This window comes from Gallinula chloropus, assembly GCF_964237585.1.
Source record: "Gallinula chloropus genome assembly, chromosome: 20".
NCBI lineage: Eukaryota > Metazoa > Chordata > Aves > Gruiformes > Rallidae > Gallinula > Gallinula chloropus.
In genome coordinates, this window is record NC_140105.1 from 4,688,215 (window position 1) to 4,756,007 (window position 67,793).

General features: G+C 53.6%; 2 protein-coding genes across 2 annotated transcripts; one reads left to right on the forward strand and one right to left on the reverse strand.

Annotated features, from left to right (window-relative positions):
* Positions 1 to 809: 809 nt before the first annotated feature.
* TMEM104 (transmembrane protein 104) lies at positions 810 to 41,075 on the forward strand (the record flags this gene model as incomplete). The annotated part of the gene is made up of 9 exons (XM_084273533.1): positions 810 to 891; positions 2,917 to 3,038; positions 4,799 to 4,880; positions 5,818 to 5,917; positions 6,303 to 6,383; positions 10,951 to 11,050; positions 11,894 to 12,002; positions 28,166 to 28,259; positions 40,315 to 41,075. The coding sequence occupies exons 1-9, from the start codon at positions 847 to 849 to the stop codon at positions 41,073 to 41,075; spliced, it is 1,494 nt and encodes a 497-aa protein (XP_084129659.1). The 5' UTR covers positions 810 to 846.
* A 6,453-nt stretch (positions 41,076 to 47,528) lies between these two features.
* On the reverse strand, positions 47,529 to 57,936 carry GRIN2C (glutamate ionotropic receptor NMDA type subunit 2C; the record flags this gene model as incomplete). The annotated part of the gene is made up of 12 exons (XM_084273456.1): positions 47,529 to 48,941; positions 49,342 to 49,574; positions 50,068 to 50,255; positions 50,815 to 50,975; positions 51,196 to 51,425; positions 51,512 to 51,637; positions 53,118 to 53,271; positions 53,626 to 53,794; positions 53,917 to 54,128; positions 54,701 to 54,815; positions 55,332 to 55,927; positions 57,484 to 57,936. 12 exons carry the CDS (start codon positions 57,934 to 57,936, stop codon positions 47,529 to 47,531), a joined length of 4,050 nt encoding a protein of 1,349 aa, XP_084129582.1.
* Positions 57,937 to 67,793: the final 9,857 nt, after the last annotated feature.

Here is a 67,793-nt window from a genome sequence, read left to right on the forward strand (position 1 = left end):
TGAGCGCCGGCCTGGTGACAGCCGTGCCGAGCCGAGCCGTGCTGCCCCGGCTCTGCCGCCTCCCGCGGGGCTTAGGGGCTGTTTGGGGGTTTTTAGCGGCTCTCTGAGCTTGGGAAGTTGCTGCTGATGGCTTGTCCCGGTCGGCGTGGCTCGGAGGGAGGGTACGTAGGAGTACGAGGAGTTTGATAAAGCTCTGAAACAATTCAGCTGTGCAGCTCGCTCCCTGAAGCCCTCCAGAAGGGCTCGGGTGCTCCCTCTCCCCCGTAGTTGTAACACAGTCTGAGCTTCTGCAAATAATTCCGCTTTGGAAGCCTCAGGACACGTGAGAAAACCTTTTGTGGTTTCATTTCTCTGTTTATTTCTTCACTTCAGATCTCTGAGGAGAGGCTGGAGGCTGTTTCTTTACTGCCTGGGTTTGCAGGAGGCACGTGCTGTCTCACAGTAGTAGCTGTGTGAGATGATCCCCAAGGCAGGCATTCTTCCTCTTGAGGTTTTAGTGTTGAAACAGCCCCTCTGGCTGCTTGGGGAAGGTGAAGTTTGGTCATCCTGTGCTGTTAAAGGGCAGAGCCTTTTGGTTACTCTTAAACTAGTTTAACGGGTACAAGAACGTTCTGTAGAGGGAACCAAGTGTTGTGAGTGAGTTCAGTGTGTCTGTCCCAAGTGCAGGGTCCTGCTGAAATCCTCTCTTGTTCAAACACCAGAAGACGGTTGTTAAAAGCTGACTCAAGAGTTCTTCCCCTTTCTGACAAAGGCTAACACGACTGTGTGATGTTTCCCTAGGTTCAAGGCAGCAGAAGTTGAAAACACCCTCCTCGCTTGGCTCTGAGCCTCCCCACCATCTTCAACATGGCCGGTGGCATAACGGACACAGGAGAGCTTTACTCTCCCTATGTAAGTGCTGCTGTTTGTGGGCTTGCTCAGGAGGCTTTCCAAAATCCTCCTCTTGGAATGCTGTGTTTTCATTTCCTATTTCCCTGTGGACATGATGTTGGTGCTTCAAGAGATGATGGGGGCTAAAGGGTACTTAAAAATGCTCAGTGCTTGTAGTCCTTGGGGGGCTTTTTGTGTCACAAATCACTTCATATGAGGTAAAGAGATGATGTCTGCTTAAGGCGCAGTTCTAAAGGTGTTAAGAAGAGCTTCATGCCCCATACCATGCTTCCATCCTTCTGCTCACTTTCCTTACATCTCAGTAATGTTTTCATCAAGCTCCATTGTCACCCGAAGGCAGCATAAACAGAGGAATTCATGACATGGAAACTATCCCTCTTCACTTCTCTGTTTTAGTGGTTTTTTTGATTGTTTGGTTTTTTGGGGTTTTTTACATTATGTAACACTTCCCTCTGAATTTCTTCACATGCACTTTGTAGCTGTTGTAGTAATTTGTTCTAAACCACTTCAAGTTGGTAATCATGATGTTTATTCTCTGTAATGTGGTGTCCTGTGAAACTGCAGAGCCAACTGCTGCTTTCACATGTTACTGGAAATACTGGTTTTCGTAGCTACAGGTGTTCATAAAGTGTCAGCTCTTAAAAACAGCCCTCTGCAGGCTTTTTTTTTTTCCCTGTTAAATATAGAACCAGTCCTGAGATCTGCATGTGTTGGCTTTCAAATGCTTGAAAACTTTAATCCCTGTGTTAGCGATTGAATCTAGAAGAACTGGATATTAGGCTGCAGAAATAGGTCACAACTGAGAAAATGGAGAGTGAGGCTGTAAGTGGGACATCTGGACCCTAAAGGATCAGTGTCACCTGCTCTTATATGTTGTGCTACTGCTGCATGAATTTCCCAGAGCCAAACCACAAAGGCTCCAGCTCTGATCTTTCCCTGAAGAGATCTAGCTGGACTGAATTCACAGGCACCATTCCCATTTCTGTCTGCTTGACCAAAGCCAAGGAAAATCACCTGAAGTGGTTTTTTTTTCCCCCAAGAGTCCCTCACTGAAGAGTAAATCATGGCCCTGAGCACTTGTATTGTACTTCAGAATGACACCTCTGCCAGCTGAATGAAAAGAACTTCCCTGCAAGCTGCAGTGGTGCCATGGCTGATGGGGTGGGGTTTTGTTTTGTGGTGGTTGTTCTGGGAGACTCATCAGAAGCTGAATTTGCTGTGCTTATATCAGGGAATGCTTGCAGGGTCTGTGGGGAATAGTTCTCCAGATGTTAATTGCTCCACACACACCCAGAAAAGTGTAGTCAGACAGTTTTTCACTGGCTGTCCTCTGGAGACACTCTGACCTATATGAAAAAAAAAGAAAACACCAACTTTGAGGCAATTTTTGATCTTGAGTTCAGCTAAATCTGTAGTCTTGGGGTCCTGTCTAGGTGCACAGTTATCTTCTTGCCCCAGGCAGAAAAAAATCTCATTGCCAGAGAGGATAACATCTCTTCCTGAAGTAAAATCTCTTCTTCAGAGCATGCTCAGCTGCTTGGTGGTTAAATGGCAAGCAGACTTTGAAGTAGAGTTTGGTTTGGATGTTTCCTGCTTGGGTAGAGAATACAGAGCGATGAGAGATTCTGAAAGGTGATTTGTGTATGTGGTCATAACTGCTTAGGCTCAGGTTGGGAAACAAGGAGACACCCAAACCCACAGTGTCCACCCTTTCTGGTAGAAAGCAGTGGATTTGAAGACAAACAATCAGAAAGCCTGTGTGCTTGCTAACTTTAAAAGTTAGAAAGGGGAAAAAAATAATTAAAACAATTAGAAAAATGGAGAGGAATATCAGTTTCTCCCAGGAATGTGCTGGCACTCACTTTGTTCTCTGGCTGTCAGTCCCCTCTGTTTCCAGTGTGGGCCTGCTCCCACCCTGCTTGCTCAAGGGTTGTGATCTCTGTTTAAATCAGTAGCTATGCCAGGCCTCTTGGATGATCTCTGGCACAACTGCACTCTCATGTTGGACTCTGTGGATGGTTGCAGGTTGGTCTGGTGTATATGTTCAACCTCATTGTGGGAACAGGAGCCCTAACCATGCCGAAGGCCTTTGCGACAGCAGGGTGGCTCGTCAGCCTCATTCTCCTCATGTTCCTGGGATTTATGAGGTAGGATGTGAGTGCTTTGTCTTTAGGGGACTGGGGACAGTTGGGTGGGATTGTAAGGACAGTGCTAAGACTTCTGCTGCTTCTCTGGATGATCCTGCCCCTCTGGTGCTTGACCATCAGTCTCTGAAGTTGTGTTGCCAGTAAATCTTACTCGGAAGGGCGTGTTTTCTGACTGCCTTCCATATGGGACTACATCCCATTTCCTGACAGATGGGAAAGACTTTTTCTCTAGTCCAGAGTCTTCTGGGACCTTTCTCCCAGCTTCTGTTCTTGGCACAGTCCTTGTGGATCCATCCCACCCCTCTCACAGATACACTGACCAGGTCACCGGTGATATGGAGTCGTTTCTCTGTGAGAGTGTCAGGCAAACAAATCACTGTAGAGCTGGGCCTGACTTATCCCACCCCTCTCCACCCCTTGGCTGCTCAAGACCTTGGAACTGGTCTCATGATTTCCCTGCTGGCTTGCCATGAGCTGCTGCCCAGATGTCTGCCTGCTGGAGCAGCAGGTGGAGCTGAAGGCTGTTGATACAGCACTGATGTCTAAGGAGTTATTAATAGAAATGCCCTCTTTTGTTGGGCTGTGAATCCTTGCTGGCTGCTTGCTTGATTTTAAAATAAAATAAAACCAAAATCCCTTCCTGCTGTCTGTAAGAGTGGAAATTAGAAGCCCCTTCCTTGTCAGAAACTGGCTCTGTCACCCTGAACGTGCCTTGGATTTGGAGGCAGAGCTTTGGGCTCTGTGAGGTGCTGTGTGGCCAGTACTGACTAGTAGTACTTGGAAGTTCCCCACCTCAAAGCTATATGCTGCAAAAGCTTAATGAAATACATACTGTGGGAGTGCTGTGACTGGGAGCTTTGGAAGCAATTCCCTTCAGGCACGTCAGTTTTAAACCGTAAATTCAGCGTATGAAGCTCAGCACCAGCAGACAGTCCTTCAAGGTCAGCAGAGGAGCACAGACCTCCAAAACTCCACTGGATTAAGCTGAGAAGACACAGTTCAAAGTAGTTTGCACCCTGGGAGCTGCGTTGCCCTGTTGCTTTTGTCTAGGTGGGAACTGCTACGTGGGCCTCAGGACAGGGCTGTTTTATTCTTCCAAAACTAATTCTCATTTGGGCTTGATAGTCATTCCAATTCCTGAAGCTGTGAGAAACCTCTTTAAAACCTGAAATAAGATTGATTTGAGGTTGGGTTTTTATTTTTGGCTTTTTTTTTTTTAATTATAGGGCTGTTCTAGCTGAGATAATGCTATTTTTTTCATCAGTGGCTCTTACTGTCTCCCTGGACAGCTTTTCCCTGGCCTCCAGCAAAGCATATTTGCATGCACGTGTGATCTGCTGCTTGGCCTTGTATGGCTGCTGTAAGGGACTGTAGTATCTTTGCTCCAGGCCCTAACAGATAAGCTTCAGAATAGTACTGACCCTAAAAAGGAGGAAACTTGCTTTCTAACAAAGGGGGAAGTCCTCTTGCGTTATTTAACCCACAGAAATACTAGGAAGGTGCCTTCCTGGTATCTGAAGTGTCATCTTAGATCTGAAGACGTGTTATATTTTACTCACTTGGTGGTCTGCTTGAACACCTTAATCTTGAGAACAGAAGGGATCAGCAGTGAGATGAAACAACTGTACCAAAACCTCAGTGCGTGTGTGTGAGGCTTGTTTTGGTTTGCTTGTTGGCTCCTAAACCCAGATGGTTTTGGTTCTCTATCTCACTTCAGTGACAGTTCTTGACTATGACTGATACCAATTGGGTTTCTCTAGCTATATGACTACGACCTTCGTGGTGGAAGCCATGGCTGCTGCCAACGCCCAGCTGCGCTGGAAGAGAATGGAGAAACACAAGGTTTGTGGGGGGTTTCACTTTCCATTGGCTGGTTTCTTTTACCCTGTAGGACTTGCCTAAGATTCTTCTGCATCTTTGCCTTGCCTCGTTAGTAACTCTAAAGGAAAACATTTCTCCTGTACTTAACTTTGCCATATAAAATACAACTGTTAGTTCCCTGTGGGGTTGCTCATTAAAGACAGGGTTTTCTGCTTCTGCTGTGAAAAATCTCTTGTGCTGTTCACATGTCTCAGTGCTTGTGCTCTCCTTGCCTGGAATCACTGCTCAGTGAACGTGGAGAGGTGGCAGCCAATACATTGGTGTCGTTTGGGGTGTGCTGAGGTCTATAAATCCTTGCTGATTTCAGGTCATTTAACTGGGACAGGCTGGAATGTCCTTGCTGTCATTCAGGCTGTCTCAGGGAGTGGACAGTCCTGAAGTATGTCCTTGCTGTAAAACTTACTTGTGGCTTTTTGAATTCTGGCTTTAGTGGCTTTTCTGGATCAGTGGGGGGCATAATTGCTTGTGCTGCTTTAGATCCCTGCCTGCATGATAGTGGGTTGGAGTTAGGAGCTGGACCTGTCTGCTCCCACTGGCTGAAACTATAGATATTTGGATTTTCTTCAGCAGTTCTGCAACCCTGCAGACCTGCCAGAAGTTTCTAACTTCCTTGTGTCACACATACCACTACATGAATTGGACACTATTGCTCTGTGCATGACCTGGGCTAGGACAGCAGAGCCTGTCATGCTCTTCAGCCTGCTCCACTAGTGCCCTCTTCTGTTCTCCACAGCACCCCAGGCCACGGGCTCCCTGGTATTGCCTTATTGCATGTCCTGCTCATCTAATTTTGGGAACTTCCTTTGAGTTTCTGGAAGTGAGACTATGACACTGATAGTGCCACCGCCTTTGCTGTGGGTAGCAGATGCCTCAGCAGTGGTCTGGTCTTTTGTTCCAGGAAGATGATGATGAAGATTCCTCCTCTGGAGTGTCTGACAGTGATGTTCTCCTCCAGGATGGCTACGAGCGAGCAGAGACACGACCTATCCTGTCAGTTCGTAAGTAGTTCATGCTTTCATGGGGCCTGAGACCTGTTGTCTGCAGACAGTGTCCCAGTGGGCTCCAGCAAGCAGAGCAGGACTCCTTCTGTCCCTTAATTCTATGTGCTCACATCCCAAAGCCCTTTTGCACTCACAAGATAAGACTCATTGAGAATTCAGTTCACCTTCTGCAGTCTGATAAGATCTTTTCCTTCTAGGTCACTAAGATGAGAACATCTTACTTTGAAAACCCTTTTAAACTAACTTCAGCAGAGTAATTGGACCAGTGACTCTGCAGCTGTAGAGTCATACATACTGCCCTTCAAATGGCTGCTAGCACATCCTGAGCCTCTCTTTTTGTTGGAGGAACTGGTTGAAATGCTTCTTGTTTTTTATCTTGCAGAGAGACGTGGCTCATCCAATATTTTTGAAATCACTGAGAGGGTGGAAATGGGCCAGATGGCTTCCATGTTCTTCAATAAAGGTAAACCAGTCACAGTTTCAAAAGTCCTCCTGTGTGGTGTTTGTACAGCTTTTCCTTAAGTTTTGTGGGCTGCTCAGTGGGTTTGCATCCTGAGTTTGTGAAGATTCCACCCAAAAGTGTTGGTCCTCTGTTCTGTGGAGTGTAGTCACTCTTGTGTAGTGATTCTACAAAGCATTTATGGGCTACGTGGGCAAGGACCAGCATGAAAGGCTGAGAGAGTTGTGGCTGTTCAGCCTGGAGAAGAGAAGACTCCAGGGAGATCCTATAGGGGCCTTCCAGTACCTGAAGGGCCTACAAGGAAGCTGGGGAGGGACTTTTTAGAAGGGCCTGGAGTGATGAGATGAAGGGGAATGGTTTTAAATTGGAAGGGGGTAGATTTAGATTGGATGTTAGGAAGAAATTCTTCACTACAAGGGTGGTGAGGCACTGGAACAGGTTTCCCAGGGAGGTGGTGGATGCCCCTTCCCTGGAGGTGTTCAAGGCCAGGGTGGATTGGACCTTGAGCAGCCTGGTGTAGTGAGAGGTGTCCCTGCTCATGGCAGGGGGTTGGAACTTGATGATCTTTAAGGTCCCCTCCAACCCAACCCATCCTGATTCTGCGAAGGGGAGGGTGGGGTGGAGGTAGCAGAACCAGGCAGAATACTGCAGGACATGGGCCTGGTTTCTTGAGTCAGGTAAGTATTGAGCATCCTTAACCAAACTCTGAACTGCATCCATCTGCAGTCTCTGCTGTCTCAGGCAGTAGAGCCCAGCTGCAGGGTTTGCTGGTTCCATCCTGGCTGTAGCATTGGAGAATAAGGTGTTTGGGCTTCCCTGAACCCTGTCAGTATCAGGCTGAAGGAGAGAGGCTTCTGGGGAGAGATCCTGAGAACTCCTTGCAGCTGGGGGGTCACCAAGAGAGCTGCTGGCTCCTGACCTGCTGCCAGGGTCCCTGGTGTGTGTATGATAGGCAGCTGTCTTTTTGCTTCTCAAAGTCTCTTGTGTGCCAGGGGCTGAACTTGTAACTGTGCTGCAGTGAAGCCATGTCCATTGCTTTGTGCAACAGAGCTGCAAACCACAATGTTGGGTGTTTAGAAACTTGTAGATCAGTACATTTGAAATGCTGTGCAGAGCCATGAAATCATCAGACACTGGGTTTGAGCCTGTCAGGCCTCATTTCTTGTGTAAAGGGACATTTTCTCTTGTTCACTGGCCACCTTACAAAGACGCAACGGGCTGGTTTTTTCCACTACATTACATCAGCTTTATGCCAGTGCAAGACTTGCTTCTGAAGGACAGCTGGGCTGAAGGAGTGAACATTTTGAGCTATATTATTGCAGATTTTAAAGTCCAATTGAAAATAAACCCCCTTTTTTATTTTCCTACATGCCTCTGTAGATTTAAATCCCTTAGGGCTAATGAAATAATCCACCTTGGATCAGACTGCTGCTTCTCTGGTTGGAGAAGGTGAGGGGTGACTTGTGTGTGGGTTGAAGACCCATAAACATCTTGTTCCTAGCCTTGCCTATAGAACTGGGTTGCTCTGACTTTAAGCAAGTTTTGCTTGCAGAGAAATGCTGTAAACACTTCCCTGTCCCTCGAGCATCCTCTGGGGGGTAGTATTTGGGAAGCTCTTTGAGAGCAAGCACTGTAGGACAGGGCTTAGCAGTACGGCTGAGGACTTGGCTGTGGAAGCCTGCTCAGCTGCAGGAGGGCTGGGGATCATGGAAGGCTTTGTGCTCCTGTAAACAACTTCCAGAAGACCTCCACTTCACGTGTGCCTCACAGGGGAGGTAGTACAGCCCCCCAGAGCCAGCCAGGTATGGGGCAGTTCCTCTCTAAGCTCCCTGCCTTGGCACAGGCCAGTAGAGGGTGCTGGGAATACACGTCCTTTCCCGTTGGGCACCGAGCTGAGCTTCCTGGCAAAGTGATATAAACTGCTTAGTACTCTAAATCTTAATCCTCCTTCTTAATGTTGCTTTAGCCAGAGTTATCTGATTTCTGTGTTAGGGATCCTCCCCAGGACCTCCTCAGCCCAGTGCGAAGGGATCAGTCTCTGCAGGAAGGCAGCTGGAGGAGCTGCAGACTGTGTCTTGAAACAACTTGTGACTTCCAGATGAGATGAGGTACGGCCAGTAAAGGGTCTGGGGCAGCTATAACTGCATTTGCTGCTCTCCCCTCCTCTGTGCTCAGCAGTGAGGCACCATCCCTGCACGGTTGCTGAGTCCTAGTTCAGAGACATGCTCTGGTCTGTTCAGCAGTTACAGAGAAGAGACAAGAATCTCCCTCTGGAGATCTATGCTGAAGTGTTTCCTTCTGTCAGTGGGACAGAAAGGCCTTCAGTAAAGACAGCTGCTCAGTGACCAGCCACTACTGCCTAAGGCTGAGAAACTGGGCCACACTTGGGAATTCCCAGCTTCAAGCCCCAGCCTCTGCAGCTTCACAGCTACCAAATGTCTGGGTGGGTTTTTTCTCAATATACAAAGTGTGGCTCCAAACCCAAGGTGTCTGAGGTCTTCACAGCCTTCAGAGGGAGGGCTGGTGAAAGCTTTGCAGTAGACCTCAAAGTCTCTGATTTCTAGCGAGTTCTCTCCTCCTTTCCCTTGACTGATTTTTATTTTCAACAATCTGACAGGAGTTGAATCTGCAGTCCTGGGAGGTAAGCTGGGGATAAATCTCAATTTCAGACTGTCTGCTTTCTTAAAGGGAGCTGCCTGAGGTTTAAGCTGCAGAGGCTCTGGCTGCTCCTTCGAAGGAGCTGCCTCTACATCCTTATTTTTTGAATTGAATTCTTTTTTTAATTTGCAATCTTGGGTGCTTGCTTCTGGGACCCAGTAGTCATTTGTTGCAGTGAAGGATTCTAAGCACATCTATCATGCTGGTTCCCCACAGGAAGTCATTGATTCTTTTATTCCTGTTTTATATCCAGTAATTAAAGTATTGATCAGGGAGGGCCAGTAGTAGTTTATAAAAGAACTGATGCTAGTCTTCTTGCATTTGAGAGGATGACTTTGGGAGGGAACTGGCATCTGGACTTCCCACAGACAGAGAAGTTGGGACTGAAACAGGGGTATAACATGTACTGGTGGGTATCTGGTGCTGCTGCTGTGGCTTAGCGTTGTTTTGGATGTGGTGGGGTGTCAGCTGAAGCCTGAGATCAATAGCAGATCTCCAAAACAAAGTTCATATCTGAGTTTGTCTAGTCCTGTGCTCAGGTTGTCTTGCAACTTCTGTTTTATGTGAGTTACTTGTTATAGTCTTCAACCCTTTTTAATAGGAAATTGGATGAAAGTGGTAGGTAGCTTGTTACAATCTTCAGAACAGTGTAGAGGCTCCTTAACTGTGAAGCCATCTTAAATCTGTCACAGAAGAAGAAAACAAGAGGGAACTATATAAAATGGTCTGACAATTTCTGTAACATCTCCATTTGTCTACTCAGACAAAGCAGGAAAACATGGGCAAACATAAGGGCATGCAAGCACTGAGGAAATATTAGTGCTTGTGCAGTAATGCTGTCCTTGTTTGATACCTGTCACGTGGGAGGTGTGGAGAAGTGAACTGATTTATTGGCCCAAGCTGCATTAGGATTGAGCATCAGGTAGAAATGCAACTGGAAAGGATGGGCAGGTTCCTTGAGCTGGTCTCCTTCAGTGCCAGCTTCCTAAATGAAATGAATCTGAGGCCTTTTTCTTTTGTAGTTCACCTGTCTCTGAAGTAAAATATGTTCCAGTTTAGCTCCTGCTTGGTGAGATTTATACTGGCTTGCTTGGAAGAAAAGAATCCTGGTGCCTCATCGAGCACTTCTTTATTCCTGCAGGATTTTAGCCCTCCACAGCAGGGGTGGTCTTGTGCCCCAGTAAGGCTGTTCTGTGCACCCAATTAACTTAAGACTTTTAATCTCACAGGTGAAGGCAGGGCAAGCTTTTAGAGAAGAAAAGGAGAGGGAAATTGCATTGGGCAGGAGCAGCATACACTGTGGCAGTGTGGTGTTAAGAGATCTGCAGAAAGATCATTTCAGAGCTTTGCAGGTTTGAACCTTGGCTCAAGGTGCCAAGGAATCTCCCAAAACAGTCCCTTTTCAACCTTGTAAAACATAAGCATTTTTAGGGCCAAATCCCTGATGTGAAAGTCCTGCAGCTTTGTCAGCAGAGGGTTTGGAATTGGCAGAGGACTGGAAGCATCTTCTCTCTTCGTTTCACCGTGTGTCAAGCTGCGTTCACACCAAGTCTGTGAGCATCAGCTGGATGTCAGCTTGGAACAGCCACAGGCAAACAGCTTCATCTGGCAGGTGACTTCTGTGAGACCTCTGGGTCTCTGACCGGTGATGGGAGGACAGGCTTGAACTAGAGAGCCCTGTGTCAGGGCCAGGTGTTGGAGGAGGCAAGAGTTGAGCTCTGAGGCAGCTTGTGTCCCATCAATTCCCATGCTGTGTCCGAGTTCCCTGGGGAGGAGTCTGCAGCAGGGAGAAGTAAACTATGGAGGCAAATGATGCTTTATATTCAAGACCTTGAAAAAGTTTTGCATATTTGTGCAGAGTTCAAGAGTCCCTGTGTGTTCTGTTGCCTACAGCATTTCCTTTTTCCTGCAGTGGGTGTCAACCTCTTCTATTTCTGCATAATTATCTACCTCTATGGGGACCTGGCAATCTACGCAGCGGCTGTACCGGTCTCTCTCATGCAAGTGACCTGGTAAGTGTGCTTACTGCTCTGGGCTTGGGTGCTGACAGAAGAGGGCAGGCTTTTGGATTCCATGGGGTGATAAGTCTGGCTGGGATCAGCTCTACTTCCTGAAGAAGTGGAGAAATGACTCAAGGACAGCTCACCATTTGTGGGGGGGAAGGTGAAGTTTTGTATTCCCCACCTGAGTGCCTGCTGCTTGCCTGAAAAGTAGCTGACCTGATTTCAGATGAGCCCTCAAGTGTGAAGTGCTTCCAGCTTCAGCACCTTGCAGGCATGGGACTTGTTGCTTAGTAGTTTGATTGCTATACCCTGTGTGATGTTTCAGCTTCTCTGCCTCTTTGGGTAAGAGCTCAGAGGTGTGATGTTTGCCAAGCCTGTAGCTAGTGAGTGGTGATGTCACATGGATTTAGCTCTGGACTGAGACCCATTCCTTTCTCAAAGCAGCAGATAATGAGACTGGTTTGATCAAATCTATGCTGGGCTAAATTTGGGCTTATGACTTGGAAATCATACAATCATAGGGGTTGGAAAGGACCTCAAGTGATCATCGAGTCCAACCCCGATGGGAAACTGCAATGATCCATATACAACCTGAACTTACTACCTGGATGGCCAAATGACCAAACTTGTAAATAACACTTGGCAATCCAAGAATTTGCCTTTAAATGCAAGGTACTTGGTGACTTGCTGTGTTACAGAGTCTGGAAAATAAAAGGGGGGAAAGGTCTTCAGAGCAGGAGGGGAGGAGCTGGCACTTCAGGTCTCTGATCATTCCTCTTCCTTGAATTCAGGAGAGGCAAAGACATCTGCTAGGAGTTAATTACTGCCTTTTGTTTCTCCCTCCTTTCCCAGCAGTGCCACTGGCAACCATTCTTGCAGTGTTGGAGATGGCACAAAGTATAATGATACAGACAAGTGCTGGGGGCCAATTCGACGGATTGATGCTTACAGACTCTATCTGGTGAGTTTCTGCAACTGGGATGACCATTGTTTCCACTTAAACTTTACTTCTATTGCATAGGGATCTAGTTTTTCCCCTGTAGAGATGATGTGGTTCAGTTGACCAGAGGTGTGAAGCTTTTGATTCATTCTGGCCTTGTTGGCCAAATACCTCTTCTCTGTCCATGGTCGTGTTTGGTGACCAGCAGAAGAATCCTTCTGGTTTTAAGTAGAGTTCAGTCCTCCTTGTTGTGTAGCTTTATATTGCTTAAGCAGGTGATATGTCCATGCCAAAGGGTGGGGGTTTTTCCAGTGGCTGGTTAAGTAATTGCTGCTTTGAGGGAGCTGTTGTCAGTATACTCAAGTACATTAAGCTCTCTTGAGTGCATTCTTTATGTGAATTAAATTGTTTATGCTGCAGGAGAATATGCTTTTTGAGGGATGATGGAAACAGCCCACTTAAACAGCATCCAGTGCTATATGCTGCTTTAGTAATAGCTTTCTGTCTAGTTTAGAATTGTCTATTGCATCTATTACTGTGGTGTGGTTCAGCTGGGAAACCAAGGTTTTTCCCCCAAGGATGATAAATGGTGTTTTTCTTGAGCTCGGGGAGAGTTGAGCATTCATACCTGGAGACAGATGTCACTAGGGCAAAATGAGAAGAGGGAGGTATGGGGGTGCTGCGTGGCGTGGCTTCTGTTGAGGGGCTCAGTGAGAATTTGAGGAAGAGTGAAGGTGGCCATGTGTGTGCAGAGAAATCCAGGCTGTTTGAAGTGATTTTGCACTTCAGTATGCTTTGGACCTGCAGTGGATCCCATCTGAGTGCACTCGTTCCAGTGTTATTGCAAAAGCAAGAGCCAAGCCTCAGAAATATTAGAGAATGTCAAAGCTTAGTTAATTATTTAGGAGAAATAATATTGCTTTATTAAATTGTGTCTTGGTCTGTTTCTTTAAAACTTCCAGAAGATTGAAAATTTCCTTCCTGAATTTCAATAACTCTCCCTGACCCAGCAGAAGGAGCTAGTTGGAAAAGGCAGACATACATTAATTACTGGCTGCATCTCTCAGATATTATGTCTATAATTCATGAAGATAATTGTTGTTAGGACTTGAAGAATTAAAAAATTAAGACTGTGTAAGCATTAGACTTTCTGTCTGTGTACGTAACTCTCAGAGGAGCTGTTCTGGCTGCTTGTCCTCTCTTGTGGATGTGGAGAATAAATATCTGCAGAGTCTTTGGTAGTGGTTAATCCTTCCCTGCTCAGTAATTGAGAGGAGGGTTTTGCTGCTTTTCTCTGCCCCCTCCCCTTAGAAGAAGGGAAGGATGATTTATGGGAGAACGTAGCAGCCTGTGGTGGGTCACTGGGAGGTGGCATGGTCCCACAGTGGCCATGTTCAGGGCACTGCTGGGTGCCAGCATTACCTCTGAGTTTTGGGGCTTTGATAAGGTCTCTGATACCTCTTCCTGGATGTGAGTATGGGAGTAAACTGGGACGTGTTCTACCTCCAGCTCTGCTAACCCCCCTCCCTGCTTGCCCTGTGTGTGTTCTGTTCTCCAGAAAACAAAAATGATGAATGATGGCTTCCCTAGGGAGGGGTAAGAGATGTAATAATTCAGAAAACATTCAGACCCACGGCGCTGACAAGCTTGGGCTGCCTCTGAAGAGACTCTGCTGGTTAATATTTTCCTCCACTGTCCTGTTTGCAATGTGGCCAGCTAGTGACCTGTAGTTAAAGCTCTTAAATTCTCTGAGAAACCAGGGAATGGGAGGGCAGGGACAGGAGGTTGCTTGACTTCAAGCAAAAAATTTAATAGCAAAGCACTGTAAGTACCTCTACAAATTTTGTCCAGGCTTCTTGTGCATGGAAGTGATGCTGGAAACATGCAGGGGAAGCTGAAGCCTGCCTGTCTGACAGGGAGAGAAGGCAGCACCCAAGTGAGGAGGGGTGAGATGCTTCAAGAGCACAGCTATTCTCTTGGTCCCAGGGGATCATACCTGTAGAGAACATGCTCTGTTTTCCGGACCCTTCTTATCTTTTGAATTCTTGTTTGGTGATATAGTTCAGGTTCCACATTTCAGTGGACAGCACAAGGTCTCTCTTTGCAGGCTGAGTTCCCCTGTGGCAAGGGGACAGATGGACACTGCACTGCGATCCCAAAAGAAAGCAGCTGAGTGTTTTGGATCAGCCCTTTTGTCCTAGATGCCCGCCTCTAGTTTCCTCACCTTGCTTTGGTACTGAACTTGGGGTTTAAGTGACTTTTAGGAGCAAGATGGGTGGATGTAACCACAAACTCTTCCTGGGTCCAGGCTCCGGATGTAGTACTGTATCTCTTGCTCTGTATGTGGTCCCATGGAAGGTCTTTTTTTGGACTACCAGGACAAATAATCTATTTGAGGTTTTCTGGGGAAGGAGGTGCCAATGGGAGCTCTTTTGTGCCAAGTCCCACCAGTCTGCCAAAGATCTGTGCTGCCTTCCTCCTGTCGACTCTTTCTCTCTCAATGCCGTGTCGTCTTTTCAACAGGAGCTGTTTCAAACACTGACTCTTGGAGCCAGGGGCAGGGAGGGAAATAATGACTGATGTAAAAATCCTATTTCACGGTTTATTGTCCAGAAAAGGCCTCTGGAAGCTGCCTCTGCTCTGATCACTGTGAATGGAAGCTGAAAACTATGTACATAATGAGAATATTTAGACAGATGAAATCCTTCTCTTGAGACGTGCTTGTCTGTGCAGCATCTTTATTGCTACTCCAAAATTTCACACCTAAGTGTGACTGCAGAGTCTTCAGAGAGCCCTGGGCCCCTATTAACCTTTGTCTGAACAAATGGTTATCTTGCTGCTTGTTTGTAAATTGCCTTGGAAAGCAAAGGCTTGCAAAATAAATAAGTGAAGGCAAGTGGAGGATATACTGGGATAGTCTTTTGCTCCCGTCCTGTCACTTGCTGCTGAGATTTGCCTCCTGTTTGGGACGGTAGGAGTCCCAGGAGGTTTAAAAGGAGAGCCTTGCTGTGCTGTTCCACGCCTGGGAGGGCAAGACCACGCAGGGCAAATGGTGTGGAAGAAAGGCATGTGTTGGATGGCCCAGCGACCTTGTTGAAGGCAAGCACTGATTACAGCTAAAGCAGATCGATGCCTTTCTATCTTCGCTTCTGATCCGTCACCACGCTGGCAGGTCCTCCACAGCTGAAGTGACTCCTGAGTCCCTTGGCTGTCTCCATGGCACTGCTAAGGGAAGGGTCGAGTTCTCCCTGTGCTGAATTCGTGCATCAGTGCGGTCGCTGTGTCGTGCTCTCTGTAAGGTCAGCTGGGCACCTTCAGTGTAGGCTGTGGGGAAGGGGCAGTGGATTTACGTTTCAGATCTCTCATCTTAAGGCTTCCTTGTCTTGTTCCAGTGATGTAGGAATGCGATATGATAGTCCCTGTTTCTAGAAAGCAGACACTGAGATAAATAAGAGATTAAATCCTGGGGCTCAGCAGCCATTCAGAGTGTCTGATCCAAAATACGTTCATGAACCTGGCAACACACTGCTGCTCTTCTGCACCGGGGCAGCCGTTGTATAAAACCTCTCCTCTCTTCTCAGCCCTCCTCTCCTGGCAGTTTGGGGCATGGTGTCTTCCCATGATGGAAAGGAAACGGCTTAAAATCCTCAGGGGAAGCCGTGCGCCTTTCAGAAGAGGCACTGGCACCGGTACTTCTGGTAGCCTGGCTCGGTAGCACGTCAGAGCTACCAGGTGCATCTGTTCTGTCTGAGTCTCTGTTGGTTTTTCAGCTGATGGGGAGAGGGACGAGGCATCCGCTTTGGCCGGTTCGCAGATGCTGCAGTATCGCAGGCAGCCCAGCGGGTGCAGGCCGAGCGAAGATGGGAGCGCAGATGGTTTAATGGAGATTATCCCAGTTGGAAACGTGCTTGTGCAGTGAATAAAATGAGCAGGCTCACAGGCACTCACCGTCCCTCTTCAGGAGGGGGGACAATGTCACCCTGGCCCGACGCTCTGATCAGAATACCCAGCGACCAGAGCGGGGCCGGGCTGCAGCAGCAGGAGGCTGTGCTGGGGGGTGAGGGGGTGGGCTGAGGACATGTAGGATTGCTCAGTGCCAGCAGAACTTAATGGGGGAATGTGAAGGCTGAGCTGATAAGTGTTGATGTAGATCCCGTGCTGCCTTCCCGGGCCTCTTCAGCTACAGGCTGGAGCACCACGCTTTGTGCTGCGACTGTACGTGCTCTGCTTCCCTCCCTGGCATCTCTCCCCACTGACTGTGCTGCACAGGTGTGTGCACACCCTGCTCTGAGTAAAGGTACCTGGGATTTTTATTGTCAGAACAGCTCTTTCCAGTCATATTTACCTGCACTGGAGGTGTTTTTATTGACTTGTTCAGTGCATGAGACTCCTGTGGTCTCCCTGTCCGTGTCTCCAGCTCAGGGCTGCCTTCTGGTCTCTGTGGGTTGTCTTTGTGGAGGTTTTGTTTTCTTTTTCTACCTCCCAGCAGTGAGGAGCCCTCATGGCACCACTTGAAGATCCATGCTCGATCTAAGCTGTCCCTTGCCAACTGGGAGCCGGAGCAGCAGAGCTGCAGAGTGCTTCTTCCAAGGACACCTGGGTTTGCTCACTTGTTCCCTTTGCAGCAAGTGCTTTTCCTCTGCCCTGCCTTCCTCAGCTGTGCCCTGCAGCAGCATCCGGTAATAAATGGGTCACAGCTGCTGTCTCCTGGATATTTATTCTTACAGGTCTCAGTGTCTAGAGACCTTGAGAGCCGGTGGTGGGGAAGGTAGCCGTTCAGTGGCAGGTGTTTGGAGTGGGGAGAGCTGATTTCACAGCACATCAGTCAGAAAGGTTTGGGGTGCTTGCCCTGGGCTCCCAAGGCGAGCCAGGGGAACGGAAGGGAAGCTGATGGAAGTTCACCCTGCCGGTGTGAAGCCATCATCTTGTTTAAATAAATTGCCTAAACTGCAGTGTCATTATGTTCCAGATTACCCCAGCATATGGTAAGGATGCAGCAGGACTGGGGCACTATTAGCCTGTCCCCTGTGCATCCCATAAGAAGTTAAGTAAGACCTTCTTGCAAAAGATGCCACATTATATTCCCTACCACAAATGCTTTGATGTGTTTTCTTACGATACTGACATGGAAATAGAAACAAATGTGCTACCTCTGTGCATAGATGCAGTCCTTAAAGCCTTCAAAATAGGGAAAAGCCTCTCAAGGGTCTGGAATATGAAGCCATTTCTGTATGTACAGGCACCTGAGTTCTGAGCCGTTGCTCAAGAGAGGAATTAGTACTGCATTGAGGATAAATATCAATAGCCCTAACTGTTTGTTACAGGTGCCTCTGAAATACAGCTTTGCTTGGCTAACAGCCCGGTCTCAGGGGCTGATTGGAGTCTTCTCATGCTTCTCATCTAGGCAGCTTCCAAAAAAGTAAGGTCAGTTAAGTCGCTGCTTTGCTCTGAAGTGGTTGAAGAAGGATGGGAGCCAAGTTTGTCTGAAACAAACGGTGTCTGGATGTGAGATGGGGAGGCAATTCTCAGCTCTCTTATTGTGAAACTAACCAGGTTGAAATTGGCAGGCGGCCTTGTTAATATGACATAAATTCTGCCTCCTCCATCCTGCTCCATTCTTCTCCTTCTGTGGGCTTGTCAATAAATTCTTTGGATTGCTCACTCCTCATACGCCGGTGACAGATGAACTGGCTCTTTCGAAGCTTCCCACACCCCTCCTGTTTCCTAATGCAAAGGGAATGTCAGGTAACAACTGGCCTTGTGAACAAGAGGTTCTTCCTGACCTGGCAGAAGAGGCAGGAGGAGTGCAGAGTTGGGAAAGGGGCATACAGACTTGGCATGCTGGTGACCTGAGCACTGGAGTTCAGATTCTGGTGTGTGATTTATCTTTTTATCTTGCTTTCCTCATAACTGCTTGTATTTTGAGTAAGAGAAACACCAGCCAGAAGGCAAACCTCCCTGCTGCTGGGGTTGGGGTGGACTCAGTCTTTGGTACAACAGTGAAGCAACTGCAAGACCAGAGGCTGAAGCAACTAAGTTTAAAGGATTAGCTTGTCTCTTTTCACAGGGAAATCAATAGTGCAGGGGACTGGAATGTGTTCTCTGCACAGAGCTGTCTGTTCACTTCACAATGAGGAGTGTTTTTTTCCCTTAAGTGGAGCTTGGGTTGTGCTGTCAGCAGGACACTGAGCTTTTCCAAAGGGCCAATCCTTCCTGCTGGTGAGGGCTATGTGGAAGGGAAGGGTGCTGTGCTGCTGGTTGTGTGCCTGGCCAGATGTGCTGTGGTGCTGCCAGCCTGTGAGAAGCAAGGTGGCTGGTGTGATGATGGGCAGAGGCCATCAGTGAGTTCAGATGCACTTGGCATCCCCACAGAAGAGTGTCCTGCACAGTTTAGTGCCCTGTTGGGCTTATGTGATTGTGAACAGTGGGCATAAACCTTGGAAGCAAACCAGCTCATCCCATTGGGTGAAGAAGTGACTCTGGAATGCTGCACCTCTGCTTTTGTGCCCTTCCTGTAGTTAGGAGCTCACCAGTGCTCTTTGGTGGGCTCAGGCCACAGCCCCCAGTGCTCAGCAGAGCCCCCCCAGCAAGCTGAAAGGCCTTGCAGCTTTTCTTTGGAAAGAAAGCTGTCCCCTGGGGTGAGTTTCCTTGGGCAGCAAGGCACCAAAGCTGACACCATTCCTTCTCAGTATGGGAGACCAATCTCTCTGCTAACAGGGCAGGTGTCAGAACTGATACTTGCTTGTGATCAGCCATGCACTACAGAAGTTGTAAAGGTTTAAAAAGGCCTTTTTAAAGTTCCTTTCTTGGACTAGGATGTTGCAGCAGACTTGCAGAGCTTTCATTTTTGAAACACTTTTGTAGAAAATAAGCAATAAATGTATTTCCCCTGTGTTACTTTGTGGAAAGGTAGTGACAGCATCCTAGGAGCCAGAATCAGAGAAGACTTGTGAAGTCAGCTAAGCACTCCCCTGGGAGATGCCACACCAGCCTTTTTCTCAACAGCATATTTTCTGGTATCTTGTTCAGTGCTTTAACACCAGTTTTGTTTTTAAACAGAGGTCTGACTGTGCTGCCTACTCGATTCACATCAGTGTTTTCATTCAGTAAGACAGCAGTCTTGCTCTCTCCTCCCCTGAAATTACCATTAATTCCTTAATACCCAGGTAGAAAGCACCACAGCTGCAGACCTGTACAGTTATGCCACACTGAACACTACCAGGGGCTGTGGGAGGAAGGGGTCTGGGCAGACTGGTATCTCTTTATACTTCTAAATAAGTCTCCAACTTCATAACATCCTCCTAAATTGCACTTTATGTCTGGGTGAGATCACTGACGTTCTTGTCCAAAAATGTGGATTTTTGGACTACATCAGCAAATCCTACATGTGGCTCCTGCTTCTGTAAGCAGGACTATAAATACAAATAATGCAGCTGGGATTTATCTTGCAATTTGGAGTCGGTATAATGCTCTCAGGCAGGGTTGATCTCTGAAGCCTGTTGCACCAGTTTGGTGTGCGCTGGACAAGCAAAGGCAGAGGAGGAGGCTGGGAGCAAGCAGATTCCTCACTAGCTGCAGGCAACAGGGCTTTGAGTCTTGCTTTTGTGCTGCTGCAAAGTAGTTACAAAGTGTGGGAAGCTTCCTTTCCCCTCGGGGCAATTCCTGCCTGACACAGTGAAGGGGATGATGCTGTCCCTGAAATGACATCCCTCAGGCAGCTGAAGAATCAGGTGAAACTCCAGCTGAGAAGTTTAGAGGGGGGAGAGAGGGGAAAGCAAAGAAGAAAAATAAGGGCTTGATGGCAGGGGCACTGCTTGTGTTGTGGCAGATGAGGGGTTAGTGGCCTTCAGGAACAGTCATCCTTGCAGAACCCAAGTATCTCCTAACCCTGGCAGCTCCTGGCTTGACATGTTTGCAGGGCGCTCTGTGCATCCGTGTCACACTGGTCCATGTCTCCCTCGCTTTGTGCTGTCTAACCCAGGGGCTTCTGTAGTCAATATAAATACTGTTCCAGTTGCCAATACGCTGCCAGGAGAGGCTGTGAATATGCAGGAGTCCTGGGCAGTGGCTGTATAATGATTATGCCTTCACACTTTGTTGGAAGGAGCTCATTAATTTCTCATACCGTGCTAATAAATTGGGGAGGGCAGGGGATGGCTCCTCAAGGTTACCCAGTGTCACAGGGAGGAAGGCTCCTCTTCCATAGCCTGGAGGAGGTCAAAGCAAGCTGGGGAGGGGGGAGAAGCATGCAGCCAGACCTGGCTCTGCAACTCCTCTGCTGTCCTTCCAAGTATCAGAAACCAGCCATTCAGCTCTCCTGCATCTATCCACTTTGCTGCCTCCCTCCTGCTTGTTCAGATGCAATTAAGAGATGCAGAATAAGGGGGAGCCAGGGGTCAAGGAGGCGGTAAAGTGATTACAAGATGCTGCAAATGGCTGTGCCATAAATACTCCAGTGATGAAAAAATTAGATGCCAGTCACCTCAGAGTTATTGCTGGGCCTCCATCTTTCCCTGGTTGTGAAAAAGGATAATGGAAGTGTATTTACCCCAGGGAGTGCAAGCTTGCTGCTGGCGGGGATCCTGCACACCCCAGGTGTGCCAGGGACTGCAATCCTTGCACCCAATGACTTTCTGAAAACACTTTGTGCCTGGATTTCTTCACTTTTAGAGGAAGAACTGGTTTCCCAGGGTGTTCTTTCCAAAGTGGAAAGTTTCTGGTGCTCATAAACGGGCCAGCTCCACAAACAGACCGCGGCCCTGAGCCAGGGTGAGGAGAGGAGCACCCTTTGGTACTGCCTTCTTGTGCTGCTGCTTCTGCCTTGACCTCCCAGAGCTGTTTAATTGCTGGATGGTCCTTGGTGGGTTGGATGGCTGGCAATATCACAGCTTGCAAGGACATCCACTGGGACAAGTACACTTGTTTGCTGGATGGGTGGTCAGAAGCAAGCTGTTGCTGGACTCAAGTCTGAAAATGTCTAGATCATACTCAGATCCACTAAGTAGTTTGGAGGATGCAAGCTCTTCTTTCCACCTCTGGCAGCAGGACTTCCATTTGGAAGAAGTGCTGGGAGTGCTGTGGCCCAGGAGCAACACCTGGCTTAAAGGGCACTGTGGGTATAGATGGGTGAAATGCCACCTTCTTCACTGGCAAAAACTGGGCTGGCAGCCGTGGAGGCCTTATTTTTGGGGGGATGCTGTACCTTAGGGTGCTGGGGAGGAAGGAGGGTGTGGGCTCCTTGGTGCCAGCAATATGCTTCTTGTGAGTTATGACTCTAAACCTCTGCCAGGAGTCCCGAGAGCGGCACGTTAATTACTGGAGCTGCTGTGGCAGCAGATGCCTGCTGTACTCAAAGCCTAACTGCCCTTGTTTCCTTATCTATAAATACTCCTTGTGGGATGTCTGGCGGTTGCATCCTCCCTCCGTTGTGACTTCCTGACTCTACAGGGGATCTGGAGGTTAAAATCCCTCTTGCCTCTCCACTCCTTTGAGCAATCCTTGTTCTGTTGCTGGGTTGTGTCTTTTCAGCCAACTCTAAGAGCTTCGTAATCGCTCGTGCGCTGATAACTTGCTGCCTATCAGCCTGGCCCCTGCTGCAGCTCTGCCTCCAGCCTTGAGAGGCTGAGGATCTTCAGCTTTATTTTCTCAGCTCTCTAAAAAAGCTCCTTCCTGAACAATCAGACTCCTTTCATGTATTTATATTTGTACTGTCCACTGCAAGGGGTAAAGCTTTAGCAACGAAAGCTTGGATCGCCGCCCTCGCTGATGTGCCATCTGGCTCTCTAGTTTGAGGTATGAGCTCATGCAAGAGAGAAATGTGGCCTTGTCACCCTAGTGAAGGGGAGGAGAGATGGCAGAAGGAGCACTGTGTTGCACTCCCATCCCTTTCCCCTTGGTGTGTTTGAGCTGAATAGCGCTGAACCCCTGGTTTGAACTTCTGGAGCCCACCGCTGGATAGCTTAGTTGCTACAAGTAGAAGTAGGCACAGTGGAGGTACCAGAGGCTGAGTAGGTATTTATATAGTTGGAAGTAGCTCTGAAATGTTACAAAGCTCTGCTTTCTTTATCTAGGCATCTCAAACATGAGTGGGGAAAGCACCTTGCATTTACTTTCTCTCAAGTACCCCAAAAATTCCCCAAGGATGTGAACAGGAGCACCAGTTCCTAAGAAACTAGTCTGCTGAAGACACTGGGTCTGGTTCAAGCTTCCAACCCAGGAGAAAACCTCTGACCTGTGTTAAATGCTGGTAAATCAAATTCCTTTTTGGGTTGTTTGGCTGGTTCTTTCCTAGATGTCTTTTTAGACACTCTCTAGAGGAGAGTACCTGAGGTGGGGACAGAGCAGCCAGTCCCTGGCTCTCCTAACGTCTTGTTTGATCTGTGGACTTGCACAGTCTGGTTCTGTTGAATTGCTTTGTCTGTCCCTTCCAGCTCTCATCTGGGTTGTGAAATAGCTCTGAGCTCAGGGATGTCTTGCAGAAGTAGAACGGATGTCAGAAGTGCCACTCCTGACAGCGTGTATGAAATGTCTGCCTTTCCCTACCCTGCTCAAGGAGACTTTCCTTCTGCCTGAGCACTGAATCAAAACAAAGCTTCCTCTGGGAAGAGCTCATTCAGTGGAGCTTGTGTCTTCCTGTCGGTGTCTTGGTTTGCTGTGGGAGTGCTGTGTACCTGAGCCCTGTATAAAGCACTTGACACTCAGCTTTCCAGCCAGGGTGTCAGAGTCTTCTGTGGAGAGTCCACTGTGTTAAATCAGTAACTTGCTTTTTAAGTCAGCTTGTTCCCCATTGGAGATGGGTCTTCGTACTGTCCTGTGGGGGAGAGGTGCTATTACTCAACAGTTGTGAAATCTGAACATCAATATCAGCAGAGGTCTCCACCTCTGATGGAGATACTATCCCAGGACAGTTTGTCTGAGATGTTGGCATCTCCTCTGTCAATGGGAGGTGCTTCCAAAGAAGGATTTGGGTTGGAGTCAGTTCTGGTTTTGAATGAGGGTGAGGAGGAAAGGAGAAGGAAGAGCGCCTGGGGTCTCAGCCCAACAGGAGATATTTAAGGAGAGAGCACTGCTACATCTCTTTATCATATTCACATTAAAAGTGGGGAGATCCTTGGCCTGATACCTGAGACTTGACTTCACATGGGTATGACAGCCCCATGCCATGCAAATGCATTTATTCAAAAACTCTCAACTGTGTTCCCTCTGCTCCTGGTGTATTTCTGCCCCTAACAAGGTTAATCTTCATGGTCTCGCTTTCCTCAGGTAAATACCTGCTTCTCCTCTACCCACCTGATAGTTTCCAGGCTCTGAATCAACAAGAAACAGTAGCTAAGCTTTAATTCACCACTCAGCAAGCACCACAGATGCAATGCTTATAAGATGAGTTTGTGGAGCATGAAAAGAAGCAAGTTCTGATGACAGTTATGAATGAAGCTGGCTTTCAGATGGTCCTCTTGCAAATACATGCAGGCACTAGCCATAATGCTGTAACTACTGCATCTGATACATGAATCAGCTACGTTTGGGATGCTAATTGTGCTTCCTGAGCCATACAGGCTTCTTTCTGTAAGAGCCACATGCTGGGAAGCAGATGAAAGCTATTGAACTGTACTGGTTCAGAGTGATGTATGGACCCTTCAGGTCAATAAAGAACCTGGTTAGTGAATACAGCCCTCTGACTGGGTTCAAGCATGTTTGTATGGTCTGGAAGGCTCTTGGCATTAGCTGGCCATTGCTGTGTGGTTGAGAGGTCTCTTGGTGGTCCTCCTGGCTGAAACTAAGCTGATAAAACCAGCCAGATGTCCTATTAATGCTTGATCTTACTTTTGCTTTTTAAAGACAAGCCAATAAACAAGGTTATGTAACCAAGGTTTAATATGAGAGCTTTAATAAAATATACTTTTAGAAATACCTATATATATATAAAAATATATTCCAGGCAGTGGTGAGTCCCAGCTAGATTCCCCTATGGCAAGAAGACTGGAGTTGACCAGCCTACTTTTCACTTTGAAATACTCAGAGCTGACAGGTGCAGGGGCTGGGAAAGTGGTGCTGGCTGAGTAGCTGGCTGAGAGAAGCTCCCAAACCTTGGTGCCTGTACTGTTGTGGTGTGGCTTGGTGGGAGGAATGGATTTGAAGACCCTCCCAGGGGTTGAGTAAGGTGGTGTGCTGCTCCTGGCTCCTACTGGCCTGCAGGACAGAGCGTAATTCAGGGCGACAATGCTGTTCCTCCTTCTACACTCACTGGCTTCTACTTTTCTGTCTGGAAATGTCAGTAAAAGCAAAAACCAAACACTGTTTGGGTCTTTTTTTTCCTGGTCACTAATGTGCTGGATCTTCATACTGCTTTTTCAGTGTGAGAAAGGAAGGAAAGAGAAGGAATTTTGCATTTATTTGCTGTGTGTGGGTTTCCATGTACCTTCCACAGCAAGCCTGGCAACTTGTCCAGCCTTGTACATCTAAGGGAGGAACTTGAGGGGAAATTAGGGAACCACTCTTAGCAGCCAGGCTGTGTGAAAAAACTGGGGAGGTTTCTCTGCATCCTGTGAATAGAAAGAGCACTTGATAGATCTGATGCTCCTTCATAGCCAAAGGGAGGATTCCCTTACCTTGCTTAAGTGTAACAATGAATCAGCCACGTTCGCCTGCTTGTTCCTAATAGAAAACCACTTCACTGGTAGGAAAATCTTTAATCAAAGTAGACTCTGCTCATTCTGCCTTGGGTTAATTTGCTGAAGCTTAGGAGGAGAATGATGAACTCCTAGAAACCGTCTCAGCTAGCTCAAAAGGTGAACCAGAAGACTTGGGAGGGTTTTTTTTTCATGTGCTGGAGCTCTGTGTGTTTGATATCTGGCAGGGCTGGCTGCAGTTTTCTGTGTAGGTTTTGGATTGTTTGGATAGCACATGTAATGAAGTACTTTGTAAATTATATCCCTCTGGAGGAGACGTGAGCTTAGAGAACATCAGGTGGAAAGTTTGCATATACGTCTGAGGTTCTTACTTGGGCTTCCTTTTTCCTTAGGGAGAAGTTATAAAACTAATTAACTTAATGGTTGGCAGAGCATTTATATGTCTGGCAGAGTGAGGTAGAGAAAGTAGACGTCCTCCTCCTAAGCATCATGGCTCTTTCTCATCCTTTTGGGGATGTGTTTTGTAAACAGGCTTCCTGGCCTTGGGACTCTTCTGGGGGTTGATGATGAAATCTGCTCTGACCCAGGGACAGAGTCCTTGACCCTTTTGTCCAGGTTACTGCTGAGGAACTAACCAATCCCTCTTTCCTGACCCATGCTGAATCCTGTGGAGCTGTACACATTTCACTTCGATGTGATGCTGAGGTCACCTTCTGCCCTGCCTTTCTCCTCTCAAGCACTCCAGTGTGTGCTGTGGTTTCCCTTCCTAAAAGAGGCTGGCAGAAACTTCTACAAAGCAGGGCACCCTCACCTCATTCCAGGCCTCAGCATCGTTAGCATCGATCCATGGATGATAATCCCTCTTGGTTCACTAACAGGCATCAAGTGGGAGAGGTAAACGCATTTCTATTGCACTTGAATTCATCTCCCTCTTGGTTCCTTTGGACCAGCTCCAGGATCTTGTTGAGAACAGCAGACAGTGATCATGTTAAAGGATGGGAGGGGAGTGCAGCTGTTCAGGCACAGTGACTTTTGTCTCCTTCCCATGAGCTGAGCAGTACAGCCTACAGAGGAGGGGAGCGTCGTGAGAGCCGCTCCATGGATTCAGTTGTTTGAGGTGCCTCAAGCACTGGAGAGTAACTGCAGAAAATGGAGTGTAACATCCAGAAGAATTCCTTCTGCTCTGTTAGCAGGTGTTGGGGAGCACAGAGGAGACCACAGAGGAGACCCAGGTTCTTCCAGCACCTAACAATGCTTTCTGTGCTTTGTGGCAACGGAGCCCAGATGCACCCTAGCACGGCTCTCCCCTCAGTGCTGAAGGCGACTCGATGCTTCAGACCCAGCTGCTCTGGTGCTCAGTGATGTCAATTCTTGCCACGGTGTGAGGTGCTGTTTTGCCAATTTGTTCTGGTGCATTCTAATTTGCAGAAGACACCTGTTCCTTAATTATCACCATCCTTCCTCTGTCTGTCTTTGTTCCGGCTCTTCCTGATGCGCGAGCTGGTAACGTGGTTTGAAGGGAGCCTGTGCTGACCAGTGCCTGTGCTGGGAGGGGAGGTGGGAAGGGATTAGTCACAAACCTGAGAAGAATTTCCAGTTAGACAATTGATGTCTACTCTGCTTCCTCTGCGTCCTTGACCTACATCTCTCTTTTTAGTCTAAAGCTTATTTAGCCCTTTTGGGGGTTGTGCTCTGTCCTAGGACATGGCAGCAGTCTCTGGAGGGCAGGGGAGGATGGAAGGAGAGTGGAGCAGTTGAGCTCCCAATTAGAAGAAATGAATATGAGGGGAAAGAAGGAAAGGCTTGTAACTGGCTACTTTACTTCTGTGTTAAAACTACCGTGGCTTAACCTGTAAGGCTGGTTTAGCTTAGTCGTGCAGCTGTACTTGTGTTACTGTATTCTGTGTGACTTAGCACTTCTTCTGAGCATCCTCAATTGCTTCAGGGATCTGAATTCAGTGTGTGCTTTCAGTCCATCCCCACCTTTCTCCCTCCCCTCAAGCCCCAGCAGGAAAAAAATAAGACTTGGTATAAATGGTGGCCTCAGGTCAGGATACGTCTTGACCCAGGGACGTGTGAAACCAAGGGTTCTCTCCTCTGGTCCCCTTCTGGGTTTACTTTGGTTGTCTGAGAATACTTGTGATGCGAGGCGTTTCCAATTTGCCTTGCAGATATTCTGAAACTGTCTCAAAAAAGGTTTCTTGGGGTTGTGTGAGTCTTAAAATAGCTTGGGTTCTGTTCTGTCACTGACTCTGTTGGGGTTGACTGAGACCTTGAGGCTCCGTAGCCTGCCCTTTTGAGTCCCACTTCTTCCCTTCTGGTGACACCTTTTTTTCAGAACTGCTTTACAAAGTCATGGAAAGAGCAATGTGTAAATATTAATGTTGAGTATTTGTCTTTAAAAATCCCTTTGGGATGCTCAACAAATCTGTACTGTGTGTGCTCTGGCTTTCTAGATATTGCTTGCTTACAGCTTTTGGATCTGTTAGGGTAGTGCTAGCCGATGCCATCCCCTGGATCATGGGCAGGGCTGTCTTCTATAACACCCCTTTTTGTTTGCCTGTAACCAGTAGCTTCTCTGAGTTCGTGTTCAGACTTCAGTCAGGGTCTGCTCTCTTCAGAGAGCAAAGTCTTTCCCTTTCTCTCTCTGGATTAGGTAGGTCTGAGCACCCTTGGTGCCCAGGTGCTGAGCAGGGCTCCCCTGCATGTGGGCTGACAGTACAGTTGCCTTGTGTTCCTGGGAAGTCACACAGGAGACCTGAGGAGTCCTAACTTCTAGCTGCTTTGGATATATTTTCCAGCCCAGCTGAAAGAGACACAACAGACTGGTACTGCAGCACCCCCCAGTTTAGTTTGCTAAGAAACACTGGTCTCTAATACACACCCAGGAAGGTGGTGAAGAAAGGTATCTCCTCAGTGCAGCGTCTTTAACTTCCACACTGAATGAAGTTCATTCTTAGGAGTAATCTTAGATTATTTCCCCAGACTGTGCACAGGTTTTCAACTTCCAAATCAACAACTTAACTGCCACTCTAGAGCTTCCCACTGCAAAACAAGGGACTTAAGGCGTGGGGAAAAAATGTTCCAGGCAGACCTGGCTTCATTGTTGTTGAGCCTGGGACACCCTGGAGCTACCCTGCCAATGTTAATGTGAGCAGACTGGTCATGGCTATTGCTATCCAGACCTAAACTGAGTGTGTACCAGGACAAAGAGGCCACAGTTTAATATTTAATGTTCCATGAGGCTGCACTGAGAGCTCGTACTGAAACGTGTCAGCAAAGGCGTGCTGGAGCAGTGATAGCGAGCGGCTGAGAGCCAAGAGGATCCTGTGCTCTGCTTCTGCCCGAGGCGTGTTCTCTGATACCAAGCAGCTTGCTTGACCCCCTGTGTCTCAGCCAACTTAGCTGTAAAATTAAGCAACAAAGAAACCTCCATGCCAGACAGTCGTGTCTGGAGGTGAACTTTCAAGATGAGCTTTCCTTCACTGATGAATGTATCTTAGCAGCAGAATATCTGGGGTTTAACCTAATATGTGTGTGTGTTTGTCCTTCCAGGCAGCGTTCACTCTCCTCCTGGGTCCTTTCACTTTCTTCAATGTGCAGAAGACCAAGTATCTTCAAATCATGACATCCCTCATGAGATGGATAGGTGAGTCTTTGCAAAGGCTTGGCCACCTCTTTACCATAGGTGGACCCTGAGTAGACACTACTGATGCGTCTTTTTGGAAGCAAGTGCTTGTCAAAACAACTTCTTTGAAGAAGGATTGTCCAAGTCTGGTAAATCTTTGAGGAAAAGGACTTTTTTTTTTTTGTCTAGAGTGAAATTTCTGATTAAAACAAACCAAACTGTTCAGTCAGACACGAGCTGGTAGATGAAGTTTTAATCCGTTGAGAAGCAGAAGGGGGTTAGTAGTTTCCTGAGTGTGGGCTGACTGTGGTACCCACCAGCTGCTGTTCAGCAGTAAGTTTCTCATTTTCTCAGCACGTGTGTGACAGACTTTGAACAATCTTTGTTTTGATCAGAGAACAAAAGGCACTTCTGTCAGACTTTCCACCCTTACTTTTATCGCTGCCCTGCATTTTGTTTTTCCCCCTGGGTCTTGCTTTAATGTAGGGTGTGTTGTGTTGGAAACTCCCAAACCAATGTGTGTTTTCTTTGGGAAGCCCCAGTCTCATGAGTTCTCTCCAAAATCTTACTGTCAGGCACTTCTGGGAAGACAGATACTTTCCTTAAGGGAAATAAGACATGACTGGGTTTTTTTCCTCAGTGCCTTTCTCATCCAAAGATGCAGCTGCCTCAGATCTGGCTTGTATGTGTACAGGTCCTTAAAGGCTGAGAGGGAGTGTGTGTTGTGGAGGGTTGAGTTGAGATGGAAAACTGATGTTCAGAGCTGAAAGAAGAGGCTGTTACAGCACCAGCAGCATTTCTACAGGTTAACAGTCTTCTGATTCATGGGTCCAGACCATTCAAGCACAGAAGGAGCTCTGTTTATACCTGTCACTGATCTGGAATAGAAGGAAAAGCTGATTCTCTCACTGTTTCCCAGCACACACACTTCATGTGACTTCAGTTGGGTATCATCCCTTTTCTTTGCATTCAAAGGCCTGTGGTGCTGTTTGGAAGTGGCTGGCACTCACTGGAGAGGAATAGAGATCTCTGTTCTAGATAATATCTGACATGGGGTTAAGCAGACATCATCCAGGAAAATGAGGTTGTATTCTAAGCCCTCAAGTCTCAGATGCTGAACAGCTTGAGTTAACAAATCCTGACCTGAGGATGGTCTGAACATCCTCAATGTCTGTTTATCCCTTTCGTTGTCTGAGCACATGAAAGGTTGGAAAGCCCCCATGTTCCTCAGAGAAGGAGGTGATCTGGTCAAGGGGTGTTAAAGGAAGCTGTGTGTTTGGGGTGTTCTGTTGTTGTGGATTGGGTGGTTTGTTGTTCCTTTTCTTTTAAACTAATCTCTGCTCAGCTCACTGGCCTGTTTGAAATCCCCTTGCCTCCTCTTTCCTGGTAAAGACATCAGTCAGACCTCTTCCTGTCTCTGTGACAACCTGATGCCTGGCTGATCTGCCATTGGTTTCCCTTCAGCCAGCTCCCTCCAGTGTGAGCGCTGCTAAACCTTGGCATAGAGGCAGAACTGCTCCTCTCTTTCCTCGCTTGATGGAGAGGGACAAAGGCAGTGTTTGGAGAAGTGGAGGGGAAATTCATGCTTTAGCCTGATTGATTCCTGCGTCAGCACGTGGGGGAACAGCTGCCCCAGATAATGATATTTAATGACCCTGACAGCACCTCAGTGGCTACTTAGAGCAACGGATTCCGTATGTGTACAATGAGGGATGGATTTATTAGGAAAGACGATTTATCAAGGAGCCATGTGATGCAGGGAATGGAGAGAAGCTCTTGCTGCAGATTCTGGGGCAAGGATGGATCCAGCACTGCTGAGATTTATCAAGCTGGCTTCTCCTGTGTCCTCACGTCACTGCTGACCCCTCTTCCAAAAGCAGCACTGAGAGCTTAGATCCTAAAGAGTGGTCTTGGCTGGTGGTTTATGGTCTCCTGAACCTGTCCTGCCTGCATTCCCATGGCAGACTCTGTCTTGCTGTAATCTCTGCCTTTTCCTCATCTTTGGTTGGTTTTCAGCACCCTGTGGTGCTGAAGGTGATTCTTCTGCAAAGCACTCTGAGGGTAGAGCTGAACACCAGAGCTGCCAGCCTACCTGTTCCTTGTGCTGGGTAAAAACTTCCCACATGGCCAGTGGCTTATTCAGCTTCCCTGTGTGCGCTGGCCTGGGCGGATGGGAAGCTGACCCATCCTTTGCATCAGGATTTGAAAGAAATCAATCCTGTTTGAGCTGGGAGGCCAGTACAGGCTTTGCAGCGTGCCTGCTGCAGGACCCACCCTACACCCTCTTCCCCAGCCTGATGAAAATCCCCAGGATTTCGGAGCAGCAGTGGCTGATGCAAAGCTGCACTGCCCCAGGTATACTGGCGATTCAGATGACAGTGGCTGAGAGGATGGTTTTTGGCAGCCGTGAGAGTTAGCTCTGTGTGAAGGTCATTTCTGCTGGTGTTTGTAACAGTGTCAGCCTTGCCTTTGAAAGTTGCTTTCCTTCCTTCTCCTGATCTAAGTGATAATCAAATGTCACTCGCCTCCTTCTAGAGCCCTGGCGCTCATCGCAAGAGGCACATCAGCTCACAAAGCCTGCAGCAGTCTCTTTCCACACCTCACGGACAAAGATCTCATCCTGTCACTGAAAAATAAGAGTTTTAAACACTGGGATCTGGACTGGAAATTAAAAATGGCACGGTTCAAAGAATGTGGAGATGCAGCAGGGATCAGCCCTTCATCTGGCTGTGTTTTTCCTGCCAGGCTAAGGGACCAGCCAGGACAGGCACCTCTCAAGTCCCTGAAATGAGAAAGTTGAAGGGGGGAGCTTGTGAGCCAAAGTACTGTGCTGCTAGAGAGCCCAGACAGATGGGGTCTGGTCGCCTGGGCCTGCTGAACATGGAGAGCTCATCTGGAAACAAGGCTGGCACGGCGAGGCGCTTCCCTGTCAGGACTGATCGGGGCACGGAGGGTGGATCTGTGTCTCCAGGTAGAGTGGGGCTGGTGACAGGGTGAGGGCTTCCAGAGCCACCGAGCTGTTGGCAGCCTTCTGAAGAGTAACGGCTTACATGTTTGGCTGCAAAACTCTTTGCCACCTTGCGTGGGTGAGTGCCAACGGTTAAATTCAGTGCAGCAGTTGGAGCTTGAACTGCTGGCCTTATCTGTGCTTAGAGATCTCCCTTCCTTTGGTAGGGTTTGCCTACACAAGCTCTTATCAATTTCCCAACTGTCAAAGCTGCTCAGGCTGCTTTGTCAGTCGTCTCCTGCCCAAAACTGCTCTGGGAGATGGTATCGTGCCCGAAGGGGTGTGACAGTCTGTGTGCTGTGCTTCCCTGGAGAAAGGGCTGGCTGGGAAAACATCACTTGCTCTAAACCCTGGTAATGGTGCAGGAGGTGAGGCCTTGATTTGAGTTAGGGATAAAACCTTGCCAGCTCACCCTGCTCTTGGGCAAGGATGCTGACAGCAGACACAGGGCCCGGACTGGGTGACTGGATTAAGTCCTCAGCAAGATGAATCGTCTCCTTGGAGTAAGGAGGGTTCCCTCCCCATGCTGTAAGTCCTTTCCCAGTTAGGGAGTCTGCTTCCAGGTTTCTTCCACGGTTCTTGGCACAGGGCATCTCCTCCAGAAGACTAAACCGACTCAAGCCACTGATAAATTCAAGCTGTTGGTATTTTCAATTTGCTGTTTGGACTTCAGGCTCTTTTTTCCTGGAGGGTTTAAATCTGTGTTGGTGATGGATTGTTCCCTAAAGAGACCTGAATATATCTAGCTGTTCTTTCCCCCCCACACACACACACTCCTTTCTCCAGCCCTGACCAAGTTGTGTAGTGTTAGGGGTGATCTGCTGGAGGGCATGGCACAGCTAAAAGGACTGAACCAGTGAAGTCTGATGTACTTCTCAAAGCAGAGGGGACAGAGCTCGCTGGGACACAGCCCTACCTCTTTATTATTGGATAATATTGGATAATAACTGCCTAGCAGCGTCATGGGAAAGGATATGGATTAGGAAAGATAACAAAAGGACAGGGCTTGGTGGAGCTCAGCAGCAAACATTGGACTATTGTGTATTAAGCAGCTAACCCGATTAATGGCAGCCTGTTCCAGCCCCAGCTGCCCAGCTCCACAGGTGAGGACTGTCGGCTTCAGAGACGTCGGTAGCGTGATTATCGCTGCTGCCACTGAGCAGTCCCTGACAAATGGTCCCAGGCAGCTCCCACGTGGGACATTTGCTGGCTGTGCTGTTCTTGATGCTGTGTTGTAGTTATTAGAAAGTATTGTATTTTAATAAAGAGACACTTTATAGAGGGATAAAGTTTTTTAGGTTGGGTTGCTGCAGGCTTAGTGCTCTCTCCCCCGCAGCACAGTCAGGTCGTACCACATCTATTCAAGTTACTGCAGCCCTCGAGACAGTATTCCCAGCCCTGTCCAAACTATGAGCTCATAATTATATGCCCAGAAAAAAAGCCTTTCCCTTGGCCAGAAAGGTGGAGGGGAAAAGGACAAGAATAGCCAGGCAGTCTGTGTTAAGCTGGTTTGGGGTTTTTGCCTTTTTTCTCCATCCCTTTTTCAGGGTACTGGAAAGAAGTGCTGGAGAAGAAACTCAGAAAGGGCTCTCCAAAGCACACTGATGAGGCTGACTTTCCATATCTACTAATTACTCTTGATAGCTCTGCTCTCCCCACCAGAACCCTGCTACCTATGGGACTCCCCCACGCTTCTCTGCAGAAAACTCCTCTCAAACCATCCCACTTGGTGAGGGGGTTTCAGCTCTGTGGTAGCTCTCACTGCCATCCTCAGAAGGCTTCCTGAGCTGTGCCAGAGGTGTCTCAGTGCAGAACCCTGGAGTAGTCTGCTGTGTCCTTTCGCTGCAGAGACACAGAATTAGAGTGGAGTCTGATACAGGAGGGGATGACAATTACCTGAAGTCTTGTGTCTCCAGGCTCCTGCAGACAGATTAGTGTCCACAGTCCTCAAGGTGGCCTCTTTTCTGTGTCACAAATGGAGCTTTTGGCAAACAGCTTGAGGGACCAGTTCAGTCTCTGCCCCTTTCCTTTCACAGAGCAGGACATGCAGGACTGGCAAGGAATAGGGGATTGGATCATAAATCAGGACACTGTTGCATGTTCATTCCAACAAACTCCTGCAACAGAGTTACTTCATGTTCTTGCATCCCATTTGGACCAGGGAAAGCTGCTGCCAGTGCCCAGGGTAAATAATTCACTGAGAAGTGAATATATTTATGAAGAGTTAGTTAAAAGGCTGTGCTTCTGTCATGCCAGCTTTCCAAGTTGTCAGATGAGGAGCTCATTTCAGTGCTGTTTGTGGGGGGCAGTGGGGTGAAGCAGTGCCTGTGTGAGTGAAGAGCCTTGTTAGCTTCAGATGCAGATGGAGAGTGATGTGGAGTGGCTGGATGGGACCACTGAGATCCTGCCTGAGGAGCTGATGTTCCTGAAAAGAGCACTTTATCCAGGCAGCAGGAGAGAAACTCAGTGGGTCTGAGGGCTGGAGAAAGGGGGCTGAAAACATAAGGACACATTCACTCCTGCAAAAGGCTCTTGGACGATGGTGCCCACGCAGGTTTTCAGGTGTGTGGTGTGCAACTGCCCTTCTCAGAGGAGTAAATTCTCACATGGAGAGAGGAGTGACTGTCAAAGCTAATAGCCCAAGTCAACAGCAGAGCTCAGAGCTGAGTCCTGGTTGCAGAGGCTTTATGGTGCTTCTGCCAAAGGTGACCGGAGGAGAGAGGACAATAAACTACACGGGTAATTTTCCACCAGAAGCAAACAAGCCTTGCTGGCTGCTCTTTCCTTCCCATATGTTGAGGTAAAGCATCCGTGATGAACACCAGAGTGCAGAGCCGTTTTTCTCCCTGTGAACTGTTACTGATGTGCAGATGTCTGTGGAGACCAGCTGATGGGGGCTGAGAGGGGCAGCTCCACCGGTTTCACAGCAGGAATTGTTACTGCAGCAGGGGAGGCTACTCATAAATCTTGGTTCCTGTGTAGCAAACCCTGCCCCAGATGATGAAAAGTAGGGAAATGATGCTCTTGTGGCTGAGAAGTCCTGCTGAACCCCTTTGGACAGCCCAAAAGTCCTGGTGGTAAAGTTTCCCTTTGTGAAGGACATGTGCATTGCCTGGCCTGAGGCCAGGGTAGCAGCAGTGCCTGAGAGGGGTGCAGCAGGAGTTAGCCAAACCTGGCAGAATGGGTGAGATGAGGGGGGAGTGGAGCTGCCTGAGAGACTTTTTCTTGCCTTCTTGGTAAGCTGCATGGTGCTAGTGTGATCCTGACAGGCCCAATATGGTGCTGTGCTTCCCTTGCTCTGTGAGCAGCAGTCCCCTGCCATGCAGACTCAGCCTTGGGCTTTGGGATAGGGACATAATGCTGTCCCTGGAGCTCCCTGCTCTCCATTAGAAGAAGGAGCAAAACTGATGTCCCACAACTCTTGCTCATACCTTTCTTCTGGGAAGTCATTTCCCTCCTCCTGCTGACATCTCTCTCCTGAGAATTGCTGTCTTCTATGAACATATCCATCTTGCTTCCCCACAGTCTCCACACTCATAAATCCTTCATCTTCCTAGAGACGGTGTTTTAGGGTCTGTCATTGCCAAGTCTGATCCTTAACTACTCCAGCTCCCACATCTAATGGAGCAAACCTGGTTTTCATGTTCCCTCTTTAATGTCATTTCATATAGAAACCTCCTCTGAAGGCTGGAGAAATTTATCAGTTTCTGCTTTGGAGTTTACAGAGAGCTGGAGGTCATGAACAAGTGACAGGATTACAGCTTCTGCAGGAGAAACAAGGCAAATGAGTTTTAAATTTAAGAATCAATGTCTTAATTTCAGATACTTTGTGTTCTCCCAGCACAGTGAACTCCAGCTCTGCTTTAATACTTCAAATGCCACAGCATTAGGGGTTCTGGAGTTGTGGTGGGCTCGTATAGTGCCCAAAACACTGGTAGAAACTGCTGGCTCTGAGTGGGAGGGGCACCAGCATCCCAGGGAGACATCAGCAGTGAAGTAGACAACATGAGTGTTGGGTAGGGATGCAGCAGGTAGGGCTGTTGTGACGTGATGCTGTGATGCTCCCTCTTTTATGCCCTCTCTCCTGAAAGAGCTTCCTAAGGTTAAACTGGGATCTCTTCTTCTGTTTAGGAGTTGTCCTCTGTGTTTCAGCTTGATGGAGGATCAGGGTTGAGGTTAAGGTGGGGAGAGCTCCTCCTCCTCCCAAAGAGAAGGGGCTGAGGGAGCTCCTGACCATGCCCTCCCCTCGGAATCCATCGTGCCACCCGACGCGCGCGAAGGGGAGCGAGCGGCAGGCAGGCGCTGCTGGGAGGGGTGATTCGTTATCATTATCACTTGGCATATTGATTCTCTGCTTGGACAAGAGAGCTCTGTCACGCCGTCAGCCGCCGGTGACGGATGGCCCCGCCGCAGCCCCGTCAGCCGCGCGGCGCGGCGGCTGCGGCAACAAATGGCTGGGGTTGGGGGGGGGTGGGTGGATAGGGGAGCAGCTGGTGCTGTGGCTGCACGCCACCGCCTCTGGATCCCTGGAAGGGGTGGCAGGCAGGGTGGTGGTCTCACCAGGCTTTCCTTGTGGAAGGAGGGGTGAGAGTAGGGGCAGGGTTGGAGAGGATGTGACTGGAGGGGTGTGCAAGATTGTTCGTCCTCTCTCGTTGCCTTCCTGACTCACACCATGCAGGTGGTTGTCATGTCACCCTTGTTTAGGCTGCCTGGAGGTTTTTGTCCCTGGTAACTCTTTTACTCATCCCTGGTTTTCCTGCCCTCGTGTTTTCTAGAACCAGTAAAAACCATCCTTGTTTTAACTGGGACCAGTTATTTAAAGGTTGAAAGTTCAACAGTGAACAACTTCACCCCGTTCAACCTGGGAGGCAACATCCATCTCTGGTGATATTCCTGTGGTCACAGACAGGTTATTCAATGCCATGGTTCTGCAGAACTTTGCTTCTGAGCTTGCTTTCCCCTTGCCCAGCCACCTCATTCTGAGTTACATGGCAGAGCTTCTCTCTCCTCCCCGTTCCCAGCGTGGATCAGGATCTTCTCCATCATTTTCCTCATGCCAATAGAGAGGTGGGGCACCAGGTGAAACATCTCAAAAAGCACAATGTCTTGCCAGGGATGCAAGGGAGGGTTAAACCAGAAACTCCTGAGCATCAGTTCTTCCAGGAACCTACCATGATGAAGAAAAACGTGCTTCACCCTTCTTATTTTGTGGCTTTCTTGTTTTTCTGCAGTAGCCTTTCAGCAGAAAGATAAAGCTCCTGTACAAGACAGCATTTTCCACTTACAAATGTATTTGCTCTGCCTCTGCAAAACAATCCTTAAACTTAGAATGGCTAAACTGTCCTCACTGCTTCTCTGCAGCTGTCTTATGCTTCTATCAAAGCTCACAAAAATGTATTTTTTAATATCCCCTGGCTCCCATATTTTCCAGACCGCTTTTATTGGGATGTGTGCTCATCTATATTCCTCTTCTTTACACCTGCAAGGACCACAGCAGAGATACCCTGTCTCTGAATCAACATCTCCTGAGCTGAGCAGGACTGGCAGCAGTTGCTGTCTGCAAGGTCTGCTTAGTCTGAGAAGCCCCAGTGTTTGCTCCTCAGATGGGGAGAGGAGGGGCCATAGGGGAGGCAGTTGGGCAGTGGTGATGAGGTGCACCACAGCTTTTCCTCTAGGATACATTCCCTTCTTTCCCTTTTTCTTTCCCCCCACAGCTCCACTTCCATCTTTCAGTAATAAGGGTGCTCAGACCTCAGGGGAGAGAAGATGAGCTGAATTAGAAGTCGTCCATGCCTTTGACAGCAAAGAGTGTGTGCTTGGAGTGGGTCAGGCCCCATTGAAAAACCAGGGCAGGTAGACCTCTCAATTTGCTTTTTAAACCTTGTTTTGTACAAGTGCTTAGAACAAAGTGTTTGTGGAAGCTCCCAGCCACCCCTGGTAGCATCTCTGCCCCCTTTGCTGTGTGGCTCTGGTATCTGAAGGTGTTGCATCCCTGGAGCGTGTTGCTTATCCTCTCTCCTGCATATACAGTTTGAGGCACTTTTGTTTTAATGAGCACAAGTCTGACTTCACTGGGGTCCCTCTGGTGAAGGAACACTGTTGGGAGGGTTGTGTGGCACCTAGAGGGGACCCAAAATACCATGTTGTGACTCTGCCTTGAGCCTGCTGTCCCAGGTAGAAGAGGATGCGAGCAGGAGCTTTGTGTGTGCCTGCAGGATCCTGAGCTGCCTCTTGTCTGCTCAAAGCTGCCTGTCAGTCAGACTCTGTCGTCTTCTTTTCATCTTGATTTATCATCCAGCATAACTAGGTTCCAGAGGTCTGTTGCTGGGCTTGCCTCCTTGCAGGGACAGGCAGATAAATCTGGCACACAAATGTTTCAGCTCTCCAGTTCCAGGAGTGAGAGACTCTTCTGCTGCAGGGAGTGGGAGAAACCACAACCATTGGGGCAGGGCTGCTGTCCTTTCCTCTGAGACTGGAATTGGACAGGGGAGGTTTCCAGTTTACCCAGCACCACCTCTCTCAGGGATGGTGCATCTTCAGAGCATCAGTGCTAGGGCAAGGGGAGCAGAGCTTTTCTCCTTGCAAACAGCACCTGTTTAGATCTCAGTACTGGATCGTTGCTCCTGGCAGGTTTAACTTTTAATAGGCTTAATTTCTGAAATTAGTACTTAAGGAGCAATCAAAGTGCTGTGAATTAGAGCTTTCTAGCTGTAGACTGCTCTTTGTCGTTTAGAGAATCCACTGGAAACCTGTTCCTACCAGAAAGACCTGTGCTGGGGCAGAGGACAGCCTGTGGGCTTCTAGCTGAAGGGATGCTCTACAGATGGGGTGCAAGCCAGGGGTTCCCCTGAACTGGTCCCACTAGTGTTTCTGTGTGGAAAGCAGGGTTTGAGCCAATGGTGAGAGCGAGCTGGGGGATGGAAATAGTTCACCATACTCTGCTGAGCAGAGCAGGTGGAGATTTACTGTCTCCAGCGCGGGGTAGATGGTGCAAGTTCTAGTCCAGGTACAGGGCCAGCTCAGGACTGGGCTGCTGAGGCTGACTGCCTCTCCCCAGTGAGAAGGAAAGGAATGGCCTGGGTGTATTTCCAGTGCTGCCCAACCTGGCTTGTCTTAGTGCTCAGGACACCTTCCCCTCTTTCCTGTAGCCTGTGCAGCCCCGGGGAGTGCAGACGATGTCACATCACCTGGAACACCGCTCTGTCCGGCTGCCGTCGCTGCAGCGGATACGGCTGGGAAGGGTCTCCTCTCTGGGGAGCAGTGGGGGAGGCACAGCAACCTTCTGTGTGTTCACCTTGTGCTCATCATGCTGGCTTGAGTGAAGGCGTGGGGAATTGCACACACACTCCCCTCCCCAGGGCAAGGAGCTGTTGATTTCCACAGCCCTCTGACAGCATTTGGGGAAGCAAATAGAGCCCAGTGCTCCCGGAGTGGCCTGGTGCCATGAGGGGCTGTCACCTCTCCAGTCCCCTGGTCGTGGCGTTGCCCTGTCCCCAGGAAATTGTTGGAAGTGAGAGGTTTCCTGAAGCAGCTCGAGGTGGAATGCAGAGTGTGCCTTGGTGTGGGCTGAGCACAGAGCTGGGGTTTGCTGCAGAAGAAGGAGTCCTGTGAGAGGAGAAACTGGGGGTCAGAGAGAGCTGGGAGCATGCAGGAGGTGATGGCTGGGAAAGGTTAATCCGCTCTCACTGGGGACAGAAGAGGCAACACTCACTACCTGCTCTGTGACTGTAGTTTCCAGTCCAGTCCCTGGCAGGGTTTCCCACCTCCAGCTGCTGGTGTCAGGCAGAGCAGTTCTGGTCCTTGTCACCCCACCGTGAGCCTGCCTGCCTACAGCACCGGTGGCCAGCTGGGCTGTGCACTGCTCTCTTTAATTCCTAGGTACTTATATTTATGACATTCAAAGTTCTCTATCGGAGTTGTGTCAGCATTTTGGGGTTGTTTCTTTCCCCATTACCTGATAATTCACGGCTCTGCTCCGATGCCTGAAACCAGGGCAGGAGCCAGCTCTGTGCAAGCCACCATGGCCCATCCATTGCCAGCACCACGCTGTAAATCTCCCTGCTTGCTGCCCTGCCAGGCAGGATTTTTTCCCCTGCTCCTTGTTAACTCCAGCAGCTGATGATCATCTTTCCCAGGTTGATGTGATTTCTGTGACACCAGAATTAGTTTTCTGCTGGTTTTATGTGCTGTGCTAGGAATAACAGTCTAGCAGGAACTGCTTCTGGCTCCAATTTCCACCAGCGGAGTAAATAAGGGCATTAGCCCAATCTCCTCAATTAATTTTTGTCCCTAGCACGTCGCTTTTTGTGCTCAGCTTTGTAAAATGTTGTTAGGCTTTTCCTTGACAGAAGTGAAGGGTAGACGAGCAGACTTTGTGCCTAGAAGTGATGAATTTTAATAGCGGTCTTTCAGTGCTGCTTTAGTCCCTTCCAGACTGGCTTCTCCACCCTGGGATTAACTACAGACAGCCTGTTCCTCCTGCCCAGGAAATGGCTGGCTAGTTCTTGCTCTATCGTGCTTGACAGATCGTAGGGACAGGAGAGCTCGGGAGTAGCTGCTGCTCCCGTGCACGTAGGTGAGGTCTGGGAAACATTAATCCAGCTGCAAATGTGCAAATAGTGCTGGGGCTGACAGCAGCCAGGTTGCATCTTTTCTTCCTTTAGAGGTCAAAGCTCCCAACGTCTCCGAGCCGGTGCTGTTTAGCCAGGGTGCGTGGCAGGGGCACCCGTGGGCTGAGATCCGTGAGGGTGATGGGCTCCGACAGCCCTGGCAGGGTTGTTCTGCTGAAGGAGCCAGAGCAGCCGTTTGCTCTCGGGGGTGGGAGGGTGAGTCCCTGTGGGAAGGGGGCTGGAGGGAGATGTCTGCCCTTTAGCTGCTGACTGGCACTTGAGAGCAAATCGTGATTAATTCCTGCGTGCCTGCCTTTGATGGACCACCTTCTCCAGAGATAAGGAGGTGCAGGAGAGAGAGCTTGGTGCCAAGACTGCCGGTGTCGATGGGAGGTGGGTCGTGGGGAGTGCAGACCTGGGCTTGACCTGAAACCTTTTCTCTCTCTCTCTCTCTCTCCAGCTTTCATCCTCATGATTATTCTGGCCCTCATCCGCATCAGCAGAGGCCAAGCTGAAGGTCACCCATCCATGGCCCAGCTATCAGGCATCCGCAATCTCTTTGGGGTGTGCGTCTACTCCTTCATGTGCCAGCACTCCCTACCCTCCCTCATCACACCCATCTCCAAGAAGAAGCACGTCAACAAGCTTGTGCTGCTTGATTACATCCTGATCCTGGCTTTCTACAGCCTCCTGTCCTTCACCGCTATTTACTGCTTCCGCAACGACACGCTCATGGACATGTACACCCTCAACTTCACCAACTGTGAGATCATCAACGTTGCCTTCATTCGCTACTTCCTGGGCCTCTTCCCTGTCTTCACCATCAGCACCAACTTCCCCATCATCGCAGTCACCCTGCGCAACAACTGGAAGACCCTTTTCCACAGAGAAGGAGGGACCTACCCGTGGGTGGTGGATAGGATTGTCTTCCCAGCCATCACGCTGATTCCCCCCGTGCTGGTGGCTTTCTGCACCCACGATCTGGAGTCCTTGGTGGGGATCACAGGAGCCTATGCTGGGAATGGGATCCAGTATCTCATCCCGGCTTTCCTTGCGTACTGCAGTCGGAAGGACACTCAGCTGGTGTTCGGCAGCGGGACGGTTAACAAGCACCTCTCTCCTTTCCGGCACACCTTCTGGATCGTGTTTGTGCTCATATGGGGCTTCTCTTGCTTTGTCTTTGTGACTGCAAACATTGTCCTGAGCGAGTCCAGACTCTGATGTGGGGGAAGCAGCACGCTCCCTCCTGGGCTCTGGAGACTTGGGTGTTTCCACTCCCCTTCCAGCACTGTGGAGAGGGGGGAGAAGCTGCGTGAAGGGAGGTTTCGTGGCCGTGGGCTTGGTGGCACAGGTTACACCAGGACACAGACTTTCTTCACTCCGTTTTGGGTGTGGATGGAGTGGACTTGGCCTTGTTACAGTCCCGGTTCTCAGATCTGCTGTGCAAAGCCTCAGGGCTGAGCCCTGGGCAGCCTGCACCAGTAACCAGTGTCCAGCTGTTTCTGCCTCCTGCTTGGTGGGAGCATCACCGGCTCCATCCCTGCGGTGGCTCCGTGTGCTGCGGGTTCCAGCACACAGGAGAGCAGACAGCTTGGCTGCTCCCTGCACTAGTCAGCCAAACATCCCTCTCCCAAAGGCAGGCATGTGCTGTGCAGAATCCAGCAGGAGTTTGGGAGAATTGAGTCTCTTTCTGCTGAGACCTCTCCAAACCACAACCTCCTGTACCAAATGAGGGAAGAAATTAGGGTGGGAATAGCCCTGATTCAGAAGAAAATAGTTTTGTGCTCTGATACATTTTCTTTTTCTAGAGGCATTAACCTGTTTGTTCACCATGGCTTATCTGGGTTCTGTCGTTCAGGGCTGGATTTCTCCAGCCTCCCAGTTTACATTCACACATCTCATCATCTCCTGTGCTGCGGCAGCCCCGCCGGAGAGAGCAGTGCCCCTGCGCACGCAGGGATACCCCTCTTCACCCCCACTGAGGGACCTGTGGCCTTGCTCCCTCAGCTCCTGTGTGCAGAGCTGCCAGAGCCCTTCTCACCTTCACACTGGGCCAGTGCAACCAGCCAGACCCTGACTCCAGTGGTCAGGATTAGTGAGGTGCTAATTACCCAGTCCTGACAGGCGTGAGGCTGTGCACGCTGAGGTGTTTCCAGCCTCCTGTGCTGGGTAATTAGCCTTGAAACAAGGTGGGTGTGAACTCAAGGGAATGGGCTGGTGCCAGGAGGCAGCAGCAGTGCCCAGGCTCAGCCTGCTGCTGGAGCTGAGCTCCCAGGTGCTACTGGGAACAGAAACCCTGCTGGAGCTGGGCTGGGGGCTCCCCTCTTCTCTTTGTGCACAGGGTGAAGGTGGGCTTTGGGCTGCTCCTGCCCAGCTTGGCTGAGGAGCAGGCTGGCCGTTACCTTGGGCAGTCAGGGCTGCAGACGTGGCTCTGCTTCCTGGTGGTCACCCTGGTGGCACACAAGCAGCGCCAGGCAAAGTTCATGTGGCTTTTCCTAACAGACAGAAGAGCTTTAAAGTTTTCACCTGAAATATTTTACCCCTTATCAAAGCAGGTTCAAAGCCAGGTGCATGTCACTGCTGTTAGATCCTCTTGCCCTCTGCACTTGCTGCAGTATCAAGTGTCACCGCTCACTAAAGCAAGCTTTGAACTGCAGCTCTTTTTAATCAAGCTCTGTTTTCAAGTAGGACTTTCTGGTTTCCATATGACCTGAAGTGCTCCTCCTGGGAGAATATGCAAGTACCTGGAGCTGTATAAAAACACTTCATGGCTTTTTGAGCAAAAACCCTGCACCTCTCAACCCTGAGCGCTGCCACTGTGTCCTTGCCGAGCTGCTTGGAGAGGATCCGGGGGGACTGTTTAGGATCAAGCTGGAGATGAGACAAACAGGCATTGGCAGCTCTCACTGCTGAGTTTAAACACCCCCCCGAGTGCTCTGGGGAAGCTGATGTGGCATCTTCAGTGCCAGGTTGTTTTACAGGTAGCTGGTGCTGGGGTCTCTCTTAGGAAGAAGGATGGTAGCTGTGTAGTTGGAGGGTGAACTCATGGGGTGGCTGAGCTGGGAGCCACCTGTGAGGCAGCTGGGAGCTGGGCAGAGCCAGAGGGAGGAATTTAGTGCTGATGAAATGAGCCTTTGGAAAGCTGGAGAGGCTGGGGGCTGTCCCTGTGCACAAGAGAGCAGGTGTGGGTTTATGGAGGGGCTGGGCCCTCACCTCCTGCTGCCCGTGCTCTGCCAGGCTCAGCCTCCACCCCTTCACGGGCCCGTTTCAGTCTCTTGCCTTCACATCTCATTGCCGGGCAGAGAACGGGGCTGTTCTCTGCTCTCCATCTTCTCTCACCCCCCTCTCGGGGCTGCCCTTGGTCTCCCTCCCTTCCTGCCCCTGTTTCGTACAGGGCAGCCTCCCCTTTGCCTAGCCTGGGGTGGGAGTGGGGTGGGAGGAGGGACCCCAACCCACCACCCCCTCCCCTGCCATCTCTTGCGTTTCAAGATGTGCCTTCTCTTCCCTGGCCTGGGTGGCCACCTCTCCTTCCCAGCACGGTGCGTGGCAGTGACTTCTCAGGGGCCTTAGCTCTGGGAGCTGCTTGGATCCAGGTTTGGGATGTGGGGGTGCAGGGAGGGCTCCCAGCCTTTGCCACTCCACCTTACTGAGAAGGATTCTGGTCCCTGAGGAACACGAGGGCTTTTTCTTAGATAAATAACCACCAGGTCCCAGACAGCCGCTGTCCTTGCACAGCAGCGCAGCAAATCTATCCAGGGGCTGGGGGTGATTAACAGAAAGCAGCTCGATGGTGGAGAGAACATTTTTCATATGAAACATGACATAGCAATGCCTTAAAAATTCCTGGAGAAAGCAGGAAGGGGATGGCTCAGCAGAGCCAGCGCTGCCTGCGGGTGGGGATGCTGGGGGGATGCTGGGTGGCCCCAGTCAGGACGGGAGCTCCATCCTCTCACCCATCATGAACCAGTCTGGTTCTGTTTTGCCCTTATCAACACTAACATGTCGTTATTACAGGTTATCACGTGATGCTTGTCCTGACTGTAATTAGTTTTCCAAAAAAAAAAGGGAACTAAACCCAATAAACTCTACGTTACAGGTCTGGTTTGGTCTGGCTTTTCTACCCCCCTTCCTTGGAGGGAACGATGTGACTGATGGGGCTGCGGGCCAAGGAGAAATGGCAAGCAGAGAGGCTAATGGAGACCCTCACCTCCTCTCTATTAGCCTCCTGCCACTCGGGGTGGTAGCTGCAAACTCAATTAAAACAGCTGTACTTTCCCCTTCTCAATTACGGCTCCTTAACACTTAAAACCAAACAAATTGAATCGCTCCAGCGCCTGGGGCCGCAGAGGCGGTTTCTGCCAACAAATTTATCGTGGCCATAAAAGCCCAGTGTGATTTATGTTAAAATATTAAACTGGATCTTTATGATGGGAATAAACACTTTGTGCTGTGGTTCTCTGGAAGGACCTCCCAGGCAGCGGAGGATTTCGGGGCTTGGGCTGTAAATCTGAGATCAAAGCGGCATCGGGGATGGGTTTGGGCTTTCTCTGCTCTTCAAGGAGCAAGGGCCAGGGAAGGGACAGTGAGAACCTCGAGCACCAGAGGCTGGGTTCACAAGGCTTGAACCCAGCCCAGGAGCCATTTCTCACATGGGCAGCCGGGCCCTGACTCCAGGAGCTGCGGGCAGCTTGGGGATGGGCACGGGGTTGCCAACTGCCCAAAGCCAACACCCAGGCAGCTCCATCCTGGGGCAAAGGGTTGGTTCTGCCAGCTCAGCGCCCAGGACCCAGCTGGCTCCTTCCCACCCACCCGCCTCCCCAAGGTGCTGTGGTCCCCGGGGCTCCCCCTGGCCCTGGGGAGGTGATGAGTGACCGTGCTGAGATTGCGGGGAGGGGTGTCCTGCCCCAGCTGGTGCAGGGGGGGTGGGTAGGACCCCGGAGCAGGTTTTGTACCACAGCTTTACCTTGGCAGGAGGTGGCTGTATGTGCTGCTCCCTTGAGCATCCTTAGGCATGGTAACACCCTGCTGTCCTCATGCTGACACTAACACCCTCCTGACCCCGTGTCTCCTTTGCCTGTACCATTTGTGATTTAACCAGCTGCCCCCATCCTCACTGCAACCACCCCACAGCAGCACTGACTTGTCCTTCTCCTGGCTGCCCTGCCCTGCCTGGTTCTCCCTTCCCTCAGCCAGCTGGGGCTCACAATACCAAGCAATAATCTGTGCCATGGCGATGCCAGAGCTGGCAGAGACAGGAGGTGGGGAGCCATTGTTTGGGGGGGAGGGGGCACTGCCTGCCCCCCAGCAGGGCCAAGCCCCGAGGTGGGTGGCCAGCAGTGAGCCAGCTGTATTTCTCTTCACATGGAAGCAGCAGCCACCATGTCCCAGGGCAGCACGGGTGCCAGCGCCGGCTGAATTAAAAAGTGATTGATTAGACTATTTCACCAAAAAGAAATAATATCCCTCAGCAGCTGTTCAGTGCTAAACTACCCAACCCCTGTTTTGGAAAGCCCGGCCCCAGGGTGCTTCCAGGATGCTGCTTCCCTGTGTGTTTGTCCCCGGAGCACCCAGGGGCAAGGGGATGCTGCAGGAAGGAGCAGCTCAGCCCTTCCTTGGTCCCAGGGGTGGGCAGTGGGGGTCACACAGCTCCCACCTGCACTGGGCTGCTGTGGCCCACCCTGCTCCTCTCCCAGCAGCACCCAGGTTAGCACCTGGCACAGGGAAGGGGGGAAAAAAAAAACCCCTCTGTTCTTCCACCCTGATTTGCATGTAGCAATGACTATACAAAGACATAATGGTGGCAGGGTCCTGGGCACACAGGACAGCCTCAGCCTCTCACCCATCCCTGGGAGCACCCACAGCACCCCCATCCCTCCCTGCCCTGAGCCTCCCACTGCAAAGCCCTTCAATAAAACATGAAGCAAATCCATTTGGCCTCTGCTGAGTCACCAGGGACATCACTAATTAATTTAAAACATGGCTTGGGCATATTTTTTTCCCTTTTCTGCTCCCTTTTGTTCTCATAGTCCCAACCTCAGGTCAGCCTTGACCCTGACCTTGCCAAGCCAGTGGGCAGCTGTGTGTGCTGGCTTCCTTGGGCCAGGGATGCAGAGTTTGGGGGAAAACTCCCTGGGGCACATTGGAGCCACCTGGGAAACCAGCTTGTTACCCTGGGGGCATCCACAGCACCGGGATGGGGGCAGCTACCCCTGGGGAAATGGGTGCCATAGCCTGGGGCAGCCCAGCAAGGATCCCCTGGCCTTCCACGGGGTTTATTTATTTATGGCTTTTATTTATACACCAGCACCTCCCTCCCTGGCCACGAGGCTTCGGAGGGGCTGCCAAAGCAATTAAGAGACAATTGCGATGATAAATAAGTAAAGGGGAATTAAAGCACCAGAGTGTGATGCAGCCAGGCTGGGGGATGGGGTGGGACAGCACTGGCTGGATTTAACCCCAGCCAGATGGGTGGATGGACTGACAGATGGATGGACAGACAGACATTGCCAGTGCTTTTCATGCTGGGCTATGTGTGTCCAGGCCCTTCCTGAACAATTCACCCCCCCACCCAGGCTTTGCAGCCCTCACTGGTACCAGCCCCAGCTGCTGGGGGCTGCCAGCGACCCCAAGAGCTGCTTTCAAAAGGGGAGGGGGTAATTCTGGAACTTTAGAGCAGCTTCTTGGGGGGGTGTGTGTGGGGAAACATCCTTCAGGGCAGGTGATAGTGAACCAGCCAGGAAGAGGGGCTGAGGGTTGGTGCCTCCATGGGATGGCCCAACAGCTGGTCCCAGCGCTGCCCTGGGATGGGGCTGGTACCACCCCAGCAAAGCCGTAGCCACTACCCCGGGCCCCAGCAGCCTTGGCTCCTGCTCCTCCTCCCCTGCCCGGTGAATCACAGCTCCCCCCTGCACACCCCTCCGCCAGCCCGGCAGGCAGAGAGCAGCATTAGCCATGTACATCGAGGGAAGAATTAAAGCCAGCTCCTCTGTCGCTCTGATTTATGGCTCCATCAGCCCTGGGAAGCGGGAGGATTTTTTTTCTTTCCCTCTCTCATTCCACCTTCCCGGGGCTGCCAAGCCATGTCGCAGCTTTGCAGCCACAGGAACATCATCACCTGCTGACCTGAGCTTGCAGCCACCTATAACCAGCACCCCAAAAGCCTGAGGAGGGGTGCAGGGACTCCAGCTGCGGTGCTCAGCTCCAGCCTCAGCTGATGGCTGAGGTCCCAGGCGCTGCAGAGAAGGCAGAGGGTGCACAGGACCACGAGCATCCCTGTGACACTGGGGTAAAGCCAAGGGCAGCCCTGAGCTTGTCACTGGCGGATGGAAGAAGGGTCCCCAGCCAGTTGGAAATGTCTCTTTAATGACCTGGGCATGGTGTTCAAGTCCCTTGAATGAAACCAAGACTTGGTGGCAATACGGCAGCGATGAGTTCGGTGCCCTCCGGTCCCCGGCCAGCGCTGCCTGCGGGGGGGAGCCCAGGCCGGCGAGCCCCGGCCCCTGCCAGGCTCCTCTGATCCCCCCCCCAACCCAAAGCACACGGGACCCGCTGAGCCGCTTGCATCGTCCCACTGCTGATGGAGCAGCACCCTGGGAGGCTGGAACCTGGCCGGGAGCCGCTGGCTGGTGGAGGTGGAGAGACCCCCGCCCCGTGTCCCCCCCCCACCCAGCCCCGTCACACCTCGGACTCCAGGCTGGAGACCCTCCGCCAGGACCCGCCGGCGCAGGGACTCGTCACCCCGCGGGCCACCAGCGGGTCCCTCCTCTCCGATGCCGCCGCCCGCAGCAAGGCCGGCTCCCCACGCCTCCCGCAGTCTCTGCAGCCGCTGTCCCAGTGCCCGGGCCCCCGGCTGCAGCCCCCTGACACCCCACGGGGGGGCGGGGACCCCCTGGAGAGGTGCCCTGGGTGGAGGGGCTGCTTGGCGTAGGAGTTCGCGCAGGCATAGGGCAGCGCGCACGCCGGCACGGGGGCGGCGGTGGCGGCACGGGGGGGTTGCCGGCAAGCCTCCCGGTAGGACGGCAGCCTGGGCACGGGCGAGCGCGGTGTCAGCCGGGCACTGGCCTGGGGGCAGCGGGGGCCGCAGCCGTACCCAGCCTCAGCTTCGGGGAAGAGGTCGGGCACGTCGGTGCGGGTGGGTGGGTGGGCGGCAGCGAAGCGCCGCAGCCCCCCCGGCCGCCGCTTCTCCCCCCGCTCCCCGGGCGCCCTGGCTGAGCTCGTCCACCAGCTCGGCTTCTCCCGCTCCATCACCGCGGCCTCCGGCCGGGCCGGTTCGCCCCCAGCTCTGCAAGTCCTGGAGGCTTTTGGGAAGGCTCCGCGAGGGCAGGAAGGAGGCAGGAAGGGAGCGCCCACCTCCCGCCTCTTCTCTGCCGCCGAGAGCAGCCGGGGCAGTGTCCCCAAGCCCCCGTGTCCCCCATCCCCCTGGACCAGGGGTGTGTTTTGCAGCCGGTCCCCCCGGCCTGCCGGCCGCTTGTGCTCCCTGTAGATGTCCGGCGGTGGGAGGTCCCTGGGGGACGTGGAGGGTGGCAGGGGAGCCCCGATGTGGTTCCCCACCAGCGCCTGCTCCCCAAAATCCACCCTCGGGGAGGTCTTCACCAGGAGGTGAGGCAGCCCCGGAAGGGCTTCATCCCCTGCACAGCCACCCCGAAACTTCAGTGGGTGGAGGAGGCGTGGGACGTGCTCATTCGCCCCTCTCCACTTCTCCCCGGGCAGCTGGGAGTCCACGGGGATGGGCTGGGGCAGCGGCAGCCCCGGGGGAGCACCCTTGGGAGCACAGGCTCTCCCCAGCCTCTCAGGGGCTGCCGGACCGGAGGAGGGGGCCCGATGGGCTCCCGTGCTGTTCTGCACCACGAGCTGGGGTGTCCTCAGGGAGAAGGTGGTCTGGAGGCGCTCGCTGTGGCTGCTCCAGTCCTCGATGGTGCGGGTGGCTTGCTCCAGGGACCCACCCACGCTGGCTGTTGACACCATCTCCTTGGCCGCCTGCAGCATCTTCAGCACGTTGGCCTGGGCTGAGCTGGCGGTGACGTCGGGTGTGGGCGCCCGCCCAGGGCTTGCCAGGGTCTGCACCCCACTGAAGCAGCTGTAGATGCCCTGTGGAGAGAAGGCGGGGGGGGGGGGGCCCAGCCCCATCAGTGAGGCCATCAGGGTCTGGCACCCATGAACCCACCCTGCTGAGCCGAGATACTGCTGCTGAGGCAGAGACACCTCGACGGCACTGATGTCCCCTTCCCAGCACTGCCAGGGTGGGTATCCTCCATCCTCCATCACCCCCTTCCCCAGGGCTGCTGACCTGGATGGGGGATGTTCCCAGGGCTCAGCCCTTTTCCAAAAAACTCGGCTTTTCTCCCCAGCCAAGAGCTCACAGCAGTGTGAGCATCTCCAGTCCCTCCTGTGCAGGTTGGAGGGACGATGCCCACCAAGCCATGCTTCTCCCCATGGCACCACAGGAGGACATTTAAGCCCCCCAGAAGCCCTCAGCAGTGGCACTCACTCTGCTGATGGCCAGGAGGAAGTCCAGCTTGTGGGACTTGGGCACAGAGTGACGCAGCTTCCAATAGACGAGGTGCTCCCAGGCAAAGACCAGCAGGCTCAGTCCCATGGCCACCAGCAGCATGTAGAAGACCCCGGCCATGTTGTCGATGTCCAGCTTGCTGCTCATCACCTCGTTCTTCTCATTCTGGCAGATCCCTGACAGCCAAACCGTCTCCAGCTTCTGGGTCTCACCTGGGGGCAGCCATGCACAGCCATGGAGGGTGAAAATGCCCCCCTCCCTCACCCCCCAGCAGTCATCATCTCCCCAAATGCAGTCCCTGCCCATCCCCACTGTGTTGTGGCTGGAGGAAGAGGAGAAAACCATCCCCAAGCCCCAGAGCTGTCACTGGCTCAGCCCTCGCTGGTGCCCTTGGGCAGAGGATCCCATGAGCATCCCATCCTTCACAGCTTTCTCCTGTCTCTGTCCCCCTTGTCACAGAGCCTGTCCTACCCAGCATTGTGCATCCTGCAAGAAGAGGAGGGACCCCCCAAGGGAATCCCCCCACCAGCACCCAGCAGGAGAGACACTGCCAGGTTTAATGTTCCCTGAAAGGAGGAGAAAAGCACCTGCCCCAGCCCCTCCAAGGCTGCACAGGGCTGAGGAGGGGGCACACAGAGGTCCCTGGGTTAATCAGCAGGGCGGGGATGGGGACAGGGTTAACGAGAAGCTCGTCTGGGTACCCACCATCTCCCAGGAACTGGAGCAGGGCCAGGTCGATGGCCCGTTTCCAGCGCGAGTCCTTCTGCAGGGCGATGCCGTAGCCCGTGGTGGCGAACACCTTCCCGCTGCCGATGGTCACCAGCTTGCAGCCCTCGTCCTTGCCGGCCATGTAGTTGAGCACCGCCGCGTCGTAGATGAAGGCATCCAGCTTCCTGCCCCGCCAGTGGGAGGGAGGGTGAGGAGGGGGCCCAGCAGCCCTTTCTGGGGGGGGGCTGTGTCCCTTTTTAGAGCAGCTGTACCCATTTGTGTCCTATTCGGGGGTCTCTGCTCCATCTCAGAGGACCAGAACCCTGCTTGGAGGGATGTATCTATTCTGGAGAGGCTGTATCCCATTTTGGGGAGCCATACCCCATCTGCAGGGGGATGTGTCCCTTTTGGGGGAGCCCTGTGAAGCTCTACACCATCTGCAGGGGGTTGCACCCTGTCTGGGGGGCTGTACCCCAGACTGGGAAGCTGCACAGAGCCATTTTCCCTCTGGGAGAGCCGTATCTCACCTTCCTCCTCCTGGGGGGCCCATATCTCTTTTTTTTTTGGGGGGGGGGGGGTGTTGTACCCCAGTTGAGGAAGCCCTACCCCACGTGGGATGCACCAACCCCCATCCCAGGGAGACTTAGCTCACTCAGGGGTCCTGTATACCATTTGGAGGGGCTGTACCCCAGACCTGGGAGAGCCATACCCTTGAGCGTACCCCCCACTTTGGGGGAGCCGTACCCCATTTTGAGGCTGGTGAGGGCGTCCTCCACAGAGCGCTGGTTGTACTTCACCATGTGGGTGTGCATGTCGGGGTAGTTGCTGCGGATGTTCCTCTCAGTGCTGCCGTTGGGGACGGTGCCGAAGCGGAACGGGGGGTACTGCTCCTGCGGCTTCTGGAACTACAGCGGGGGAGCCCCAGGGAGTGGTGTCACTCAGGGGCCATGCCCCCACCATGTCCTCAGCATGTCCCCACTCCCCACAGCCAGCCCTCCATCCATCCACCCACGCCCAGGCAGCTGGTGGTGACAACCAGGTACTTCTCCCCACCCAAAATCCCCACCACCACCACCTCCCCCACCTCTATTTTTTGAGGCAGCCCAGCCCAAGGCTCAGCCCCACCTTCCTGTCACTCAGCCCCGACACGGTGTCGATGTATTGCTCCTGGATCATGAAGGCAGCCAGGTTGGCCGTGTAACTGGCGAGGAAGATGACGGCGAAGAAGGCCCAGATGAGCACCATGATCTTGCTGGTGGTGCCTTTGGGGTTCTCAATGGGCACCGAGTTGTTGAAGACCAGAGCCCACAGCAGCCACACCGACTTGCCGATGGTGAAGGAGGGACCTCCTGGCCCTGTGGGGACAGGGGATGGAGGGGGCAGCAGTCAGCCCGGCTGGGGATGTGTGTCCCCCACCCTGTCTCCCCCCTCCCTCACTCACTTTTGCCGCTGGTGAGGTTCTGGTTGTAGCCCACGGGGCTGAAGTACTCGAACACGAAGACGGTGACGGCCACCACGGTGAGGCACATCACGAACATCATGACCCACACGGCTGGGCTGTAGGGCTCTGCAAAGCCAGTGGGATGATGTCAGATCCCCCAGGCAGCCCCCAGGGATGTCCCACAGCCCCCCAAGGACCCCCGGACACTGTCAGCCCCAGGCAGCCCCCAGGATCATCCCACAGCCCCCCAAAGACCCCCGGACACTGTCAGCCCCAGGCAGCCCCCAGGATCGTCCCACAGCCCCCCAGGGACCCCCAAGACCCTTCTGAACAGACAAGGCTCATCCTAGTGAATATTGCCCCTCCTTGAAGATGAGATGGGAATGGGCAGCTGCTGCAGAGCAGATCCAGGGGGAATCAGGAGGGCAGAGGGATGCTGTGCGATGGGATACAGCTATGCTTCCCTGCCCAGAGAGAATCAGGCTCTCATCAACAGGGAGATGCTAATGAGACTCTGTCAATCAGGGGCAGCGGTGGGAGGGTTTCCCACGGAATCACAGGTTGTGCCCCACAATGAGTCTGGCCATGGGATCACACCTGCACTGGGGACAAGACCAGACCCCCCTCCCCAGCCTCACCCAGCCCCTGGGAGAGCCCCCTAGGAGCTGGGGGTGGGTGCTGAGCCCCTGCCTGCCCGGGACGAGCCGCTGCGGCAGGAGCGGTGGGGACGCAGCCGAGCCCTCGACATGTGGCCGCCGAGGTCCATTTGTCACCGCGTCCTCTGCTGTCACGGAGGAGGGGACTCCCCTGATGGGGATGCAGCTCATTAGCGCAGGAGGCGCGAGGCAGCAGCGCGGGGACCACAGACCCCAGCCCTGCTGGAGCGGGGCGAGAGGCTCCGCCTGTCCCTGGGGCTGGCGAAGGTGACCCCTGCTTTGGGAGGGGGGGTGGAGGATGGAACAGTGCGGGGTGGGGGACAGGAGGGGGACGATGGGCCCAGGCTGGTGATGTCCTGCTCCCTGTGGCATCGCTCCCACCCACACCCTCCCCGTACGGGAGCCCAGCTCTGGCTGAGCTGGGATGCTGCACTGTGCCCTTGCTGAACATCCCCAGCCCTGACTGAGCGGCCAGGCTGGATCTCCTGATGCCCTTGGGCAGCCTCCTCCTTCCTGGCTGCAGCTTGGCTTTGTTAAACACCCAGTACAACTTTTAGCCCCGGTGGTTTCCTACCCTCAGTGTAACCACAGGCTTGGGCAGTGATGGAGAGGAGGGGGACCCAGAGCAGAGCTCAGAGCTGGCAGGTCCCCAGCTTGCCTCCCACCACGTCCCCATCTTCCCCCTATGTCCCCATCCTCCCTCCTCCCAGCAAGAAGAGGAGGAAAACACCATTCCCAGCCTCTGTCTCTGGAATAAAAGGATTATCCAGGCGAGGGGAGGAGGAAGCCCCAAAGCCAGCAGGAACATCTCCTTCCCCTGGGACTTGCAAACTGGGGGGGTTGTTTTTTTTTAAGGAAAAAGTTATTAAAACTGAAGAATATTCCTAATTTGCATTTGTCAGAAGCTGGGGGGGTGACCCTGCAGACAGACAGAGGGACACGGGGCTCACCCAGGAAGGCGGAGGGCGAGACGGTGCCATTGCTCCTGGCCACCATGACGCTGATGCCCGTCTCCACGAAGGGCACGGAGAAGTCCACGATCTCGGAGCGCTCCTCGTTGATGGTGAGGGAGCCAATGGCCATGTCTGCGCGCTTGTAGTACACCTGGGGAAGGGGCAGGTGGTGTCAGGATGGGCAGAGGGACCCACCCCACCCCCCCACTTCCCCAAGTATTCCATCCTCTCCATCATTTCCAACCTTAAGTGTAATCTTGTTTTAATTTTTTTAACATTATCTTCTTAAATGACACAAACACAACCAGCTGCAGGGCTGGAAGTGTCCAGCTGACTTGCCTGCTCATTGTCCATCACCAAGCCCTGCCCACAAGCACCACGATTTACAACTACACCTCCCTGCTCCTCACACCGAGCTGTCCCCTGCCCAGGGATGAGTCCCACCACGGACACCCCGATCCCACCTCAGCAGGGAAGCTGCAGGCGGGGTCATGCTCAGCCCTACCTCACCAATCATGCCGTTCCAGACCCCACGGACGATCTTGCCGTGTTTGCCGTTGGTCACCAGGTAGAGGTCGTAGGAGAACTTCACCGCCTTGGCCAGCTTCTTCAGGATGTCGATGCAGAAGCCCTTGCAGCACAGCTTGGTGTAGGGATCCACGAGCCCATCCCCACTGAAACCACACCAGGGAAAAAAATGGGTTGGGCCAACCAAAGGTGCTCTGAGCACCCCGGTGCCTCCTGGTCACCATGAGCACAGTGGCCAAAGCTGCTGAGCTCCATCCTTGGTGCTCACCTGTGGGAGGAGTTGGTCTGCTTGCGGCAGGGCACAGTGTTGCGCACACACACCCCGGTGCTGGGGTCCGTGTTCTCCACGATGACAAAGGGTCTCTCCTCCAGCGTGGCCACTGTCAGGTGGCGGTTGTCGGCCACGGGCTGCTGGAAGGAGCCGTAGCGGGGCCACACCGGGTACTTCATGTGGATGATGCCTTTCTCCCACTTGCCCACCTGCCCCCAAGGGGAAGCACACTGTCACCCTGGCAAGGGGCTCTGGGGGACACACAGGGTCCTGTGTCCATCCTCCCCATGCCTTCAGGGCTGGTTTCTTCCTGAGCATTGGTAGGCTGAAGACCAGCTGTGGCGAGCCCCATCTCAGCATCCCCCTCCCCATCCACCCACTGATCACAGCGTGAGATGTTTCCTCCTGGGCTCAGGTGAGCACAAACCTGGCCAAACTTCTCACAAAATACTTTTAAACTAGAATAAAACCCCAACCCTGCAGCTTGTTTCAGCTCTACGTGTCTGGAGCTGCTCCCCAGAGGTGGGCAACTGTGGTTTGCCTCTCTGGGGACTTTCCACCCAAACTGCAGGTTAAAAAATCCCAGTTCTTGGCAGAGCTTTGGTGGCCAGCATTGCCACCAAGCCCACCATGCTGCCACATGCACTTCTGGTACCAGCTGTGGGTTTTGCATGGGACATCTGCCCCAAGGCAGGACCCCAGCCCATGCATAGCCCCAGGCTCACCCTGCCCAGCCACCCCCCACAATGTTCCCATCACAGGGGGGGTCTGAGGGTCCTACCATCTCCCAGAGCCGGTGCTGGTTGAGCGAGATCACCACCATGGTGGGCCTGACCAGGTAGCCACCTTCATTGAAGGAGAAGTCCCTGTGCTCCCACGTCACGTTGAGGAGGTGCCTGGTGAGACACAGAGCCCGTGAGTCCCCAGCCATGCAGCCTGGCCCCGTACAGCTCTCCTCCTCCTCCTCCTCTGGCTCCAGATGGGCTGAGGAGGTCTCACAGAGAGTCATGGTGCTGAGAGGTGGGGACCAGGCTTATCCCTTGGTGGGGAGCTGGAGATCATCCTGCCAGCTAAGAGGTACTGAGGATGGATCACTGCAGGGCTGAGGGTGCACAGACTGCCACTGCCGCCCTGAGGTGCCACATCTGCACTGCAAAGCAGAGCTGTTACACCCTCACACCCCCCGAGACCCCCATGGGTTATGGAGAAGCACAGGAAAAGGCACAGAAACCCGCTGCTCTGGGGAGATGCTCCAGGAGAACCCCAACTGACACACATCAACCACCAGCTGCAGCCCACAGCGAATGTCACCCCCCCCCCCCTCCATCAGCTGCATCCTCCTCCTCCCCTGCCTCTTCCCTCCTCCTTTCCCCATTCACTTCACTCCCACCCCAGCAGGTCCCAGCCCTCACCGGTAGAAACTGGTGTTGGCAGCAGTGGCGCCGGCGGGGGCCCAGCAGTCCCGTCCCACCTCCGGCAGGTAGCCGTGGGCCCGGAAGAAGCTGGCTGCCCCCATGGCGACGATGGCCACCCCGTCCCGCACCTTCTGCCGCAGGCTCAGCTTCCAGCTCTCCGTCACCACGCTGATGAGGCCAATGGGGAAGGAGGTGGGTGGCACCTCCATGTTGCCCACTGCCAGGCTGGGCACGATCCAGACGTAGCCCGGCCCCACCAGGCCGGCCTGCTCTGCCATGGTGAAGAGGTACTCGGCCTCCTCTCGCGAGCAGTAGACGATGAGGACTTGGGCGTCGATCTGGCGCAGGAGCCGCTGCGTCCTGGAGCTGCTCCGCTCCTGGCTCATCTCAAAGGTGAGCACCTCCTGCAGCTCCCAGCCAAAGTAGCTGGCATCTGTGAAGGAGCGGATGACGTCCAGGAAGATGTTGTAGCCCGGGTAGAGGCTGGTGATGACAGCGAAGGAGCCCCAGTCGTATTCCTCCAGCACCTTGAAGATCACTTGGATTTGCTGCTCGATGGAGACACCCAACTGCAGGAAAGCTGAGCCAGGCTCCTGTGGGAGGAGAAGGGCTTAGGAGATGGTCCAGCACCACGGTCCAGGTCTCTTCCACCTTGAATTTGCTGTCACAAAAGGTCTGAGGGAGCCAGGAACTGGCCTGGTCACAAACCTGGGTGAGCACGAACTGGCCCAAACTGGAGATACCCAAAATGGGACTGATCCACCGGTGGTCTCCAAGGAACCTCAGCCTGTGCTAAAGGTCAAGCCCTTTGGACTCTCCTCCATTTCTCAGCTTATTGACCAAAATTCACCCATACTCCAAAGGAGACCAACAACTTCTCCATAAACCAGGAGAGGGAGGGGGACAATGGCTCTGCCAGAAGCATAAATCCCAGCCCAGCTCCGACTCTCTACCTGCTGCAGGAGCCCGTGCCGCTCCTTCCCTCCCACCCCACCTCCCCAGCCATCTGGCCTCTCATTAGCAAATCTTAATTGATCTGATTCTGTCTTAAATGATTCAGTGAATGGCATTTGCAGAAGGTCGAGTGTAGGCAACAGTGCTTTGCCACCCAGAACCCTCCACCTCCAGAGAAGTAATTTTCCCTGCCAGGCTGGAGGGGTGAGTCCCTCCACCACCCCAAAATATTCAGCCCCTGAGGAAGCAGGAGAAAAGCAGCCAGGCCACAGCAAAACCATGGTTAGCTTTTAGCCACCTGAGCCCTCTGCACCCACTGGAGTCCATTGCACCCCCTCAAAACCCACTGCACCCACAGGGAGCAGCAGCTCGGGGTAGTCTGGGAGCACTGGTTGGTGCAGGAAAGGCTCCTGAGGTGCCATCCAGGGGGTTTAGACCCCAAACCCTCTGTGCAACCAGAGCATGAAACCAGTGCCCCAAGGAGTGGCAGGATGCACGTTCTGGGGGCTGCTGCCCCAGGTGGGACCCAGCACCCTGAGCCCTCTGCTGCCCAGGCTGGGCAGGGCGAGACAAGCAGCTGGGAGGAGATAACTCGGATCTCCTCCCCAGGAGGGACCGTCACCGCCTGCCCATCACCCCGCAGCCCCGTTCCAGCTCTCCCTGCCACCAGCGCTCCCCAGCAGGCAGGTGACGGTGACATTGACAGTGACAGTGTCTGACGCTGGCAAGGAGCAGAGAAGCCAAAAAAAAAATCCCATTTGAGCCTGTGGTGCAGCTCCTTCAAGTGCCACAGCCGAGCAAGGAGTCTCCATGCTGCCTGCACGGCCGGGCAGGGCTGGATCGTCCCCAGCAGAGTGCAGATGGGTCCCATCGTCAGATGGACCCATCTGAAGATGCACATCCCAGGACTGGGATATGCCAACCCTGTCACTGCCCTGGTGCCACGACCCCAACCCCCCATGGTGGGCACAGCCCCAAGGGGACAGGGAGCAGGACACAAGGGAAGGTCCCCCCAGCACAGTGAAGTCCCCTCCTATGTCCCACCACACGGTCTGCCATGCTGCTCCAGCCACCATCCATTCCTGCCCACCAGCTGGTGTGCTGCAGCCCCCTCTGCCCTCCAGAGCATCCCATCCCTGCCCCTCTAACAATCCCCCCATTCCTCCCTGGAAATAACCCCCAGCGAACACCTCACCTTCGGGGTCAGGACCACCGCAGACCCCCCGCTGATGCTGATGACGGGGACCTGGGTCTGGGAGGAGATGAAGTCGAGGATCTGGGCCACGGCCTCCGTGCCGACGTTGTCCTCGAAGACGATGCCGTGGATCTTGTGGCTGGCGAGGATGTCGCAGATCTGGGTGAGGAGGGTGCTGGGGTTGGTGTTGTTGACGATGACCGTGATGGGGTGGATCTCCAGGGGCATGTCCAGGAAGCTCTGGGGGCTCAGGCGGGAGCGGATGTGCAGGGGGTAGGATGTGCCCCCGAACACCACGGCCACGTTGACCACCGGCTCCTCGGGGCCGGGCAGCAGGAGGTCCGTGAAGGCAGCCGAGCAGCCCAGCACCACTGACAGTAGCAGAGCGTGTGCCGGCGCTCTGCCCATGTCCACCGCCGCGTCCCTGCCAGGACGGGACACAGCCCCTCGCATCCGGCTGCCCGCCAGGACCCCCAGCCCCGCTCACCCCCAACCCCACCCGCCCCCACCACTCTGGGGACAGCAATCAGGGTGGGGTGACCCCATGGAGAGAGGGGGAACATCATCCTCTGGAGATGGGATGTGGTGGGGGGGATGACCACAGGGTTGTACCACCACCCAGTGCCATGTCCCTTGTCACCCACCCCCCTCCCAAGTCCGAATCCATCCCAGTCACCCCCCTACCCACCACTGCCCCCTCCCAGCCCTTTTGCCCTCCCACCCTCATCCCACCCCCCCCTAAAAGCCAGCGCTACTACAATGCTCCATACTGTCACTTGGGCCAGGGATGGGGACAGGAGCAAGAGGTGATGGGAGGAGCTGGCAGGTCCCTGGTCTCTCTCCAGAGCTGACAGACACCTTCAATACTTAAACACTTTGCCCTGGGGGGGAGGGTTCAGCCCTGCAACCCCATGTCAGGATTTTGCAAAGCACACAGTTGCCAGAGCAGCCAATTCCCTGCCCATCCCCCTGTCCCAGCCCCTTTGCTGCTGCTTCCCAAATCCTAACCGAAGCACCTGTCTGGTCCCCACTTCCAAGTTTCTCTCCCAGACACCATCCTTCAGCTTCGCCCCCCTTCCCTTGTCACACAGCTCCTCCAGCTGGAACACCCACTGTGCTGTGTCTCTGACACCTGCACCCTAAAGCCAGGCTCTGGGCAGGGGGGGTGTGTGTTTGGACACCCCCCCCTTCCAGGTCCCTAATTCCCCCCAGCAGGTGGGTTGACAGTCCCGGTGAGCGGGTGGGGGCACAAGTCCCTGTCCATGGCGATGCACCCCCGTGCTGAGCTCACCCCTTCCTCAGAGCCTCCCACAAAACCAACCCGCAGCGAGACTTGTGGCTGGGGGCACCTGAGACCCTTGGAGAGCCATTGTCCCCAGGGCCACCACCCCGGTGCCATGTTGGGGCAGGGTGAGGGGGGAGAATGACAAGCAGCCCTCCACGGTGGCACCAGCCGGGCGCTGGTGATGCTCCATGCAGCAAGATGCCAGCTGGTGCTCAGAAACGTCATTTGCAATTAAAAGCTGCTGTTGCTTAACGCATCCCCGGCACGGCCAGAGGAGCCTCGCACAAGTCCCAGATGGTTTTGGGGTCTGGGCTGCCCTGGGGACCCGCACCCCAACACCCCTGTGTGCCGCAGTGACGGGCAGCCCCTCAGCACGCTGTGAGAGCCCTGCCAGCCAGGCTGGGAATGCGGGAAACAAACCCAGGCACTGCCTGTCCAGGCACCCTGCGAGAGCTGCACCGTGCAGCCTGAGCACCAGGGTTGTGCCCCACCCCTGCCAAGAGATGGGGGGGCACAAGCCCTACCTCCCCCTCCTGCATCTCACCCAGTGAGGACCAACCACTGCACCTCACTTGGCTGAGGATCAACCACCCCCAGCGCCCACCATCACCAAGGGGGCTTCACCCTGCCCGGTTGCATCCCCACCACCACCACCACCCTACATCACAGCCGGCCAAGCCACGGGCGCCACGACACCATGCCGATGGCCGCAGCCACGAGCCCTTGGCTGGAGAGGGCAGTGAGTGAGTCATGCCATGCTGGCAGCGTCCCACGCCCCGGCACAGCCAGCCCAGCGCCGGGGCGGCCCCGCAGCGCCCGCTCCTCCCTGCGAATCCCCGAGTATTTTTAGTCCCGTGATAAATAATTCATCTGTAATCCGGCATCAGCTACCCGAGCAGAGAGGAAGGGGAGCAACATGCCACCCAAAACAAACAGAGCCGCTCTCCCAGCAGCTCTGCCCGTCTCAGCCCTCCTCAAGGACGTTTAAATATACTCCAGGCCCTCATGGTGACTGATTGGGTTTGCTCATGCTGGTCCCAGCACTTCACCCATCCCAGGTCCTTATCCTCCTCTTCCTCAGCCCTGCACTCTGGAGCCTCTTCTAGCGCTGAGTAACCCCAGCACGGACCAGCAAAACCCTCCTGTAACACCGACTGGCCCCAAAGGGGCTCTGCAACTGAGAGCAAGTTTGGGAAAAGCAGTTTCCAGTGGGAAAGTGGTTTCTCCAAACCACAGTCCCAGTGGGGGAGTGGGGGCACCAGTGAGTGGCGGCAATGCACACCCATGCTGAGCTCACCCCTTCCTCAGAGCCTCCAGGAAAACCAACCCGCAGTGAGACATGCGGCTCGGGGCACCTGAGACCCTCGGACAGCCATTGTCCCCAGGGCCACCACCCCGCTTTCCAGTGGGAAACTGGTTTCTGCAAGGTGGAAGGCATCCCTGTCCCTTGGTGATGGTGATGGCGATGGTGATGGCAGAGCAAAGCAGGCAGGGGCACACCACCTCATTCAGCCATCGCTGAGGCAACCAGGGGAACGAATTCCCACCCTTCCCAGGGCACCGGTGCTGAGCTGCTCGTTGCAGCCCTGGGCGGCCGTGGAGGAGGATGGAGGGGTCATGGCGGGCGAGCCTGCGGCTGGCAGGGGCTCTGTGCGTGGGCCGGCGCCAGGGCTGCTCCAAGATGGCCAGATTCGGGGTGTGAAGAGCCGCCAGCTCCTCCAGCCCGCCCGACTCCGTGCGCCTCCAGCCTGGCTTTTTCCAGGACTGAGCTAGAGGGGTGCAGGAAATGTGGATTTTGGGGAGGGGGGGGAGCATGAGGAAGGAAATTGTAGGATGCTGGTGGAGGTAGAGGAGGAGCTGAGCCCGTCCCTGCACTCGGGCTGCTCTGGGGCTCGGCACAGCGCAGCCCCCCATGGACTTAAAAATCCTCATTCCCCAGCTTTCAACCTCTTGTTAGCGAGTGCTGAGGGGAAGGAAGGGCCTTCCCAAAGGGAGCTGTGCGGATGGGCACAGGGCTGGCGGTCAGGCTGGAGCAGGAGGAAGGTGGGAGTGCGGGCACAGCAATGCCACCTCCCAGCAGCCTCCCCAGGGACCACCAGAGGACACCCACGGAGGTGCTCAGCGCCTTCAGCACTTGGGGTTTGTGGCTCTGGGGTGGCTTTGAGCAGGTGAAGCCCTTTCCCAGGCACAGCTTCACCTAACCCACCACAGAGCTGCTGAAACCTGCCGCTGACAGCACTGGAGCCCTCACCTCTCTCCACCTCCCAAAATGTCATTTTAATGCAACAGGGAAAGTTTGCTCCTAATTTTAAACCTCCTTTTTGCCCTCTCTCCATCCCTCCCTCCCTCCCCTGCTCTGACAGGAGGAGAGCTCATGCAGATATTTTGACCTCGGGAAAGGGAGGAATGAAATCCTGAAATGCAGAATATCTCTGGGGGAAGAGAAACCTTATCCCCCCCCCACCCCCCCAAAAAAAAACCCCTAGCCTCTGAGCTTGAAAGCCCAGGGAAGGTGCAGCCTGTGCCGGGGGAAGGGGAACCGTGGCCGATGGATGGAAAGGACAGGACAAACCCAAACCTGGCAGGAGCCACTCAAGGAGGACAGGGTGGTGATGGGGGGGGGCACCAGGGAGGGCACTGGGTTGTGCTGGGGCTTGTCATTGCCTGGCTGGGGGACATCCCTACAGAGCAAGGAGACCTCGATGGAGCCCCCCCACAAAAAGGAGGGAAACCAGCAAAACCTCCCCAAAGAGAACTCCTGGCCATCCCTCTCCCCACACAGCGGGGGGACGACTCGGGAAGAAGCTCTGGCAGCCCCCGGCGAGCGCCATCTCCTTTCAACCTTCATCTGCTGCCACCCAGCATCACCCTCCTCTCCCTCATCAGCCTCCTCTCCCTCACCCGCGCCTCCAACAGCAACAGTTGTGGGCTGGGGGCTGCAGCCCAGGGCCCCGCACACACCCCCCAGCCCCAAAAAACGCAGCTTAAAAAGGTCGCATATGGATTAACCCAAAACAAACGCCGTGTCCTGCCTGCCGCTGGGTTATGCAAGGTGGCGAGGGGAGCAGACAGGGCTGGGGTACTCAGACAGGTCCCCTCTCTTCTTTCTACCTCCCATTCTCTGCCCCCCACCCCCAAAAACCCCCATCAGAACGCTCCGAATGAAGGCTCATCCCATCCCCTGCCCCGGACCGGGAGCGGGAGCTCTCCGGGATGGGGATGCTGGGCGCAGAGGGAAAGAGCCAGGGCAACCCCTTCATCCCCCGAACTCCCCCCACACCACCCCTAAAAGTAACTGGCGGCGGTGCCGGGACGGCGGCAGAGCCCGCGGGGAGCCCGGCTGCCCCCAGCCCGCCCGGTACTTACGAGACCGTCGCTGCCCGGTGCCTACATGCCCCGCGGCTCCGGCGGGGCTGCGCGTCCCACCGGGGGCCCGGCTCTTCGCAGCCTTCTCCTCTTCCTCCTCCTTCTCCTCCTCTGGGGCAGCTCCCAGGGACAGGATCGGTCCCCGCCGCGGCTGGCGGGGGGGTCCAGCGACCGCCGTCGGTCTCGGCTCGTCCTTGGAGGCGGCGACGGCGGCGACTCTGCAGCGGCGGCTGGAGGCAGGGACGGGAGCGGGGGAAGGAGGGAGCGGGAGCGGAGCGGGTGTGCACGGGGGGGGGCCCGGTGGCAGCAGGTGTCTCGGCGGCCGCCGGGCCCCGGCAGCCATCCTCTTCCTCCTCCTCCTCGCCCCCCCGCACCGGGACCCGCGGGGCTACCCGGGCGGGACGGCTGCGGGGATGGATGGATAATGGATGGATGGATGGATGGACGGACGGAAGGACAGGACGTGTGTCCTCCCGCCTCGCCGCAACTTCGGGGCTGGCCGCCAGCCCCGGGGAGGGGGGGGTGTGGTGAACGGGCAGCCCTCCCCTGCCGAAACCTGCCCGCCTCCCGCGGCACCCGGGACCGGCCCCGGCGCTGAGGAGGGCAGGGGGCGAGACTCCCCCACTCCCCGCCCTTCCTTCGTCCCGCTCCTCCTTCCCCGGGAGGGGAAACCCACCGCAAAATGGCACAGCCGTCACCCACCCACCCCCTCCACCCCCCAGCCCCAGAAAGAGCCAGAGGGGTGCAAACGACTGAGGCTGAACTCACACGTCCCTACCCCCCAATATCTCCCGGCCCTTTGCTAACTGAACTGGTGGGGACTGGCCAGCTGCCCCCCGGGTGCCCCCCAGCCTGCACAGGGCAGCCCCAGGGTCCCCACTGGCCGTGGGGAGGGGGGGGCACAGAGGACAGTCCCCGGCAGGCAGTAGCATCCTCCAGCTGTCGCCAGGACCAGTATTAAAGCATCAGCTGATCCCACAGCTCGGGTTTAGAGCAAGCCAGGCTGGGGGGAGAGAGGGGGGAGGTCCAGCAAAGGAAGGGGGGGAGGCAGCAGGGGCTCTGCTGGGGTCCCTGTGCCCCTGGCTGGGTGCTCAGTCTGTCTCACCACCCCAAAACCAGCCTGTGCTCTGCAGCAGTCTGTGCCTGGCGGGCCCTGCCGGGGTGAGGATGGGGGGCAGCTGCTCCCAAACCTCCTTGTACCCCAGCTCAGAGCCACGGAGACACCGAGCAGCACCCTGAGAGCACCTGCCCGTCTCTGGTGCTGCAGGGTGCCAGCACTGCCCTCCTGCCTCCCCCAGCTCGGGGACACGGCCACCCAAAAGCACCTCACTGGGGCTGTGGGGTGGCTGTCACCCAACCTGGCACTGCAGCCAGCAGCATCTACACCACGTCCCTGTGTCTGCTGGGCCCTGGAAGGGCCATTTCCAGAGGGGTTCCAACCTGCCTCAAACCCCACTGCCTGTGGTTAACCATGGTGCAGGACCTCCCCACACCACCCCCTGCCCCAGGCAGCCCGGCCACTGCTGCCCTGGGGCTGTGGGTGCCCTCAGGGCACCTCGGGGTGCAAGGAAAGCCAAAAACCAGAGGAAAGAGGTAATGTGTTTTCCTCCTGGGCTTCATTTTAGCTCCTGTAGAAGCATCACTCTGTCTCTACAGGAGAGCTTGGCCAAATCTCCCAGGTAGCTGTGGTGTGGGAGCTTGGGGTGACAGGGGCTCATCGCTACCCACCCTGGGCACAGCCTGCTGCTGCCCAGCCTCTGGCAGCCCCAGCTGCCCAGGGAGGGGAAAGCTGAGGGGTAGCAACAGGTCCCCCACGCCTGGGTCCTTGCCCCAGGTCAGCAAAGGTGTTTGGGGGGTTTAAGCAGTGGCTGCATTTAACCCCTTCTGCTGCCATCATGGTGGTGGTGACAGGGAAGGAGTTTTCTGGGGACCCAGTCCCTCTGGGCTGGCACAGAACCCCTGAGCTCCTCCCGTGCCCTTAGTGCCCCCCGCCCTCTCCATCAGCAGCACAGGAGCCTTAATTTACTCCCCCAGGACCAGCTGCTCTTCAGGCTGGATCCCTCAGAGGGGCTCAGCTCCCTATTTCACCCCTCTGATGTTCCATGGGGAAAAAGTTTCCCCACAGAGCTGCCAGAATGCTGGTGGGATGAGGGGGGCAATGGCACACCCCCTCCACCAGCTCATCCATCACACCCGTGACCCTGCAGCATCTCCATCCCATGGGATATTCAACCCGCATCACAGCCCAAACCCCACTCGTGGGACAGACAGACAAACCCAGGTCTGGCTGGAGGGTGTCTGCAGTGGGGATAAGCAGTGGAGGACAAGGACTGGTGGTGACACACCTGCTGCCCCCCCCTCCCCAGCCACGTCCCCTCTCCTCTGGGAGTCAAACCCTGCTAAGCTCCTGGCCAGCAGTTCCAGCTGCACCGTGAGCTCGCCTCCAGGTTCTCAGTTTTCCTGGCACAGTCCTTTAGTGTCTTGGAAAAAGAAATCCCACAACATTTTTCTGGGGAAAAAAAATGCAACAATTGCCCAGATCCAACCAGCTGCTGGGTCTGGGCCACCATGGCACGATGCAGCTTGTGGGAGCTGTTCCACAACATCAAAATACCTTATTTGTGCACTTAAACAACAAAAGTTCCTTTTTAACCTTCAAAAAAAGCACCCTGATGCCTACAAAGGTCCTGGTTGAAACAGAAGCACCAACTGCATCCCAAGATGAAGCCCAGAACCCCAGGAGGCAAAGCTGGACCTTTCATCCCCATTGGAAACTTCTGATGTCCCCAGCCCCTCAGTGCCCCACTGTCCACAGATGCTGTGCCCTCTTTGCCTGGCTTTCTGGGCTGGGTGGGGATAACACAGGCATGAAGCTGCCTTCCCCCTCCTTCATCCCCCTCCTCCTCTGGTGATACCCTGGCTCAGGACCCCTCAGCATCCCAGCAGGTCCCTCACCCATGGTGTGACCCCGGGAAGAGGGAGCTCAGCCAGCTCCTGCATCACCTGGTACCTTTCCCTGGTGTATTCCTTGCAGGAGGCTCTGAGGAACACAAGGCACGGTGCTCCAGCAGCTCCCAGTGTGCAGCCAGCTCCACAGGGAAGAGCCCACTGGCAGCTGGGCAGGGGGAGCACGGGGATGCAGGAGGACCACGGTGAGAGGCTGGTGTCAGTTAATACTCACCCACCCAGCCCACACTGGCATCGGAGAAGCACCTTGGACTCCACACAGCCCCCTTGCATCCCATCACCACCCCACTGGCACCTCACACCCTGAGCTGGGGTAAAGCCCTGCACAGCACATCCTACCCTGTTCTGCATGCCCCCTGCCCAGTCCCTCAGAGTCAGTGGGAGCCCATCAACTCCCAGCATAAACCTAAGCCCCCACCCTCGATGTGCACCCCCAACCACAGCAGCATCGTACAGCTTGAGCTGGTGCCTTTAACACTCCCCACACTGTGTCACAAGCCCTTGCCCTCAGCAGCCTGCTTGTGGGAGAAACTTGGCCAAAGGTTTTTAACCTGAGAGCATCCTAATCCAGGACTTTGGGAGGGGAGAAGAGGACCTGGGTCTGTGTGCTGCCAGCACGATGCCAGAGCTGTGCCTGGAAGGGCAGGGTGACAGCTGGGTGACAGGGGCACCTGCGTCCCACTAACAGCATCTGGTGTCAGACAGGGCAAAGACAGCATCATGCCCACAGCCCTGCCAGAACAGAGTCCTGCAGGTGACACAGGCCTGTTTAGCCACAGACCTGCACCCACCTCAGACCTATGTCCATCTTGGACGTGTGTCCATCCCAGTCCTGCATGTTGGCTGCCAACTTCCCTTCCTCAGTAGTCTGGCCAAAAACTAAGAAGGTCTGAGCCCAGATGCTCCTACACCTGGGCACCCACCTTGCCCTGTCCCTCTGGGAATGTGGGTGAAGATGACCTTTCTCCTGTGCCACCTTCCTGCAGAGGCTCCTGCAGCCCTCAGGCACCATTCCCACCTCCCTTGTCTCCATCCCATGAGGGAACTCAGGGCTCCAGTGCCCAAATCACCACAGGCAGAAAGCAGGGGTGGTGCTGTGCATGGTGTGTGGCCTGGCAGGGGGTCAGCACAGCTTCACTCAATTGCCACCACGTCCCACCCTCACAGTAACTAAGGGAGCTAAAATAAACGGGGATGGTTGTATCCCTGCAGGGATGATCCCTCCTCCCGGGGTGGTGGGTGCCCCAGAGGTTGGGGATGAGGCAGCCAAAGCCAGAGGGTTGGAAATGGAAATTTCCCAGGAAGGAAGGAAGGAAATCGCTTCCTTCTGGGGCGTAACCAGCCCTCACCCTCCAACAACTCTTCTTGCTGCTGTCATATCCCTAAATAGCTGCTGGAAGCAGCTGCTGGGAGTTTACCTCTCCTTCACCTCTGCTCCCCTCCCGGCCTCAGAAATGGGCTCGTGCAGCCCCATTTCCAAAGCAGCTCTCCCCAAGCAGAGGGAAACACCCCCCTGCCCTGCAGCCCCACAGCCCTGCTGCCTGCCCCAGCACACAGACCACAGGTAAGACTTTGGGGAGCACAGATCCCTGGAAGGTTCAGTCTCTAAGGCTGAGAGTGGAGATCACAAGCCTCTGGTGGGTCTGGAGCCAAGGATGCGCTTGGGGTCCTCCCAGAGAAGGGATGATGTTGTTCCAGGAGAGCAGAGCAGGGCTGGCAACCTGCTCCAGTGCTGCCAGAGGGTTTTACCCCAATCCCCAGCCTGTTCCCCATCCCTGCTGGGGGTTGGGGCTGGATCTGGAGAGAAGAGCACAGGAGGAATGAGCAAGACACGCCTGGGAGAGCAAGCAGCAAGGGGAGGGTACACGCAGGGGCCGCTGCCTGCGCTCAGCCGAAGCGCTGAGGTCAGCACTATCCCCAGCCATCTGTTCCCAGCGAAGCCCCGGCGCAGAGCGGCTCCACCGGGCTCCCGGATGCCGCAATTGGGTGATTCATGCGGCGAGGGGCCGGGGCTGGTGCGGGGAGCCGGGTACCGCCGCTGCGCCCGCGCTCACGCCAGGGATGGGGCTGGGAAATGATCTATTAACCACGCTGCTGGAAAGCTTTTCTTCAACCTCTCTTCTGACCGGGTGAGCTGGCTTTTAGAAGGCAGCACAGCTCCCTCACAGCCCGGCCACGGACCTGCCTCAAGCTGGTTTTGCCCTTGTTTCCAGAGCACAGGTAACCTCCTGCTTCACGGGCTCTAAATGCTCATTTAGAAAGGCCAGGTTCACCCAGCAGCCTGTTAGCAAAGGCAGTGAGAGGCTCTGAGCTTCCCTCCTGGATATAACTGCAAAACACAGCAGCAACAGGAAGTTCTGGGAGTCTCAGAGTTGGTAATTCCAAGTGTCCTGGCAGCCCACACATGGAGGGTGCCCCAGGGCAGGGCAGAGTCCACCTGGGCGGTGCTGCAGGCTGGGGAAACTGAGGCAGAGCAGCAGAAAGCAGCAGTGGGAGGTTGCAAAGACTCAAGTGCAGATTGTGATGGGTTGTCTCTGCTCCATACCCAGCCTGGCTGCCTGTGAGAGTGGCACCAAGTGTGGTGTGGGGAGCTGCAGGAAGGGGACAGCCACAGAGCCTTGCCCGGCCACTCTCCAGGCCACCCCTCGCCAGATGCTGATCTCCACCAGCTTTGTGCAGTCTCATTAAAGCT